Genomic DNA, 72089 nt, shown 5'->3' on the forward strand with positions numbered 1-72089 from the left:
AAAGAAGTGGATGCACTTGAAAGGTATTTAGGAGGTAGAATTCACAGGATTGGATTGCTGTTGTAAGGCGGTTTTAAAGACCATTTCAAGATTTCATTCTTTAAAAGCTAGATAGCTGGTGGTGCCATTCTCTGAGATAAATATTCAGGTTTTACTTTAAAGTCCACAAGTTTGGCCTTTTATATTTGATTTTGAAGTGACTTTGAGATATCCAAGTGGAGATGTCCCATAGACAATTGGATATATAAATTTGGACGTCAGAGAATGATTTGGGTTGGTGGTATGAATTGAGAGTCAATAGGACAATGGATGTGAATGCTATCATATAGAGAAAGAGTTTAGAGTAAGACCAGATCATAAGACGGAGCCTTGGGAACAACATTTCTAGGCTAGGTGGGGGAGGATAAGCCAAGAAAAGAGACTTAGCCACATGGTCAGAGAGGTAGGAGGGAAACCAAGAGAGTCAAAGAAATTAGGGAGAATTTCAAAGAGTGTTTACTGTTAACTAATGCTACTGTGAACTAATGCTGAAAATCTTGGATTTAGCCTTATGGAGGTCTTTGGTGACCTTGGCAAGAGCTGTCTGGTGAATTAATTGGGGAAGAAGACAAGTTAGTTTGTTAAAAGCTATGTAGTAAGCTGAATGACATATAGGAGCATTAGGATAAATTTCAGTTATTGAATATATATTATAGATAATATGTATCACTGGGTGAATAAGTCAATGCATTGTAGCTACTATTATTTCCACTATTCAGATTAAAAACCTGAGTCCTAGAGATGTTAATGTCATATAACTATTAAGTATTTAAAGTCAAGATTTGCACCTGTCGTCAGCAAAATGCTACTTCTCTAAATGAAGACATTATCAAGTAAGGAAAGATTAATTTTTTCATTGATTTTTCACTCTTATTTTTTCCAATAAGCTGGGACAGAATGTATGACCTTTGAATACCCTAGAATTTAGGCTTATTGATTGAAAAAAAGAATTTAATTATGGAAAATGTCAAAATTATAAAGAATACCATAATCAATTAGCCATCAACAATGATCAATTCATGGCTTTTCTTGTTTAAAGGATACCCTCAACTATCATGCTCCTCCCCTGCTTCTGCTCTCCTTTATCTCAGTAGATTATTTCAAGGAAAATCCGAGACAAAGATTTTTCTAAAGTCAATCCTATTTTTTTTCAGTGTTACCCATTTTTTCTGCTGAAACTTCCATGGGGCTTTCAAATAACCAGTTAAGCCTATCTGATAGTTCAAATATAAAAGTAGAAAATAAAATTTTATTTATAACATATTTATACTTATAAAATATAATATATAACACCTGAAAGTTATGTTTTTTAGAGCAGTTTTACATTAATAGCAAAATTGAAAAATAGGTACAGAGATTTCCCATAAACCTCTGCTCCCACACATGGTTAGCCTCCTCTTTTATCAACATCTCCCTCCTTTATCAACAATGGTGCACTTGTTACAAGTGGTGAAACTACACTGAAATATCATTATCACCCCAGATCCGTAGTTTACATTAATTTGTATTCACTCTCGGTGTTCTACATTCTATGGGTTTGAATAAATTTATAATGACATGTATCCACCATTATAGTATCATACAGAATAGTCTCACTTCCCTAAAAATCCACTATGTTCTGCCTATTCATCCCTCCCTCCCAAAGTTATGCAAGTTTTGATGTTACCTTTTTACTTCCAACCGGTGATAAAAACCATTCATTTAATTGATTAATAGACAACAAGTGAGTCAGCTAAACTGATGTATCTTTTGATGTTTCATACACCCTTTCTGCCAGCTGTTTATTGTAATGAAATGATCAGAAAAAACTCGTAAGTTTCCAAATGTATTATTTATTTTAACTTATAAAGACACAGCTTTGGTCATCATTACTTAGAGCAGTGAGATAATGCTAATAATAAATAATGGATTTGTATTTTTCTGGGTACAATCCCTACATCTTAAACACCACGAAGCTCTTTTGGAGATCACTTGTCTGTGGGCCATAGGAAATCATGATTCCTCTGTGTGCTTTATGTGACATCACAGTCTACGTGACGGACAGCCCATGCTACACCAGCTGCCAAAGGCTGAAATGATCAGAAAAAGAGTGAGAAGATGTTGCCTCTCCTCGCTCTCTTTACAAAGGTGACAAACTCTATTCTTTCTCTAAATTCTTACCAAAGGTGGATACCGTTTTTCTTTACTTCAATTAAAAAAATTCTTTGTTTTTATTTTTTAAATAGTCTAGGAGTGGGATTTAAGAATTTAGGTTTATATACAAATGCTGCATATTAATAGACATTTATAAATAGTTTGATGAGTATTCAGTATGTTTGATAGATACACAGCGGTTTGACTGAAAACATATCAAATATATTGAAAATAAATAAATTTTGAGATTTCACATATTTCTCACTTTTTAAAAATTTGTTTTGTGTTTAGAAGAAAGTTGAAATATATATAGCCCAGAGCTAATTTTCAGGTTAGACTCTCTATAGCCCTAGGTACTTTACCCAAGTGTTTCAGGGGGTTACTTGGAGGCGACAGTTGACAGTTTGGGGGTAAGAATACTGAGTTAGGGGTGCTTGCATTTTTCCTGTTTTTTATTTTTCCCCAACCAGAGTGGCTCTGTTGTATGTATTATCTGCGCAATACCTTGTTAAGTGAAAGCGTTCTCCATCTAAGCTTGAAAATCAGTGGTCTACAAAAATAGCACTTTGATGGAATCATATGTCACTGGAAGGCAGCATTCAGGGAACCACAAATCCAGAATAGAAATAGGGAACAGGTATTCCACTTTATGTGACATTTTATTTACTATGTTCAGAAAAGAAAGTAGGAAAACAAGTATTGCGGTTAAGATAATAATATTCATGTACAGAAGAGTATGATGAACGTGCAATATTTCTATAGAGTGTAGTTTAACAAGAAACACAAAAAGGTAAAATGGTACCATGCAATGTTACTCAGTCAAGATAATCCAAGTTATAAAAATCTCATTTTACCAGAAAAAGGATAAACAGAGCTACAAATAGGTCTTCATTGTATAATATATATAAGCCCTTCTAATAGAATTAATGTGCAAAATTATTATTTTAAACATCTGAAAACATGCAACATTGCATCAAATATGTTATATCATATAATTACATTTTATTCAATGTTTATTATTATTAATTTAGAGCTTATCATTAATTTGTTCATTTATTTACTTTTTCAACATAGGTTTATTGTAAAGTGATAGAAATACAGAATAGAAAAAGTTATGATCCTGTCCCCAAGAAAATTCATCTAACGGGGCTGAAAAGAAAACTTACAAAACAAATATCTTGGAACAAATGAGTTGCAGAAATGTGTTGTACATTTTGAAATGAAATGATGATTGAGGGCTGGCAGGGCTGGGGCAAGTTTCATGGTGGAAGAGAGCTGCTACTTGTGAGAAGGACAGGGATTTGCAAATTGCGGTGGAAAGTAAAGGGATGCTAGGCAGGGAGATTGCTGTGAGCAAGGAATACAGCGTGAAATCTTTCACAAGAGGCTGAAGGCTTGCAGGCGGGAATGATGGGAGAATTGATTGGAGCAGAAGGTTAGGGTGAGAGGGTGAAGAGACTATTTTCAAAGCCATGGTTCTCAACCTCCCTTAGGGAAGGCGAGGTGACAATGTATATTCCTTTTAGGATACCTATTGAAATCACTAAAAAAGATGCTCCTACCCTCCTCTTTCAGTTTGTTCGGGCTGTTATAACAGAATACCATAGACTGGGGGACTTATAAACAACAGAAATTTATTTCTTCACAGTTCTGGAAGCTGGGGAGTTCAAGATCAAGGCACCAGCAGATTTGGTGTCTGGTGAGAGCCTGCTTCCCGGCTTACAGACAGCATCTTGTTGCTATATCCTCACATGGCCAAAGGGGATGGGGAGCTTCTGGGAACTCTTTTTTTTTTTTTTAATAAATTTATTTATTTATGGCTGCGTTGGATCTTTGTTGCTGCACGCAGGCTTTCTCTAGTTGTGGCGAGCGGGGGCTACTCTTCGTTGTGGTGCACGGGCTTCTCATTGCGGTGGCTTCTCTTGTTGTGGAGCATGGGCTCTAGCCGCGTGGGCTTCAGTAGTTGTGGCATGCGGGCTCAGTAGTGTGGCTCACGGGGCCTAGAGTGCAAGCTCAGTAGTTGTGGTGAACGGGGTTAGTTGTTCCGCGGCATGTGGGATCTTTCTGGATCCGGGCTTGAACCCGTGTTCCCTCCATTGGCAGGCGGATTCTTAACCACTGTGCCACCAGGGAAGCCCATGGGAACTTTTTTATAAGGGCACTAATATCATTCATGTGGACTCTACCGTCATGACCTAACCACTTCCCAAAGGTCCCCACCCCCAAATAACATCATACTGGGGGTTAGGATTTCCAACCTATGAACTTTGGGGGACACAAATATTCAGTCTATAGCACTTTCCACCCCAAGAGATTCTTTATTTTTTTAAAAAAAAATTTTGGGGCTGCAGCCGGTCTTAGTTGTGGCACGTGGGATCTTCATTGAGGCATGGAGGATCTTTCATTGCAGCACGTGGGCTCTTGGTTGCACCGCCCGGGCTTCTATCTGGTTGTGGTGTGTGGGTTTTTCTTTCTCTATTTGTGGCGCGCGGGCTCCAGGGCGCCTGGGCTCTGTAGTTTGTGGCACTCAGGCTCTCTCGTTGAGGCACAACGAGCTCAGTAGTTGTGGCGCCAGCTCAGTTGCCCCATGCGCGGCATGTGGGATCTTAGTTCCCCGACCAGGGATCGAACCTGCATCCCCTGCGTTGGAAGGCGGATTCTTTATCACTGGACCACTGGGGAAGTCATCCCATCCCCATCCCCAAGAGATTCTGATTTTCCTCTTCCATTGCTGCCTGGGTGAGAATGTATATGGTGTAATGGAGGACACTATTGGTTGGCATGTGCTGCACACGTGAAGTTTGTGGCGTTGGGCTGCTGTAGGGAAGAGGAAGTCAGTGAGGGTTTTGGACAGCTGACTAACATGTACAAGGAGGGGAGCGTTGGCTAGTGGTGTGTTAGATTTGGTGGGAGAGACTGAAGGCAGGGAGATGTTAAGAGTTGACTGCAATTGTCTAGGCATTGAGGAGAGAGAAAGAATAGGATTTGGTATTTGAATGTTTGATGGAAGGGAAGGTGGAAGCCAGGAAAAGCAAAGTGGACCTGGCACTGTACTAAGCATAACCACCTTTCAAAGTAGGTACTGTTTCTATTTTACACAAAATAAAATCTATAAAGATGTAATACAAATTGAAGTAATACAGGATTTAAGTGGGAAAGTTAGGCTTCGAATTCAGGTCCGTCTTACTTTAGATTCTGCTCTAACATACTGTGCTTTTAATTTTGGATTTCTGAGACTAATAGAAAAAGGGACAACTGGAATGGGGATGATTTTAGGGATAAGATGAGTTTGTTTTTGAGGTTTGATGTGCTGGTAGATTGTTCATCAAGCATCTGGAAAAGTATCATTTGGCTTAGAGAGAGCTGGGGCATATAATATTTGGGACTTTTTTCATAGATGTGACAATTGATGAGGACTCCAGGAGAGACTATAAAGAATTGAAGAAGAGAGAGAGGACAAAGGCTTGACTACTAATAATTAAGTGTCCAGGTTAGAATGAAGTAGGATCAGGTATAGAAAAGCCAGAAAAAGAATAGAAAGTTATGAGGTGAAACAGGAAGTGTAGTACCACCAAAAACAAGGAAAACACTGTATAGAGGAAAAGATTGTCAAAGCTGTTGAATACTGCAGATGTCAAGGAGACAGGCTTAATCTAGCCATTAGGACAAAAATAGTTGGGGTCAGTAGTTTCAGAAGAGGATTCACACAGGAGCCAGTGTGTAATGAATTAAACAATAAGATGGTGAAGTTAGGGAAATAGATCATCTACTAAAGTCTGTAGTCTCTTATTTTGAGATACTGAGAAAAAGAGAAAATGTGAGAGGAATTAGTGTATGGTCACTAGAAAAAAGAGCAGTGTCTAGGGAAGGTTTTTTGATAGGGAAAACTGGGCATCTTTATAACTCGGTAAAGAAAGAGACAATTGAAAGAGTAGAAGTTTGAAAGGCAAGTGAAGAAAGGAAAAATGACTTTCTTAAAGGAAAAAAAAGTTTTAATTTGAAGAATACTAAAAATAGTAAGTAACGCCTATAATCAACCACTAAAAATTATATAAGGTAAATTGAAGGCCCTTCTTAAGTCCTCTAATTTACAAACCCCTCTCCCATTTTACCTTCCCTGTTAATGGTTTGGCAGAAATATATTCTAGGTTTTTCCTTTATTTAAACAAGCATCTGCCTTTCTCTTTGCATCTGTTCCCAAAAGCACACTTTTTGTTAAATTAAAATAAAATGATGCTGTATAATGTTTTCAAATTGCTTCTTTCATATCAATCATGGAGATTTTTCTAGGTCAATACACATAGTCACATATCAAATCCATTTTATTCTTTTTAACAGTTGCATAATATTCTTTTGTTTGGCCAGACCATAATTTATATCAAAATCCCTTCATTGATGAACATTTTTTGGTACATTATTTCTAGAAAGCGGGTTGCTGGGTGTGGTGGGCTGAATGGAGCCTCCAAAGATATCCACACTCTAATCCCAGGAATCTATGAATGTTACTTTGCAGATATGATTATTAACTTAATCACTGCAACTGGATATTGCAATGGGGAGATTATCCTGGATTATTTGTGTAGGCCCTAAATGTAACTACAAATGTCCTTATAAGAGGGAGGCAGAGGGAGATTTTACTATAGAAGAAAAAGGCCATGTAATGACAGAAGCAGAGAGAAGCAGTGTCAGAGAGATAGAAGATACTATGCCACTGGCTTTGAAGCAGGAGGAAAGGGCCAAAAGCCAAATATAGTTAGCCTTCGGAAGTTAGAAAAGGCAAGGAAACAGATTCTCCCCGGAGCCTCCCGAAGAAACCAGCCTTGCTGAAACCTTGATTTTAGTCCTATAATACTCATTTCAGGTTTCTGGCCACCAGAGCTATAAAAGATAAATTTGTGTTGGTTTAAGCTACCAATTTTGTAGTAATTCAGTATGACTTCATCTGAACTTGATTACATCTGCAAAGACCCTATTTCCAAATAAGGTCATATTCATATGTATTGGAGGTTAGGACTTTAACATATATTTGGGGGGACGCAGTTCAACCCATACACCTGTTAAAAAAAAGTCAATTCATCTGTAAGTGGTTTTACATTTTGATTTCCGGGAACTTGTCATTTAATGCTGGAATTATTATTGCCTCACAGAAATTACACAATTCTTGGCTGGATTTGGGATTTCAGGAAATCCCCGAGGGAATAGGGAGGCTGGGTGGGTATTTTGAGGATAATTAGTCTGGTATGGATCAGAGAGTGTCTCAGAATATATACATGTAGCACATCACTTTTATAAAATTAGTGAGCAAAACAAAACAACATATTTTTTCCTTTCATTTATTCTTTTTCGTTTTTTAATTTTTATTCTATATTGGAGTATAGTTTATTAACAATGTTGTGTTAGTTTCAGGTGTACAGCAAAGTGATTCAGTTATACATATACATGTATAAATTCTTTTTCAAATTCTTTTCCCATTTAGGTTATTACAGAGTACTGAGCAGAGTTCCCTGTGCTATACAGTAGGTCCTTGTTGGTTATCTATTTTGTTTTGTTTTATTTTATTTTATTTTATTTTTGGCCGCCCCACACAGCTTGTGGGATCTTAATTGCCCGACCAGGGATTGAACCTGTGCCCTCTGTGGTGAAAATAGAGTCCTAACCACTGGATCGCTCGGGAATTCCCTATCTATTTTAAATATAGCAGTGTGTACATGTCAATCCCAAATTCCCGGTCTATCCCTCCCCCCACCACCCTTTCCCCCTGGTTACCATAAATTTGTTCTCTAAGCCTGTTTGTCTTTTAAATAAGTTCATTTTAATCATTTTTTTTGATTCCGCATATAAGCAATATCATATGATACTTGTCTTTGTCTGATTTACTTCGCTTAGTATGATAATCTTCAGGTCCATCCATGTTGCTGTAAATAGTGAAATAACATATTTTCACACACACATATATAGAATATGTGTGTGATATTTGAATACGCTCTAAAGAAAAGCAGCAAAGTAGGGGGAAGAGGACAGCAGGGATGGCATAGTGAGGAACACAGAGGATTCTGCAGTGTGGTGACTTCACGGGTGTTTATTATTAGCCTTCATTATTTAATACCTTTTGCATGTATTAATATATAATAAAACAGCAAGTATGAGTTAACGCTTTAATGTAAAATTGTGCCTATATAACACAAAATTTTAAAAAATGGCATAGAGATGGTAGAAAATATGTTTTGAGAATTGAGGTTCATGCAACTAAGGCCGGAAATCTACATTGGAAAGCGGCACAATGTTTCTTCAGGCCAACTTTTCCAGGTGGTACTTGGAAAAGCTGACGGATGACAGAGCACCGGGTAAACTCACGCTAATTATGAAATCGTGAGTAAAATAACTCGTACTTCTATAAAACTCAAGCACCAAAAAATCAGGAGGCTCACAACGTGAGCAGAAGAATTCCCAGAACCGCAGTTTCCACATTGTTTCATCACCCTACCAGTAAAAACCCTCTCGGAGATGTTGCGTCTCCGAAAAGACTGTTTTCCCATTCCAAAATGACGGCTCCGGCATCACAACTTAGGTATAGCGCATGTCCGGAAGTTACGCAACCCCATAAGGCAGCGCGCCCCTATCCGTGGGGAGAATTTCCGCCATTTTTGAAAATCGGGGAGGTGCGGGGCCGAGTGTCGCCGCTGCTGCGATGGCAGCGTTTGCTGTGGAACCCCAGGTGCCCACGTTAGGTGAGTAAAAAACTGCTTTTCCTCCCTAGCATTGCGATGCACACCGTAATCTTGGAAGCGGGCAAGCCTGAAGGCAGTAGTCATAGGGCTCTCGTCTCTAATTTCAGCCTCAGAGGGGCAGCCTCTGGCTCGCACCCAACTTCTTAGTCCGCCCCCTACTCGAGGAGTCTACACCCAGCCGCTACCAAAGCGGCTCCGGGAAAATGCGTGCCCCGAGGAGGGCGAAGAAACGGCGGTCTTGTGGTGACTCAGCTGTTTTGTGCCCCCTTATGCCGGAGCCAGACCTATCCATACCTGGGACTCCGCCAGCGCGTAGACGCGATGCTAGGTTCCGGGATCCGGGGAAGAGTTGGTGGGAAGGAACTCACCTGTGAACACCTGGGTGGGCAGTGCCCTGGAGTGTGGTTACCTTTCACCGCTGTTTGGTCACCTAGGCTTCTAGTTCCTGTTTGATTCCTTCCTTCTCCCGGGCTTTGCAGAAGAAATCAGTTTTTAATGGAAGCTTGAATCGTGCGACATTGAATTAACCAGGTGATGCAGCCATTGAGATATTAGCCTTAATAGGAGGCCAGGAGTTCGTTCGATTTCCCCCGGCTTTATCTTGGGAAAATGACTAAGTATTGTAGGTGGTCTTTTCCTCTAATCGGTCACGTCATGATTTTTTAAAAAAAATTAATTACCATTATTTAATGGGGGCGGGCATTGTTGAGATGTGTTGTCTTCAGAAAATCTTGCCAAGTTAGCAGGATGTCGATTTTGTGTGTGTGTGTCTGCTGAGTTTTGTGAGAACCGTTGAATATCTTAGAACAGAAAATAAATCGTCTACTGTCATAGAGATGTATTTGAAAGTTCGGTTACAACTTTATGGGTTTGAAAGGAGAGCAAGCAAGCAGGATATGTATCTGTAGAATGAGTTTTATTAGAGTTGAAGGATATATAATGCTTGCCATGTTTTGTGCAAAATAAGTTTCTTTTGAGAATAGAGTAACGTGTTTTAGCATTAGTTATAAAAAACTAAATGCATAATATCAACAGAGATACTCAGCTACATTTAAAGTTGGTCTAGGTATCATGTCTTGTATTATTTTAGAGGTCAAAAAGCTTTTCATTTCCAGTTCCAAAGTTTTCTACTCAACAAAAACATTTTGGAGTGTATGTTTTTTTGTTACAAATATGAATAAACCTCTGGTCAGAAATCTGACATTAGTTGTATTAATTGTTCAAGTCCACATATTGCAGATATTCCAGACGAGGAATAAACATTTTCCCAGCACCTAATGGTACAGTAAAACTAATGGTTACTTCAACAAACAATGCTAGCTGAGTAAGACACTGTACTTAACATGTTAGGAGTACAAGACTGAAATGGAATTTAAGACTTTCCAGATCCATTGGTATAGCTCTCTAAGTGAAAGGGTTGGGTGGTAAGTGACAGTTCAGTTAAGAGCCCTTTGTGCCCTCCTCACTCTGCTGCTTTCTACTGTATCACAATATACATTCGGATGTGTCAGAAATTTTCTTGACTTCATTATTTCTATACTTGCCATATATGTATTTTCTTTTGGGGCTGGGAGAGTGAACGTAGTTGGTGGTACCTAAAGCTTTGTAATACATTTATTACTATGGGTTTATAAATATATGTTCATAGTATGCTTTTGTTTAGACTTTTGGTTTGATTTTAGTGGTATGTTCTTTGGAAATATGTAATAGTACTGTGGTAACATTGTAACTAGCACTTTGAAGTAATTACAATGTAGTATAGCTCTTCACACCTTATTTCAGTATTTGCTTTATTCTTTTCCTGAATTTCTTTTCCTTTTTCCTTTTTTATGTGTTTGCATTGTTAATATCTAGGTCTACTATGATTAGAAATAAGAGGAAGAATAAATAATTGACAGCATTTGGATAGCAAGAAACACATTTTTGAGGCTGTTTAGAAGTTAAGGAGTAGTTAATAAAGGTAATATAAATAACATACCAAATGTTTGACCTTTCTGAGTACCATGAATCACATTCAGGCTTGTCAGATAGTTGAAAAATTAAATTTTCATAAGCAAAAATTGCAAATTCTACATATACACATCAGTTCCTCAGTTTTGGATATTGTAAGATACTATTAGAATAATATTTAATATTTGGTGAATACTTACTGTATGTTAGGCACTTGAGATAAGTGCTTTACTTGCTGTAAGTCTAATCAAAGCTCTGTGGGTGGGTACTACAGTTATGTCCATTTTGCTGAGACTGGAACCGAGGTCTCTTGACTCCAGAGCCCATGTTTTCCTTACTGGGCTATTTTGTTCTGAAATTAGAGGAAGTTATAGCTTCCTTATTTTTTCATAGTTGGAATAATAATAATACCTACCCTATAAATTGTGAAAAATAATTTTGAATTGATGATTGTGAAGTATCAGTTCTTAAGTTGGTTTTATGTTGGGGAGACTTTTATTGGTTATTCTTAACTTTAAAATGAATTGTTTTAAAAATGACCCAAAACATAACCTTTCCAAATCTTTTCAATATAATTCTTAATTGGTATGCTTATCATCACATTATTTCATATGTGCTTTAATGTGTGCATGATTACACTTTTATTACAAAAATGACTGACAGTTGTATATGGGGAAAGAAAAACGGGACATACAGCACGCTAAACCTATTGTGTTTGATTTGCTTAGACTTTGTGTAACTAGTGCACCTTGTTCTTGTCTTCGGTTGTTACATAGTAGAAGCTGATCCAGAAATGGAAAGAAGTTATTCTGTATGTATTAGGGATTTTTTTTAGATAATAAGCTAAAATTTTAAAATTTAAAAGTAAGTGTTGATTTTTAAATCTATGAAGTAATGTAAACAAAAACAGCTGTCAAATATTATTTGGTTAATACAAAATGTTTTACATTTTTCTAGAAATAATTTTTATTGGTTTTTAAAATAATAAAATGAACTATGGTTCTGTAATACTTAACAGTTTTGATTAAATTCTCAAAATTGTTTATGCTGAACATATGTATATGTATAACTGATTCACTTTGTTATAAAGCGGAAACTAACACACCATTGTAAAGCAATTATACCCCGATAAAGATGTTAAAAAAATTGTTTATGCTGGATTCTTGCATCTTTTTGTTAGATATTGTTACATTAAAGTCCTTTCTTTGTATTATTTTATTTTCTGATTCATTTAGGATCTGAACCAATGATGCTGGGTTCACCCACGTCTCCAAAGCCAGGGGTTAATGCCCAGTTCCTACCTGGATTTTTAATGGGGGATTTGCCAGCTCCAGTGACTCCACAACCTCGATCAATTAGTGGCCCTTCAGTAGGAGTAATGGAAATGAGATCACCTTTACTTGCAGGTAGGTAAATTGCTTAAAATAGTTTTATAGTACTATCAATACATGTACAAGAATTTTAAAAAGGGTAGTGATGCAGCGTTCACCCTCAAACCACATTTATTTAAAAAAATTAAGCAGTGTCTCTATTTTTTATTTTAAGATTATTGTAATAGAGGTGTAAGCAATATGTTACTATAATTCCAAGAACCACTCACTAAAAATATGCATACTACATTTTATTCAATCTAAGATGCCATTGATTGTAAAACTCACCATTTTTTTTTTTTTTTTTTGTGGTACGTGGGCCTGTCACTGTTGCGGCCTCTCCCGTTGTGGAGCACAGGCTCCGACACGCAGGCTCAGCGGCCATGGCTCATGGGCCCAGCCGCTCCGCGGCATGTGGGATCTTCCCGGACCGGGGCACGAACCCGTGTCCCCTGCATCGGCAGGCGGACTGTCAACCACTGCGCCACCAGGGAAGCCCAAACTCACCATTATTTTAAGTACCACTAAGAAAGAAAAACACTAAATATGATAGAACAACATTTGCCAGTATTTGTAAATTATCCCTGTTTCGGAGATGTTAGTGTGTGTGGGTGGGGGGAGGGGAATATGGTCGTTTAACTTCAGCTGAATTCAATTTAAATAATACATCTTAAATGTAATAATAGCAAATAGTCAAAAGAAGTGTAATTTGAAAATCTGTAAATATGAATTCTACTTCTAGTCATAGTGAATTAAGAGTCTCACTTATAGTGTGTTTAGTGAAAGGACTTACTCCACAAACTATGATTTGCAGTTGCCAGCACAAAATGTTATGTAAATGAAACATATCTTTTACAGGACTCTTTTAGCAAACAAATATTGGAAAAGATAACTTGGAAGTTTTGACTGTGAGTAGTGAGAGCTACAAAAATGATTGAATTCCAAATGTGAGCTAATATCCTTTTAATAGATGTTTAAATGAAAATTCTTCTTACTTTAATTGTCCTTAAGGTATTATTTCAGTTAAAGTGGTTTATTATCATTTTTTTTTTTTTTTTTAAGGATTGATCAGGGAGAATTATAAGTTATATTTGAAGTGATTCACTTAAGAACGTTATTCTGGACAGATTTTTGTTTTTTACATGTTTCAAGTGTATTATTTTTTACCGTAGCTACCATATATTGAGTGTTTATGAGCCAGGCAGTATGCTAAGCATTTTTTATGTTATTTTCATTCTTTTATCAGTCTTAAAGGGTAGTTAGTAGTATCCTCCAAAAGAGGAAGCTGAGGCTAAATGCAGTATAGAACTTGCTGAAGCTCACTGGTTAGTGACAGCAGGAGGTTAAAGCCCAGGTCAGTCTTGTTCTATAGCCTGTGCTCTAATCTAAACACCTTATGCCGTACTGTCTAGGCTCAGACATTAGTCTTACAGAGGGCCTGGACTGCTTTGCTACTTGGCATTGTTGATTCTCTGACTTAACGAAGATCCTTTTGTATCCCCCAAAGTTGGTCCTTTTCCTGTATGTTTATTATGTACTTAAATATATTTCTACTGTGAGAAACACGAATAGGAATTTGACAGTCAAATTCCACATTATGAGATTATATTCAAGTGTATACAAACTGGAGCTGTTTAATACCTACTTTCAAGTGAGAAATAGGATCAAATTTTGTATTGAAATGTTAAGCATCTTAACATCTAGAGAAAACAAAAGAAAAGCATCTAGAGAAAACAAAAGTTGCATGTGTTTACTAAAAACTAAAATTTCTGTTTACTTATTCTGGAACCTTTTATTCAAAGTGCAGTCTATGGATCACCAACATTGGCATCACTGGGAGCTTGTTAGAAATTCATAGTCTCAGGCTCCATCTCACATGGTCTGAGACATAACCTGAATTTTAACAAGATGCCCAGGTGATTCTTCTGTGTATTAAGATCTGAGAATTGCTGGGAGACAGGAATTTAAGTCATTATTTTAAAAATATTAATTTAAAAGATCTTACCAGAAAGATGGAGGATTTCTTTATTTTCTCACCTGTCTATATTTTTTGTGCATTGTTAGGTGGGTCACCACCACAGCCAGTTGTACCAGCTCATAAAGATAAAAGTGGAGCTCCACCAGTTAGAAGTATATATGATGACATTTCCAGCCCAGGACTTGGATCAACACCTTTAACTTCAAGAAGACAGGTGACACACATATCCTCATTCAGGACCATACATGTCCTTATTTCATGTTTTTATGTGGTTTTACAGGGAGGGTCAGTAATTTGAAGTGTTTGCCTGAGGTCTGTTTTAGTGTAATTCTATTGCACAGAATAAGCATTAGGGATAGTTATCCTAGAGTCTAATTAAATTGTGTTTATCATGAAATGTACTTAAAAATGTGATAGAACTTAGATAATTTTCTCGTATAGATAATTCTGTGGTTTTTAAAGGTGTGCCTATTCACCTGTCCGTGCCCCCAACCTCCTTAATAAACATGTAGAAATGATTATCATTTAAATTGTTCATTGTTTAAAAAGTTCAATATTTATACATAATTTTGTGAAAGAACAAGTGAAGATTCAGGGTTTATCCAGATCAAGGCACCTTGTAATGATTTGAGGTCTTTATTTTAGGGATGGTTTTATTAATATAAGACCAATATCCTTTTAGAGCTGTGTTCACTGTTTACTTAATTTACTGAAAACGCTTCCTTCTGCATGTTTATGAGCTGATGGTTTAGTGTGTTCCTGGTGTTGGTGTTCTGATGGTGATGTTAAATTTTGGTTGGTGTAGATGTAGGTGTTCTGATGGTCATGTTAAGTTTTGGTTGGTGTAGATGTAGGTGTTCTGATGGTGTTATTTTCAGTCAGATTATACAAGGTAGAGATTCTCTGTTTTAATGGTACTGATAGCACAAAAAAGTATGTAATACTTATGAAGTACCTACAGTGCACATGGCCTGATCTTATAACTTCTCACGTATTGTCTCATTTAATCCTCACAGTGAATCTGTGAGGTAGCTCTTACGAGCTTTATTTTATCATTGAGGAAACTAGGACACGGAAAGCCTAAGTAATTTGTCAAGGGTAAGGCAGCTAGTCTAGCAGAGCCAGATTTTAAACCTAGCAATCTTGAATCTAGAGCCAGTGTTTACAAGAGCAATGTTCTGCTAATACACACTACTGTGATTTCTCTTGATTGTCATTTGAAAGGTAGTGTGGATTTTTCTTTTAAGTAGGAAGTTTAGTAGCTTTTATAGTCAAAAGTTTTCTCTCCTATTACTATTATGCCTAGAAGGATATGTAAACAAAGTGTATCAGCTAAACTGGTAAGTTCTTTGTATAACGACATTTCTGCTGTTTGATTTGGAGAAATATTTTATGGCCTTTCCCTAAATCAAATATAGCATATTTTTTGGCAAGTTTAAGAAAAGTAGAAAAATCTTTCAGTAAATTTTGATTATAGGCTTGATATGCATGGCATACTAGGCCTGTTTGTCAAGCAAGGCACAATTAATTCATTGAGTTAAACAGATTACTTTCTTTTTCCATCACTTCTACACGTGCCCTCCTGTCGAGTGTAGTAGCTACTAGCCAAGTGTGGCTGTTGACACTTGAAATGTGGCTAGTCCTATACTGAATTGAGGTATACATGCATACTATAAAATTAACAACTGCTTGTGTGGCTTGTGTTATATGTGGTGTTATGTGGTGTTATAAACTTAACTATGTCCATGGGGCTTCCCTGGTGGCGCAGTGGTTGGGAGTCCGCCTGCTGATGCGGGGGACGCGGGTTCGTGCCCCGGTCCGGGAGGATCCCATGTGCCGCGGAGCGGCTGGGCCCGTGAGCCATGGCCGCTGGGCCTGTGCGTCCGGAGCCTGTGCCCCGCAACGGGAGAGGCCACAGCAGTGAGAGGCCCGCGTACCGCCAAAAAAAAAAACAACAAAACTTAACTATGTCCAGAATATTCTGGTCTGGAGTATTTTTCTAAAGGTTGATAGATAAATCTGATGTTTAGTTTGATATGAGGATCTCTGGCTTATAAGTTTATGCCAGTTTTTATTACTTCTCTCATAATACATGAAAAGAAAGGTAGTTTATAATTATTGCTATGTTCAAAATGTTTAAAAATCTTGTGGATCATAATTTGTAGAGAAAGTTTTTGATTTGAAAGTTGGTAAGAATATTATTAAAGTCCAAATTAGTTTTGCCACCTGACACTTTGGTCAACCTCTCTCTAATCAGGAAAGAAGTTATCATTAAGAATTGAACAATGCATTTTGTCTCCCTCCTAACAATCTCTCAGCATTTGGTCTGGTTGCTGGATAATAGCCAGATTTTAGATTTTCTTAGTTTAGTCAGAATCTGTTAAAAAATTTTCTCTCTATATGTTTACTTCTAGGGAAAGAGTCTGTTTCTCATTCTGAATTAGATATTTCTGTTTTTGTTTATAGAAGGACTTTTAACTACTTTAATCTCTAATTTTCTCACATTTAAAGGAATTAGTCTTTGTTACTTTCTACTAGTAAAGGCAGAGATATGCTGTCTTTTACTGTATAGACTGATTTGAATCTATAGTATTTCATGGTTTGTAAATGTCAATTTAGAAATATAGTTTTGCCATCTTTCTATTTTTCAATGTGAACTTGATGATTTGAGGAATAACCATTATCTCTGTTATTTCAAATATTGTATCTTAGGAACTAAAAACAAATAGCAATGTTACTGTCTACTAAAAATAATGTCTTTTTATCTAATGCAACTTTTCTTATATTAAACATATAATATGCTAACAAGTCTGGCATTTTAGATTAATACTGTTCAGCTTAAAAAAAATAAAAAAACTTAGAGAGTACTCTTCAATTGTGAGCTAATAGGCATTTCCAATACCTGGTAGACATTCAGTTGTCTGTTGAATTTAGTTTTTCAACACTTATTGTGTTTGTGTTATGGTTAGAACTTTGCATTTTTACTTTAACACTTCTGTTTTCACATAGGCAAACATTTCAGTAATGCAGAGTCCTCTTGTCGGAGTTATGACAACTACTCCTGGAACAGGTAAGCAATGCCTTTTAACACCAATGACTATTCTTTACTCTTTGAATGAAGATAATATAAGACCTTTGTTGGTCATTGCCAAAATTTTGTCTTTTATATTTCAAACTTGGAGACTTTCTCAAATGTCAATAACTTCCTTCAGCAAGGAAATATTTATTTGTATATTATTATTTTCTGAACTTATAGATAAGATGAGATATTTTACTGAAAAATATTAAAAAATTTAAAAATATGTATTTAATAGTGTCTCCTGAATTGTTAAAAACTAATTTTAAAAAAAGTAGTTGCAATTGAGAAGAAGAAGAATACAGAGACTGAATAATAAAGATGTTTTGAGAGATATTAGTGCATAGCTATAAATCTAAATGTCATTGACTACAAACAGCCACTGATTATATCTCATTTTTCTTTAAGATTAATGGTTTTTTTAATCACGGTTAGCATCATCATAAGCACAGCTCTTCTAACATATTTATATATTTATAATCTATCAAATGTTTGTTCAGTAAATATTTGAGCACATAACCAAGTATCAGGCCTTGGGAAACTGAACAAAATAGATAATCTTTGCCTTTATGGATCTTACATTTATTTATAGAATTCACATTTATAAGTAAAATAGTTTGTTAGAAGGTAATATATTTTATGGAGGAAAATTAAGCAGCAAAGGGAAGTAAGGAATGAGGGCTTATATTAACTAAGGTAGTGTATTAGTTTTCTTTTGCTGCCATAACATATTACCACAAACTTAAAAGTGGTTTAAACAGTTCAGTGTACTGTTTTACAGTTCTGGAGGTGAGAAATCTGAAATGGTCTCAATGGGCTAAAATCAGGGCATTGGTAGGCTGTCTTAATTTATGGAGGCTCTAGGGAAGAATCTGTTTTCTGCCTTTTCCATCTTCTAGAGGCTGCCCACATTTGTTTGTGGTCCCCTTCCTCCATCTTTAAAGCCAGCAACATTGTATCTCTGACCATTCTTCTGCAGTCAAGTCTCCCTCTCTCTCTTTTAAGGACTCTTGTGAATACTTGGAGCCCTTCTGGATAATCCAGGATAATCTCCCTATTTTAAGGTCAGCTGATCAGCAGTCTTAACATCTGCAACGTTAATTCTCCTTTGCCATGTAATGTAACACTCCCAGGTTCCAGGGATAAGGACATGGGCATCTGGGGGTGAGGGGAAGCATTATTCTGCTTACTACAAATAGTTATAGGAAAAGTAACATTTGCTTAAAAACATTTAGGTCAAGTTTTCTAAATAGAGGAAATAGCAAGTACAAAGGCACTGAGGTGGGATTGTGTCTGGGGTGTTCAAACAAGTATAAAGTATATACTGTGAAATGGAGTGAGTGAGGGGGCGAGTAATAGGAGATGAGGTCAGAGAGGTAATGTGGGCTGATGCAACAAGGCTTTGTAGGTCATCGTAACAGTTGGTCTTTACCCAGAAAAGGTGGAAAAAAATAGGATGAGATTGGTCCTGTGATGTGAATAGACTTTGAAATAAGGAACAGGGTGGAAGCAAGGAGACCATACGGTTGGCTACTGCATTAGTCCAGGTGAAAGATGGTGGTGGCTTAGACATAAAGGAAGGCAGGAAAGAAGGAAAGGAGGAACAACAGCAAAAACAGATGAAACAAAAGAAACAAGAGCAAGACAGTAGGTTTAAATGAACCAAATGGACAATTATATAAAACGAAATGTGCTAAACACTCCTGTTTAAAGGCAAGATAGTAGCAAAAGTAATATCCAATGACAAGTTAGATCTTTTTATCCTCCAAGTCTTGATTTCTTCAAGCAGTCTGAGTCATCATGGCAGTGTTCTTAAAGTCTAGATTTCTACTACTGGTTTGTTCAAGGCTATTTCTATTATGTTCCTCAAGTTTTTTCCAGCCTCCACCCACTGCCCTATTCGAAAGTCATTTCCACACTTCTACGTATTTGTTACAGCAGCATCCCTTTTGGTACCAAAATCTGTATTAGTTTTAAATTGTTGCCATAACAAATTACCAAAAACTTAGTGGCTTAAAACAACACACATTTATTACATCATAGTTTCTAAAGGTCAGATGTCTGGGCACAGCTTGGTTCTTTGCTTTAGAGGTCAGGTGTTAGCAGGGCTCTGTTCTTTTCTGGAAGCTCTGTGAATGAATCTGCATCCAGGTCGTTGGCCAAATTCAGTTCCATGTCGTTGTAGGAATGAGGTCTCTGTTTCTTTGCTGGCTGTCACCTGTAGGTTGTTTTCAGCTTCTAGAGGCTGCCCTCATTCCTTGGCTTATGAAGACAGCAATGGCAGATCAAGTCCTTTTCTATGATTTGAATCTCTCTGATCTCTGTCTTCTGTTGTATCTCTGATTTGACTTTTCTGCCATCTGCTGTTAAGAGCTCATCTGATTACTTTGGACTCACTGGAATAATCCAGGGTAATTCTTTAAGATCAGCTGATAAATAACCTAATTCTGTGTGTAAAGTCCCTTCACAGCAATACCTGGATTAGAGTTTGATTGAATTACCAGTCAATCAAACCAGAGGACAGAAGATTTGGGGTGATGTCTTTAGATTTCTGTCTGCCACATATATATAATGGTGAAAAATCTAGGATGTCACCTCTGTCTCAGTTACATACTTGAGGCGAAATGTTCTAGGGGAATTAGGTTTTAACAATCCTAATTTGATCAAATAGGCAGATGACAGTGCTTTGTTACGTGATAATGCTTTGCTACGTGACTATTTGTTATAATATTGACTATTCGGTTGAGTCAGTCAGTGATCCCAGAGACATTGAAGATGCAAAAGCACATAATGTTAAGTAATGTATTTTATACTTTAAAGGATCTCTTAGTCGCCTGAAAAGCATGCATTGTAATATTCTGATTGATGTCAAGTGGAAGAGTACAGGATTAAAGTTAATTAAACCTCCTTTTGTTAATTTATTTTTTCTAATTCTGTAACATCTATGAGGTTTTTGTAATTTTAGAAATCATATGTGAAAATATAAGAACTATGATAGGAAAAGATAACTGTCATAAATTGGCCACTGGGAGCCACTGCTACTTCTTATTTGAGTTTAAGGAATTTATGTAAAGTCTTAATGGGGCATAAGTGAAAAAGAATACTTTCTTTTTTTTAAGAATACTTTTGAAAAGATGTGATAGACATGAGTACTGTCATGCATGGTCAATACCTAAAGAAGACATGGAAAAAGGGAGTTGAGAAAATTGAGGTAGAAAATGAAGACTTTTCACTTAGAGCTATTTTTTTTAAATTTTAATTTAATTTAATTAGTTTATTTATTTTTGGCTGTGCTGGGTCTTCGTTTCTGTGCGAGGGCTTTCTCTAGTTGTGGCGAGCGGGGCCACTCACTGTCGCAGCCTCTCTCGTTGCGGAGCACAAGCTCCAGATGCGCAGGCTCAGTATTTGTGGCTCATGGGCCTAGTTGCTCCGCGGCATGTGGGATCTTCCCAGACCAGGGCTCGAACCCGTGTCCCCTGCATTGGCAGGCAGATTCTCAACCACTGCACCATCAGGGAAGCCCTAGAGCTATTTTAAACTCTTATATTTAGTGTTAAATAAATGAAAATTTCTTGTATGATTTGTAAATTTTAACTTTCTGAGATTGGCACCTTTTATAAAGAGACATCACAGGATTTAATGGCATGAATTGCTATTTTATGCTTAGGTTTTTGTATCCAAAGGTGACTTTGGTTAGTTTATAATTCTGAAAGTGAGGTTAAAAATCTCTTTTAGAATCTTATTTCTGGTGTAGAAAAACCTTGGTCATATAACAAAGTGGGAAATCTAGATTAAAGAATTTCAAAAACTTTTTTTAACCATTATCGCCTCTCATAAACAGTACTGAATGTTTGCCCTCTCTTTCCCCATCCTCACCCCTCAATTTTCTTCTGCTACTATTTAAATATTATGCTACTTTTCATCCTATTTTTATTTTTAAATATTTATTTTTTCTTTAGTTTTTTTTTTAACATCTTTATTGGAGTATAATTGCTTTACAATGTTGTGTTAGTTTCTGCTGTATAACAAAGTGAATCAGCTATACATATACATATATCCCTTCCTCTTGTGTCTCCCTCCCATCCTCCCTATCCTACCCCTCTAGGTGGTCACAAACCACCGAGCTGATCTCCCCGTGCGATGCAGCTGCTTCCCACTAGCTATCTATTTTACATTTGGTAGTGTATATATGTCCATGCCACTCTCTCACTTCATCCCAGCTTACCCTCCCCCACCCCCGTGTCCTCAAATCCATTCTCTATGTCTGCATCTCTATTCCAGTCCTGCCCCTAGGTTCATCAAAACTTTTTTTTTTTTTTTAGATTCCATATATATGTGTTAGCATACGGTATTTGTTTTTCTCTTTCTGACTTACTTCACTCTGTATGACGGAGTCTAGGTCCATCCACCTCACTACAAATAACTCAATTTCGTTTCTTTTTATGGCTGAGCAATATTCCATCGTATATATGTGCCATATCTTCTTTATCCACTCATCTGTTGATGGACACTTAGGTTGCTTCCATGTCCTGGCTATTGTAAATAGTGCTTCAATGAGCATTGTGGTACATGTCTCTTTGAATTATGGTTTTCTCAAGGTATATGCCCAGTAGTGAGATTGCTGGGGCATATGGTAGTTCTATTTTTAGTTTTTTAAGGAAGCTCCATACTGTTCTCCATAGTGGCTGTATCAATTTACATTCCCACCAACAGTGCAAGATGGTACCCTTTTCTCCACACTCTCTCCGGCATTTATTGTTTGCAGATTTTTTGATGATGGCCGTTCTGACCAGTGTGAGGTGATACCTCATTGTAGGTTTTTTTTTTTTTTTTTTTTGCGGTACGCGGGTCTCTCACTGTTGTGGCCTCTCCCATTGCGGAGCACAGGCTCCAGACGCGCAGGCTCAGCGGCCATGGCTCACGGGCCTAGCTGCTCCGCGGCATGTGGGATCTTCCCGGACCGGGGCACGAACCCGTGTCCCCTGCATCGGCAGGCGGGCTCTCAACCACTGTGCCACCAGGGAAGCCCGTATTTACAGGTTGTTTTTTTTTTTTTCTCATTGTAGTTTTGATATGTATTTCTCTAATGATTTGTGATGTTGAGCATCCTTTCATGTGTTTGTTGACAATCTGTATATTTACTTTGGAGAAAAGTCTATTTAGATTTTCTGCCCATCTTTGGACTGGGTTGTTTCTTTTTTTGATATTGAGCTTCATGAGCTGCTTGTATATTTTGGAGGTTAATCCTTTGTCAGTTGCTTCATTTGCTGATATTTTCTCCCATTCTGAGGGTTGTCTTTTCGTCTTGTTTTTGGTTTCCTTTGCTCTGCAAAAGCTTTTAAGTTTCATTAAGTCCCATTTGTTTATTTTTGTTTTTATTTCCATTTCTCTAGGAGCTGGGTCAAAAAGTATCTTGCTGTGATTTATGTCAAAGAGTGTTCTTTCTATGTTTTCCTCTAAGAGTTTTATGTGTCTGGCCTTACATTTAGGTCTTTAATCCATTTTGAGTTTATTTTTGTGTATGGTGTTAGAGAGTGTTCCAATTTCTTTCTTTTACATGTAGCTGTTCAGTTTTCCCAGCACCACTTATTGAAGAGGCTGTCTTTTCTCCATTGTATATTCTTGCCTCCTTTATCAAAGATAAGGTGACCATGTGTGTGTGGGTTTATCTCTGGGCTTTCTGTCCTGTTCCATTGATCTGTATTTCTGTTTTTGTGCCAGTACCATACTGCTTGATTACTGTAGCTTTGTAGTATAGTCTGAAGTCAGGGAACCTGATTCCTCCAGCTACGTTTTTCTTTCGCAAGATTGCTTTGGCTATTCGGGGTCTTTTGTGTTTCCATACAAATTTTTGTTCTAGTTCTGTAAAAAAATGCCATTGGTAATTTGATAGGGATTGCCTTGAATCTGTAGATTGCTTTGGGTAGTATAGTCATTTTCACAATGTTGATTCTTCTAATCCAAGAACATGGTATATATCTCCATCTGTTTGTATCATCTTTAATTTCTTTCATCAGTGTCTTATAGATTTCTGCATACAGGTCTTTTGTCTCCTTAGGTAGGGTTATTCCTAGGTATTTTACTCTTTTTCTTGCAATGGTAAATGGGAGTGTTTCCTTAATTTCTCTTTCAGATTTTTCATCATTAGTGTATAGGAATGTAAGAGATTTCTGTGCATTGATTTTGTATCCTGCAACTTTACCAAATTCATTTATTAGCTCTAGTAGTTTTCTAGTAGCATCTTTAGGATTCTCTATGTATAGTATCATGTCATATGCAAACAGTGACAGCTTTACTTCTTTTCTGATTTGGACTCCTTTTATGTCTTTTTCTTCTCTGATTGCTGTGGCTAAAACTTCCAAAACTATGTTGAATAATAGGGGTGAGCGTGGACATCCTTATCTTGTTCCTGATTTTAGAGGAAATGGTTTCAGTTTTTCACCATTGAGAACCATGCTGGCTGTGGGTCTGTCATATATGGCTTTTATTATGTTGAGGTAAGTACTCTATGTGTCTAGTTTCTGGAGAGTTTTTGATCATAAATGGGTGTTGAATTTTGTCAAAAGCTTTTTCTGCATCTATTGAGATTATCATATGGTTTTTATCTTTCAGTTTGTTAATATGGTATATCACATTGATTGATTTATATATATTGAAGAATGCTTGCATTCCTAGGATAAACTCTACTTGATCAAAGTGTATGATCTTTTTAAAGTGCTGTTGGATTCTGTTTGCTAGTATTTTGTTGAGGATTTTTGCATCTGTGTTCATCAGTGATATTACCCTGTGGTGGTTTTGGTATCAGGGTGATGGTGGCCTCATAGAATGCGTTTGGTAGTGTTCCTCCTTCTGCTATATTTTTTAAGAGTTTCAGAAGGATAAGTGTTAGCTCTTCTCTAAATTTGTGATAGAATTTGCCTGTGAAGCCATCTGGTCCTGGGCTTTTGTTTGTTGGAAGATTTTTAATCACTTTCTATTTCAGTGCTTGTGATTGGTCTGTTTATATTTTCTATTTCTTCCAGGTTCAGTCTCAGAAGGTTGTGCTTTTCTAAGAATTTGTCCATTTCTTCCAGGTTGTCCATTTTATTGGCATATAGTTGCTTGTAATCTCTCAAGATCCTTTGTATTTCTGCAGTTTCAGTTGTTACTTCTACTTTTTCATTTCTAATTCTGTTGAATCTATTTGAGTCTTTTTTTTTTTTTCCTTGATGAGTCTGGCTAATGGTTTATCAATTTTGTTAACCTTCTCAAAGAACCAGCTTTTAGTTTTATTGATCTTTGCTGTTGTTTCCTTCATTTCTTTTTCATTTATTTCTGATCTGATCTTTATGATTTCTTTCCTCCTGCTGACTTTGGGGTTTTTTTGTTCTTCTTTCTCTAATTGCTTTAGGTGCAAGGTTAGGTTGTTTATTTGAGATGTTTGTTTCTTGAGGTAGGATTGTATTGCTGTAAACTTCCCTTGTAGAACTGCTTTTGCTGCATCCCATAGGTTTTGGGTCATCGTATTTTCATTGTCATTTGTTTCTAGGTATTTTTTGATTTCCTCTTCGATTTCTTCAGTGATCTCTTGTTTATTTAGTAGTGTATTGTTTAGTCTTCATGAGTTTGTATATTTTACAGTTTTTTTCCTGTAATTGATATCTAGTCTCATAGCATTGTGGTCGGAAAAGATACTTGATACGATTTCAATTTTCTTGAATTTACCTAGGCTTGATTTGTGACCCAAGATATGATGTATCCCGGAGAATGTTCCATGAGCACTTGAGAAGAAAGTGTATTCTATTGTTTTTGGATGGAATGTCCTATAAATATCAATTAAGTCTGTCTTGTTTAATGTGTCATTTAAAGCTTGTGTTTCCTTATTTATTTTCATTTTGGATGATCTGTCCATTGGTGAAAGTGGGGTGTTTAAAGTCCCCTACTATGATAGTGTTACTGTTGATTTCCCCTTTTATGGCTGTTAGCATTTGCCTTATGTATTGTGGTGCTCCTATGTTGGGTGCATAAATATTTACAATTATAATATCTTCTTCTTGGATTGATCCTTTGGTCATTATTAGTGCCCTTCTTTGTCTCTTGTATTGGTCTTTATTTTAAAGTCTATTTTGTCTAATATGAGAATTGCTACGCCAGCTTCGTTTTGATCTTCATTTGCATGGAATATCTTTTTCCATTCCTTCACTTTTAGACTTTCTGTGCCCCTAGGTCTGAAGTGGGTCTCTTGTAGACAGCGTATATACGGGTCTTGTTTTTGTATCCATTCAGCCAGTCTATGTCTTTTGGTTGGAGCATTTAATCCATTTACATTTAAGGTAATTATCGATATGTATGTTCCTATTCCCATTTTTTTAATTGTTTTGGGTTTGTTATTGTAGGTCTTTTCCTTCTCTTGTGTTTCCTGCCTAGAGAAGTTTCTTTAACATTTTTTGTAAAGCTGGTGTGGTGGTGCTGAATTCTCTTAGCTTTTGCTTGTCTGTAAATGTTTTAATTTCTCCATCAAATCTGAATGAGATCCTTGCTGGGTAGAGTAATCTTGGTTGTAGTTTTTTCCCTTTCATCACTTTAAATGTGTCCTGCCACTCCCTTCTGGCTTGCAGAGTTTCTGCTGAAAGATCAGCTGTTAACCTTATGGGGATTCCCTTGTATGTTATTTGTTGCTTTTCCCTTGCTGCTTTTAGTATTTTTTCTATGTATTTATTTTTTGATAGTTTGATTAATATGTGTCTTGGCATGTTTCTCCTTGGATTTATCCTGTGTGGAACTCTCTGCACTTCCTGGAGTTGATTGACTATTTCCTTTCCCATGTTAGGGAAGTTTTCAAATATAATCTCTTCAAATATTTTCTCAGTCCCTTTCTTTTTCTCTTCTTCTGAGACCCCTATAATTCAAATGTTGGTGCGTTTAATGTTGTCCCAGAGGTCTCTGAGACCTTAGTCTCAGAGGTCCTTAGTTCTTTTCATTCTTTTTTCTTTATTCTGCTCTGCTGTAGTTATTTCTACTATTTTATCTTCCAGGTCACTTATCTGTTCTTCTGCCTCAGTTATTCTGCTATTGATTCCTTCTAGAGAATTTTAAATTTCATTTATTGTGTTGTTCATCATTGTTTGTTTGCTCTTTATTTCTTCTAGGTCCTTGTTAAAACGTTTCCTGTGATTTCTCCATTCTGTTTCCAAGATTTTGGATCATCTTTTCTATCATTAGTCTGAATTCTTTTCTAGGTAGACTGCCAATTGCCTGTTTATTTGTTTGGTCTGGTGGGTTTTTACCTTGCTCCTTCATCTGCTGACCATTTCTCTGTCTTCCCATTTTGCTTAACTTACTGTGCTTGTGGTCTCCTTTTTGCAGGCTGTACGTTCATAGTTCCTGTCGTTTCAGGTGTCTGCCCCCAGTGGGTAAGGTTGGTTCAGTGGCTTGTGTAGGCTTCCTGGTGGAGGGGACTGGTGCCTGTGTTCTGGTGGGTGGGGCTGTATATTGTCTTTCTGGTGGACAGGACTGCGTCCGGTGGTGTGTTTCGGGATGTCTGTGACCTTATTATGATTTTAGGCAGCCTCTCTGCTAATGGGTGGGGGGTTGTGTTCCTGTCTTGCTAGTTGTTTGGCATGCGGTGTCCAGCACTGGAGCTTGCTGGCCATTGGGTGGAGCTGGGTCTTAGTGTTAAGACGTAGATCTCTGGGAGAGCTCTTACTGATTGATATTACTGGGGCCCAGAGGTCTCTGGTGGTCCAGTATCCTGAACTTGGCTCTCCTACCTCAGAGGCTCAGGCCTGACACCAGGCTGGAGCACCAAGGCCCTGTCAGCCACATGGCTCAAAAGAAAAGGGAGAAAAAGAGAAAGAAAATAAATGCATAAATAAATAAAATAAAGTAATTAAAGTGAAAACATTTTTAAAAAGTATTAAAATAGAAAAGTAATTAAAAAAAAGAAGAGAGCAACCAAAGCAATAAACAAATCTACGAATGGTAACAAGAAGTAAAAACTATACTAAGATAAACATAAAAATTAGGAACAAGTCAGTCGCAGGCAGCAAACCCCAAGGGTACAGCTGCTCCCAAAGTCCACCACCTCAATTTTGGGTTGATTCGTTGCCTCTTCAGGTATTCCCCAGACGCAGCGTACCTCAAGTTGATTGTGGGGATTTAATCTGCTGCTCCTGAGGCTGCTGGGAGAAATTTCCCTTTCTCTTCTTGTATGCACAGCTCCTGGGCTTCAGCTTTGATTTTCACCCCAGTGCTGCGTGTAGGTTGCCCTCAGGCTTCTGTTCCTGCTCAGACAGGACAGGGTTAAAGCAGGGGCTGATCAGGGGGCTCTTGCTCATTCAGGCCGGGGTGGGAGGGTGTATGGGTAAGGTAGTTAGTGACAGAGGCCGTGACATTGCCACAGCCTGAGGCGCGCTGTGTGTTCTCCCAGGGAAGTTGTCCCTGGATCATGGGACCCTGGTAGTGGTGGGCTGCACAGGCTCCGGAGGGGGTGTGGGTAGTGACCTGTGCTTGCACACAGGTTTCTTGGTGGCTGCAGCAGCAGCGTTAGCATTTCATGCCCGTCTCTGGTGTCTGCTCTGATAGCTGCAGCTCATGCAGTTTCTGGAGCTCGTTTAGGCGGTGCTTTGAATCCCGTCTCCTTGCACACTCCATAACAATGGTCTTTTGCCTCTTAGGCAATTCCAGACTTTTTCCCTGACTCCCTCCTGGCTAGCTGTGGCTCACTGGCCCCCTTCAGGCTGTGTTCATGCAGTCAACTGCAGTCCTCTCCCTGGGATCTGACCTCCCAAGCCCGAGGCTCAGCTCCTAGCCCCCACCCACCCTGGCTGGTGAGCAGACAAGCCTCTTGGGCTGGTCCGCACCGATCTTCTGTGTGAGAACCTCTCCACTTTGCCCTCTGCACCCCTGTTGCTGCGTTCTCCTCCGTGGCTCTGAAGCTCCCCTCCCCCGCAGTCTCCACCAGTGAAGGAGCTTCCTAGTGTGTGGAAACTTTTCCTCCTTTACAGCTCCCTCCCCAAGCTGCAGGTCCCATCCCTATTCTTTTGTCTCCGTTTTTTCTTTTTTCTTTTGCCCTACCCAGGTACATGGGGAGTTTCTTGCCTTTTGGGAGGTCTAAGGTCTTCTGCCAGCGTTCAGTAGGTGTTCTGTAGGAGTTGTTCCACATGTAGGTGTATTTCTGATGTATTTGTGGGGAGGAAGGTGATCTCCACGTCTTACTCCTCTGCCATCTTGAAGGTCCACCTTTCATCTTATTTTTAATTAAAATTTTTTTTTTCTTGAGAAGTTCTTTCATTTATCTATCAGCTCTCTTCTCAGGTGGTATACCACTTATATGTACTGAACTAGAATCCTTATTTGTGTTAGCATATTATTAATGGGGTAAGTGTGATATTTAGATTATAGCAGTTTTTGGCTGCTTTTGTTGATGCCAGGAACTCAGAATTCTGTTAGCGTTCCCAGAAGGCGGATAAAGGACTAATTTATCTGTGAGAAAACTTTCCCTGATACTTCTTTTTCTGATCTGGGTTAGCTGTTCCTTGTATGTGCTCCTATAAAGCTCTCTCTGCTAGGTTCTTATCTTTCTCCATTACTGGGTTATGAGCTAAAGGGCAGAGATTCCTTCTGTATATCTTCATTGTTTACCTGTGACAGAGCTGGATATAAAGGGACCTCAGTAAATGTTGGTTGGCTGAACAGATTGATGGATATAAGTTGTGAGTTGAATGGTGACCCGCAAAATGATATGTTCACATTCTAACTCCTGGAACCTGGAATATTGCTTATGTGGCCAAAACATGATTAAGTTAAGGATCTTGAGAGGGGTAGCTCTCAAGGACAGTTTAGTGAGTTAAGGAGAGAGGAAAAGAGGGGAAGATAATCCTGGTAATTACCTGGATGGGCCCTAAATCCAATCACAAGTGTTCTTAGAGGCACAGGGAAATTTGACACAAACAGGAAAGACACAGAGGAGAAGGTCACATGAAGTGAGGCAAACTTTGGTGTTGTAGCCATAAGCCAAGGAACACTAAAACTTACCAGTGTCACCAGAAGCTACAGGGGCCAGTAATGAATTATTTCTTAGTGCCTTCAACAGGCGTTTGACTCTGCTGAAAACTTATTCTTGTACTTCTGGCCTCCAGAACTGTGGGAGAATAAATTTCTATTGTTTTAAGCCACCCAGTTTGTGGTAGTTTGTCACAACAGACAGAGGAAACTCATGTATGTATATTGTGTTTTGAGGCAATGACATCCCAAAACCAAATGATGATTGGAATATTTGTGTCCATCTTGGCATTGCGTAGTTTTTCTTTGATAATATTGAGTCACCACTAGCCTTAATCTAGATTATATTGGTTTCTTATTGCTGCTGAAACAAATTATCACAGATTATAGTGGCTTAAAACAACTCAAATTTATTATCTTAAAATTCTGGAAGCCAGAAGTCTGGAATGGGTTTCAGTGGGCTAAAATCAAGGTATTAGTAGGGCTTCATTCTTTTCTGGAGGCTCTAGGGGAGAATCTTGGGGTTTTTTCCTGTTTTCCAGCTTCTAGAAGCTGCCCATATTTCTTGGCTCCTGGCTCCCTACCATCTTCAATGCCTGCGATGGCTAGTTGAGTCTTTATTTCACATCATTCTTTTCCCTCCCCATTTATGGATCCTTGTGATTGTGTTGGGTTCACTCTGTTAATCCAGCATAATCTTCTTGTTTAAGATGAGATGATTAGCAATCTTAATTCCGTAGCATCCTTAATTCTTCTTTACCATGTAATATAACATATTCACAGCTTCTGGGTATTAGGACATGGACATCTTTGGGGGACCATTTTCTGCCTACCAGATAAAGTTTTTAAAATTAGTCACCAAAATTTATTTAGTTTCATGCCAGACTAGCCATAGTGCCATTTATTGGTCTCTAATTTTGGTGGGATAGTATTTTATATTTTAGTCAAAAGAATAAATGCAGATTGTTTAAAAAAGTCAAATAGTACTTAAATACTTAAAATGAAATGCAGCAGTCTTTAGCTTTATTCCTCACAACTAGCCAGTCCAGATCTTAGAGCTCTTCCTTTTGGAATTTACCTCCACTTAACTAAATGAGATGCTGTATTAGCTTTCTGTTAGCACTGTGACATATTACCATGAATTTAGTGGCTTAAAACAACTCGGATTTATTCTCTTATAGTTCTAGAAGTCAGAAGTCCAAAATCAATTTCACTGGGCTAAAGTCAGGTGTTGGTAAGACTGGTTTTCTGGAGGCCCTAGAGAGAATCCATTTCCCTGCTGTTTTTTGTTTTGTTTTTTTCCAGTTCCTAGTGGCTACCTATATTCTTTGGTTTGTGGCCCCTTCTTTCATCTCCAAAGTATATTGTATCACTCCAGTCTCTTTCCCATCATCATATCACCTCTCTTGTAAGGACAGTAGTGGATATCTTGGGGGTCCACCTGAATAATCCTGGTTAATCTTCCCATCTCAAGATCCTTAATCATAAATGCAAAATCTCTTTTGCTATATAAGGTAACATTCATAGGTTCCAGGGATTAGGATGTAGTCATCTTGGAGGGCCATTACTTAGCTGTATATGATTATATTGCTAATTCTTTTTTTTTTTTGGTGTTTTTTTAAAAAAATTATTTATTTTTGGCTGCGTTGGGTCTTTGTTGCTGCACGTGGGCTTTCTCTAGTTGTGGTGATCGGGGGCAACTCTTCATTGTGGTGCGAAGTCTTCTCATTGCGGTGGCTTCTCTTGTTGCAGAGCACGGGCTCTAGGCATGTGAACTACAGTAGTTGTGGCATGTGGGCTCAGTAGTTGTGGCTCACAGGCTCTAGAGTGCAGGTTCAGTAGTTGTGGCACATGGGCTTAGTGGCTCTGTGGCATGTGGGATCTTCCCAGACCAGGGCTCAAACCTGTGTCCCTTGCATTGGCAGGCGGATTCTTAACCACTGAGCCACCAGGGAAGTCCTATTGCTAATTCTTTCTTTTCTTTTTTTTTTTTTTCTTGCAGTACGTGGGCCTCTCATTGTTGTGGCCTCTTCCGTTGCGGAGCACAGGCTCCGGACGCACAGGCTCAGCAGCCATGGCTCACGGGCCCAGCCGCTCCGCGGCATGCCTTCCCGGACCAGGGCACGAACCCGTGTCCCCTGCATCGGCAGGTGGACTCTCAACCACTGTGCCACCAGGGAAGCCCTTTATTTTCATTTTTAGTATTGCTATATTTATCTTAATGTAGGGGAGATAAGATATAATTATCTTTAATTACCTTATCTGAATATAATTAAAATATATCAAACTTTATTCCTTTGTCAGTGTATTATTATGATTATGTAAGCACTGTTTAGTTTTGCACCAAGTAGTATTACTATAATTTATTCTTCCTGTAAAATGTTAATTTTTTGTTAGTTAATAATTGTTTCTTTTTTCCATTTGTCTAATTTTTCTGTGTGCCATTTGCTCATATTTTAAGCAAATATTCTACTGCTATGATACATATATATCTTTTTAAAAATGCTCATAGTTTCAAACACATCTTTGTTTTGTTTTAACCTGAGAACTTCTCATTCTCAGCTTCTTTTTTGGCTGTTTCCTATATCAGCATGATGTACAGCTATCATCTTAGGACTTGCCTTAGCAAGTTTCTAGAGTTGAGCTCTTTTTCCTAGTTAACATGTTTTCTTCTTAGTTTATTTCCTAATTTTGGTGAAGAAATATATGAGTAGCTTTCTAAGAAAGCTTGCATGGGAAATTAAATTTAAGACCTTAAGTTTGAAATGCTTTTTATCTCCCTTAAAATGGATTGCTAGTTTAACCAAGTATAGAATTCTAGGTTGGAATTTTGGAGGCATTATTTCTTTGCCTTCTAGCTTCTAGTGTTCTGCAGAAGTCATTTGTAGTGATGACTCCTGAGTTGTTGTATGGGGGATTGGTTTCAAAAAATTTAAGATCTCTGTAGGGTTAGTGTTTTCAGTTTCACAAATGTGCCTTGGTCTGGGGCTTCCATTTATTTTTCTGGGGAATTGGTGGATCCTTTAAATCAAGACACTTACCCTGAGTTCTGGGAAACTTCCCTGTATTTGATAATAGCTTTCCCTCTGTTTTGTCTGTTCCCTCTTTCTGGAATTTCTTCTGTTTGTGAGCACTGCAAAGATTTCTAAATTTCTACTTTTTCTCTGCGAGAGTGTGTTTTATATTTGTATTCTACTTTCTGAAAGATGTCCACAATCTCAATTTCCAACACATCTAATAATTTTTTATTTTATTTTAATTTCCAGTAACTTTTTTTTTGTTGTTGCTCTCTTAATGTACTTAAAATGTAGTATCCTTTTCTTGTTTCATGGGTAAAATAACTTATCAGTGAGGTACATGTTGGTCCTTTATTCCTGCTCATATTGTCTGTTTCCTTCTAGTTCTTTTTTTTTCCTCTCTTTTTGTTTTTTTCACCTCTTCTGCCTTTCTTGGTGAAATGAGGCACTAAAAAGCTACTTGGAATCCATGTGTGTATGTGTATTAACAATGGTAGGAAGGGGGACATTGGTGGAGAGAGGCTGTTTTGTCTCTTTTTGGGCTTCACTGTAGGAGGATTGGACAGTTAGGTAGATTTTTGTTTGGAAAAATCTCTGATTTTAGCATATATAGATCGTTCTCTTAAGTTTCCCAAAGAAGAATTCTGTAATATTCAGTCTTAATGTCTAAGCTGGTGTTCTGAATATAGAAAGGGAGAAGTCTTTTCTTTTTTTTTTAATTTAAAAAATTTTTGATCTTTATTGAAGTATAGTTGCTTTACAATATTGTGTTAGTTTCTGCTGTGCGGCAAAGTGAATCACTTATACATATACATATATCCACTCTTTTTTAGATTTCATTCCCATTTAGGTCACCACAGAGTATTGAGTAGAGTTCCCTGTGCTATACAGTAGGTTCTCATTAGTTATCTATTTTATACATAGTAGTGTGTATATGTCAATCCCAATCTTCCAATTCATACCATTCTCCCCTTGATAACCATAAGTTTGTTCTCTATATCTGTGACTCTATTTCTGCTTTGCAAATAAGTTCATCTATACCACTTTTCTAGATTGTAAATGTAAGTGTAAGTGATATTATACAATATTTGTTTTTCTCTTTCTGACTTCACTCTGTATGACAATCTCTGGGTCCATCCACGTCTCTGTAAATGGCACTATTTCATTCCTTTTTATGGCTGCGTAATATTCCATTGTATATATGTACCACATCTTTTTTATCCATTCCTCTGTCAATGGGCATTTAGGTTGCTTCCATGTCTTGGCTATTGTAAATAGTGGTGCAAGGAACATTGGGGTGCATGCATCCTTTTGAATTCTGTTTTTCTCTGGATATATGCCTAAGGGTGGAATTGCTGGGTCATATGGTAACTCTAATTTTAGTTTTTTAAGGAACCTTCATACTTTTCTCCATAGTGGCTGTACCAGTTTACATTCCCACCAACAGTGTAGGAGGGTTCCCTTTTTTCCATACCCTAGAAGCCTTCTTTTCAATATGCAGATTTTTACTTATTCTTTTACATAGTTTTTCTCCACTGTGACTGGACCCACTGAGTCCTGAGCCACTGAGATTCCTTTTCCTCAGGGACTAAAACCTTGGTCTCTTGGTGGTGGAGTGGCTGGGTAAGATGAGGAAGGGCTTGCCATTTCATCCTGTATTATACACTCTTAAACTAGTTTTCCTTAATTTCAACGAGGAGCCTCTTTCACACCTTTCACAGTTTCTGTGTTCTCCAAAACCTGGGACTTTCTAGATTGACTGTCATTAGGTGTCTGACAGGGATTAGAGATGAATACAAGTGTTCAGTTCGCCATATTGTTTTGGTTATTCTTGTATTCATTGTTCAATATTATTCTGGGTACAAAGACTTTGTCAAACTGAAGAGTCTAAGGAAACAGTACCTACAAGATTGCTCTCTCTTCAGGTGCCAGCTGCAAGTTTGGGGGTCCCCAGGACCACCCTCACTTCAGACCTGCTGGCTGCAAATTCAAGCTTTCCCAAGCCCACTCTAAGGTTGGATAATTCACTGGAAAGACTCAGGACCCACTGAAAGTGCTATACTTACGGTTACAGTTTTATTATAGAGAAAGCAGACAAATTAGAACCACCTAAAGAAAGAGATGCATAGGCTGAAAACAAGAACTTCCGTGACATGTTACCCTCCTGGCATTGATATATGGCACTACACAGAGTATTGGCTAGTAGGGAGCTTACTGGAGCCTCCATGTCCTGAATTTTCATTGGTGTTTCATTACATACAAATTACTGATTGAATCACTGATCAAGTGGCTAAACTCAGTCTCCATCCCTTCTGCCCAGAGGTGACCTTTTTTATAACATGGATGGTCTTCATGGTTGGTCTTTATGGCGTGACCTACCCTCACCAGGAGTCACCTTGTTATCATAAACTATCAGGTGCTCTTGAGGTCGAGGGGCCTGCCACGAGTAACGAAAACACTCCTGTCGCTGGGGAAATTCCTAGGGTTTAGAGGTTGTCTCCCAGGAACCTGACAAAGGCCAGACATCTCTCTGGGCTGAGGCCAAATTCTTTATTATACATTGTGCTACGTTGTTTCATGGTTAGAAGGTAACAACACTGCCAGGAACCTCTTTTTCTCCCAAGTTTCATATGCCATGTGTCTGTTTAAAATTCCTACTCTTTTAATCTCTTTTATTTTCATTTAGGTTAGTTGTCGATTTTGAAATAATTGAATGTGGTCTTCAATTGAAGACATTTTCATAAAGGGTAATAAGTTATTTTGCCCTCCACTTCAGTCTGATCTTAAGAAGACAGAGTAGTGATTTACAAAGGGAGACACATTACAGTTAAATTTGATGTGGTTTGCTAGGCACACTTTATTTTCATCTTACAAAGCATTGCATGTGAGTACCAGAAGTCTGATTGAAAGGAAGTAAAATCAGTGGAGCAATGAAACGTTAACAAGGTGGGGGGCAATTATGTTAAAGTTATGTAAATAGTTTTAGATTATGTATAAGTAATTATGTTTTTCAGAGTAGTTGACAGGGCAAAAATTAGATTGCTTATTCGTTTGAGACTTAATTTTGATTTGTTTTATTTTTAAAAGTCATAATGGTAGTCTCATTTTGAGATTTCCATTTAATTTCTTGCTTGAAGGTTATTACATAATGTAGCAGAACTAAATTGTACCTTCTTAATGGTAATGCAGGACATAAAAATTTTGAATTGGCTTTAGGTTTTATACTAGAATGCCTTTTACCATCTTTTTTGTGTTAAAGGCATGTCTTTGTAGTAAGAACTAAACTTATTTAAGCTTATCTTTCTTTCCTAAAGGGGTAGTTGATAAGTTGGTTGATTAGCAGACACTTGTCAAAGTGGGGTGGTTCATTTTAAATCAGCCTCATTTTAGAAATGTTTTGTACCTATTAAATGCATCCATGGTGATGAGGAAAAGAAGAATTGCTAGGAAAAAGAAAAATTGCTAGATGTATTATAGCATGTATGCAGTTTGACATTCTTTTCAGTTATTTACTTTGTATTGTCTCTTTTAAGCATGAACTCAATTTAAAATTAGATAAATCTGTAAGACTGAGCCATGTAATGTACTAGGATTCCATGTCCTTCTTGTACATCTTTTTGTTTTCTCTAGAGTTAATAACTGTTACATACTTTTCTTTTGCTTGATTACTATTGTAAAAATATTTGAATATTTGTTTCTCATTGCTAAATTCTTTTTTGCCTGGTTACTCAACAGCTGAATATAAGCAGTCAGTTTTGAGCATCTTTATTTTCTAGTAGGGTCTAGGATAGTGTTCTGAATTAAATAGATTCTTTAATAAGCCTAGTAGATCTGAGGTGATCTGAAATGTATTTTTATTTTCCCTTAAGGAAAGGCTACATTAATGGGTTAAATTAGTTTAATTCTGGTCTCTGAATTTGACTCCAGATGAAGTAAAGGGATTCAAGTTGTATGGCATAAAGAATTAAGAATTTTGAAATCCTTAGATGACCATATTTTTCCTCTTTAGTTAGAATCACATTGTTGCATTGTAGTTTTTACTTGATTGATGCCTTTGGCTTTTAATTCTGTTGAGGGTATAGTTTCGGTTTACTACTGTTCGGAGGCAAGAGAATGGACATCATTCCTGGAAGTCTTTTATTTTAGATTTGACTGAATATATTTGTGCTGTTGATGCAAAAGAATAATTGTACCAAGTGCATCATTTATAGTATTGAAGTTATATATTGTTAAAACAGTTAACTTTTGTGAGTTCTTGTCTACCTAAAGTTTCATTTGATTCTTGGAGTAACATGTTAAGTCTTCTGTCACAGGTTAATTTATGGATATAGTAAAGGGAAACTAACATTTAGTAGAGTTAATGAGATATAATTGACATTGTGACATTGTGTAAGTTTAAAGTATACAGTGTGTTGATTTGATACACACTGTGGTCATTTTGATATTACAAAATGACCAGTGTCTTAGCTGACATTTTTCATCATGTCACTTAATTACCATTTCTTTTTTTGTGGTGAGAACCTTTAGATCTACTCTCTTATTAGCTTTTAAGTATATGATACAGTATTATTAGAGGTAATCACCATACTGTACTTTAGATCCCCAGAACTTAATCATCTTATGACTGGACGTTTGTACCCTTTGACCAACAACTCCCCATATCCCCCAGCCTCCGGCCCCTGGTAGCCACAAGTCTACTCCTTCTGTGAGTTCTGCCATTTTTACATTCCACATATAAGTGAGGTGATAGAGTATTTGTCTTTCTCGTCTGACTTCTTTCATTTATCATCATGAACATCATGCCCTCAACATCCATCCATACTGTAGGAAATGGCAGGACTTCCTTCTTTTTCATGGCTGAATAACATTCCATTGTATATACGTGCCACATCTTCTTATCCATTCATCTGTTAATGGACCTTTAGATTGTATCCATATCTTGGCTTTTGTGAATAGTGCTATATTGAATATGGGAGTGCAGATGTCTGAGATCCTGTTTTCATTTTCTTTGGATATATGCTCAGAAGTGGGATTGCTGGATCATATGGTAGCTCTGTTTTTAATGTTTTTGAGGAACCTCTGTACTATTTTCCATAGTGTGTGCAACAACTTTATTGTCCCGCCAACAGTGCACAAGGATTCCTTTTTCTCCAAATCCTCACCAACACTTATCTCTTTCTTTTTTTTTGATGATAGCTGTTGATGAGGTTATATCTCATTTTGGTTTTGATTTGCATTTTCCTGATGATTAGTGATATTGAGCACCTTTTTTTGGTACCTGTTGGCCATTTGTATGTCTTTGGAAAATGTGTATTTAGTTCCTCTGCCCAATTTTTAATTGGATTGATTTTTTGTTTGTTTTTTGCTATTGAATTGTATGAGTTTCTTATATATTTTGGATATTAACCCTTATGTATATACATGTTCCTTTTCACCTTTCTCTTTGTTATTATTTTTTTCCTGTAAGATTTTCTGTTTTCTAACATACTAGGTATTTACTTGTCTTTCTTCCACTAGAATTTAAGCTGTATTAGAGATTTTTCCCCCCCTTTGGTCTAACTTGTTCATTACTGTATTTTTAATACCTAGAATAATGCTTGGTGTACATTTAAGTGCTGAAAAAATATTTCTTGTATGTGAACCATTATTACTACTCCAAAGATGAAATAGTCTCTGCTTCTCAGAAATGTGTGGTCTCAGTAGGACAGAGCCTCTGAGATAAAATGAACAAAGTGTTTAGCTTGACATGTTGGACGTGAAGTACTCATTAATTGGTAATTATTGTTGAAGAATAAGAAAAGAAAGAACAGAATCAGACATTTCAGATAGAAATGACAATAAAAGAAAACTGCGTTCACATCTTAGGAACTAGGGTAGATGCTGTTTAGGGGTATATTGAAAAAATAAGGTTGGAACTATATTGTGGAGAACAACCAAGACATTTGGATTTTGTTTTGTGTGTAGTGAGGAGTTACTGAATCTTTTTAAGGCAGAGGTGTCGTAATGAAAGTGGTAGGTTTGGAATATGAAGTCCTTGAGGTTGACTGGAGATCCTTCTGCTGTAAGCTTAACTGGAAATTAATAAAACATTTAGCAAATTTATAATAAATAATAAAACATTTGCAAAATGATAAATTATGCTCAAATTTTAATGACTTCCTCTCAAATTGTGTGGTAGTATATAATTATCATTTGATTATAGTGTGTATTTTGAATTATTTATGGAATTGCCAACTTTTAATATACTTTCCCATTTAAAACTAAAGCTTTGATATTTTAAATCAAGATGTTTATATTGGTAACTAACTTACTACATATACTAATATAGGGCAGAGTGTGTTTAGTCCAGCAAACATTGGTCAACCACGAAAGACAACATTATCTCCTGCCCAGTTGGATCCTTTTTATACCCAAGGAGATTCTTTGACATCTGAAGATCACTTTGATGACACTTGGGTGACTGTGTTCGGGTAAGGTTTCTAGATTATTTACTTAAAAAAAAAAAAGCCCTCACATTTTCTAATGAGTATGATCAAACATAAAAAAACTAAAACAGTGGCACAGCAAACACCCATATGTACCGACCACCTAGATTCTGCAGTTGTTAACAGCTACATTTGTTTTATCTACTATTAATTCATCTTTTTTGTTGTTGGTATATTTCAGAGTAAGTTGCAGACATCAGTACATACCACCTTGACATTTCAGCATGTATTTAAGTAATGTTTGATTTTTGTATTTTAAGTAATGTTTTAAGTAATGTTTAAGTAATGTTTGATTTTTAATAGTTTTTCCATCATTTATCTGTGTGTCTCTTCTCAGATTATCTTCTCTTGAGCACATTTGCTGGATATTGGAAGAGGGTTGGTTGTCCCTTTAGACTTAGGAAGCTCCTTTCTCTCTTTGTTGTGACTGTGTCTATGCTTATATTGGACTTAACCAGTTTTGAACTAACAGATTGAATTTCATTTGTATGTATATGCATACTATGTCACAGGGTTGATACTTTCTAGCTACAGAATATTGAATATTAATAGAAATTGTGCATGACAGTCCTAGTTGAATGGAGTTTTAGATCTAATAAAGTATTTTAAAGCGTCTTAGAGATCATATTGCATCATTTACATATGAAAAACCTGAGATATAGACAGATTAAGTGATTTACTCAGAGGCTTACATCTAGTTATTAGTAAAGCTTCATCGAAAACCCAGGTCTTTTATTTTCAGGCTGTGATTGTTTATACTGTACTACATAAGGTTGGTTTCTGAAAGTGTGATGTCATACTGTTACTGGACCTTACTATATTTAGTTTTGGGGTTTAAAAAAATATAAAAACATGTGAGCTCCTTGAAGGAAGAACAATGCCCAGTAAATAAATATTAGTGGACTTTATATATTCAATTTATTTAAAATTCAGAAGAATGTGTAAGAATATGGTGAAAAGTTTTCCTTCCCACTTTTTCCCCCAGATAGTTTTTCTCCCTTGTAAGGCAGTAATTGCCACCTGTTTTTTGTGTAACCTTTCAGAGAGATTCTTTGTTACTGATTCTGTTTAGGTAATAAGCAGGGTCATTGCTTTCCCTTGTTCTCCAGAAAGGGCACGCTCAGCCATATGTCCATAGCAGTTGGGCTGACTGCTGCTGCTTCTTTTTTTTTCTTCCCTTTTATGTGTTTAAATTTTTGTATTCTCTTGTGAAGTAAGTGGCTGTATGTTTTTGAATGTGTCTGTCCACTCTCAAGTGTTTTTCAGGTTCAGTAGTAATGGTGTCATTTTTAAGATTCCTCAGTAATTAGATAAATTACTTGAAGTACTTCTGTTAGCCCTTCATTTTTAAGATGTACACTTTCCCAGCTATTTATTTTCTGTTGGTTTTATGTTTCAGTAACCCTGCATATAAGTTTAATTGCAAGCACAGAAACATTTTCTTCTAAGGGATAAAATATTTTATTTTGATTATTTATAGGGAAGTACATCTAAAATACATTATATATCTTCTTCCTTTGATAATTTAACTTTTTCCTGCTGACTCAGGGTCATCATGAAATATCATTTATTGTTGTAGGGTGATTCTGTGACAGGATATTGGACTGCTTCTACTCAGAGTGGTCCTAGACTCTTGGAATTATGTTTTATTTCTCAAGTGCCTGCATCACTTGCAACCATTATTTCTCCCTTTCGTTTTAATTTTTTTTTAGTTCTGCTTGTAGGCATCCTGACTCATTTGTTGTTTACTTTGGGATTAGAAATCTTATATCCAAATTTACGTAACATAAAATAAATTTCCAGTCCTGAATGCAGTGAGTATTTTAGTCACATAGATTTTAACGTGTGGAGTTTCTCATTTATTTTCGTGACTTACATTTTTTCCTTTAGGGTTCTAATCCAAGCTCCAGATAACTGAAGTTACTGGTTAAGGAAACTCCAGATTTTCAAGCTGAAAATAGCTTTATTATTTGGACTATAAAAGTTATATCTCATTGTAATATTCAAAGCATACAGAACTTTATAAAGAAGAAAGTAAAAATCACTTAAAATGTTCCCATACAGAGATATGGCTATTAAAATTTTGGTAACAGTCCTTTTAATTGATTGTTTACCATTGATATTGGTTCTGACTGTATTTTTGTTTCAGGAATACATTTCTGAATTTTCAGGTAGTGCTCAATATATATTGATATGATTCTATATAATTTAAAGTTCTTTCCCCTTTAATAACCATAGTAGTATATTGCAACATTTCCCTTTCTCTCTCTCTCTCATGGATGTGCGCGCGTGCGCGCGCGCACACACACACACACACACACACACACACACACACACCCATGTAAAATAAGTTATTTACAGAACTGTAACTTCATAGTACTTTTCTAAGGATTATGATAATGACAGTGAGAGTAGAAGGTGGAATTTGGGGCTGGAGCAAAGTGGCTGAGTCAAAATTAATTTTAACATAATTTGCTTTTGGGTGATGGGCAAATGAATAGATTTAGCTAATATAGGGGAAAATAGGATGTTCAGGGTCTCTTATTAATGTACTAGACAGTTAGGGGGAGTTTATTGTGAAACACTTGTAAGGTAATTTGCATTTGTATTATCGAAGTTGACTGTTCAGACAACTTTTTGTCCCCCCCAACCCCAGGTTTCCTCAAGCATCTGCTTCCTATATATTATTACAATTTGCACAGTATGGAAATATCTTAAAACATGTGGTAAGTCTTAATTCTTTTCATTTCAAGATTTAAGCTGAGGAAAGATAACCTGTGAATTGAGGGAAAACTTTGCTGCTGAATGTTGTCTGTTTTTTCCCAAACTTAAAAATTTTTCTTTTTTTTAAAGTTTTCATAGGATGTATCTAACTATTGGAGTTTGGAAGGCTGGTAGTTGCATAGTATTTGATAAAAAGGGATAAAGAGAGAAGATAAGCAAGAGAGTGAGAGTTTCAGGTTTTCCCCTTTTAAAAATAGTTCAGTCTCTTAAAAAAGATCATGCCAAGTTTTCCAATTTGAGCTTGTTTTATTGGGGATAAAGGAAAAGGGAGATGTTTCTAACTTAGAGTTCTTAGAGCTTTTTTAGCTTGCCAGTTATAAATAACAAATCTTTTTTCTATTACTAGAAATTGACTTAACTCCTATGCAAAATCAGATTGATGAATACAGTTTTTAAAAAATTTCATAGCAAGTGTTGATAAGACCTTTTTATAAGAAACATTATCTTTTGAGAATTACTTTGCTTTCAGAGAATATTTGTCACATATTCTTTATATAAGAGATTTGAGAACTATTGAAATGTATTGAAATAGTTTAATAGGATTTTTGTTGAATCCTAGTATACAGCTTTTTACAGGGCATCAAATAAAAAGTGGAAGCAGATTTATTTCATATGTTTCTGTTTTCTAATAGAACTCATTAAGTTTAAATTTTGTACACTTTGTATTTTAATTTAAGAGAAAACTTCATTTTTTGCAGATGTCTAACACAGGAAATTGGATGCATATTCGTTATCAGTCTAAACTGCAGGCCCGGAAAGCTTTAAGCAAAGATGGGAGAATTTTTGGAGAGTCCATCATGATTGGTGTAAAACCATGTATAGATAAAGTAAGTTATTGCTGGTGTAAGGAAAGCAGTTTAATTTATATGTAGTGCACAAGTCTAAGTACTAACATTGGTGGTTATGTCACTTTGCTTCACTGTGCCTCTTATTTTATAAAATGTGATGGATGATGTTACAACACTCTTTTATGGTAAGTCAAAGATATTTAGTCACAAGACTTTAGAGGTAATACATGCCAACCCCTTCACTCTACAAATAAAGAGGCCAAGGAGACTTAGGTAACTTACCCAGAGTTGTTAAGGTGAAGCCTGCATTCTAGGTCTTTTAACTTTTAACCCATTCCCTTTTTTGTGCAAAGCAACTTCAAATTCTTTACCTCAAAGGAGTGGTGCTATTTCAGAATGAAATATTTCATAAGAATGGTAACTGAGGGTTAACTTCTAAAAGCTGAAGCTTTTTATTAGTCATTTCTACTTTAAAATATTTAAATATTATTATATATTTGTATACTGATAAAATAATCCTGGGCACAATTTAAACTTCGTGGCTTGTAAAATCATGATCATTCTTTAAGTAAATATATGTGAACTTCTGCTACCTACCAGGCACTGTGCTTGGGACTTATGTATACACACTAGTGCACAAAGCAGACATGGCTCCTGTTGTCATAATCTAGGATCACTGAGTAGTTGTGTAATTATTACGTTGTGCTGTAGCAGGTGTTTGCAGAGGCTAGAGGAAAATTTGGGGTTACTGGATACTAAAAAGCACTGGACTTTGATGCCCCACACCCTTCAGTTTCCCTAAGAATTCTTTTTTTTTTCTTACTGATTTTCCGTAGTGTTTGTTAGGAGATTCTTACTCTTGAGAATCTATAGTTTTCTTGAGGATATTTGAGGTCATTCAAGTGAGATTTCTGGTTGAGCATTAGATCTCATATGCTAGCTGAGAAGCACATATTGTTTTCTCAACCCTAAAGTTATTTGAAAGTTTAATTAGATTAAATAAAGTACGCTACTTTTAATGAAGTTTTCTTTGTAAGTAGGACATAATAGTGGATGATATGTATTATGTTAATAAACAGAGAAGTTCTTTGTCTTTATTTTTCTAGAGCGTTATGGAAAACAGTGACAGGTGTGCTTTATCATCCCCATCTGTTGCCTTTACACCAACAATCAAAACCTTAGGTACACCAACCCAACCTGGAAGTACTTCTAGGATTTCTACCATGAGACCTCTTGCTACAGCATACAAAGCTTCTACTAGTGACTATCAGGTATTTTAAAGATTGGATAAAAGAATATACTTTAAGGGCTGCAGTGCTTAGCATGTTTAACTTTTTCATTGGATTGATTTGTATGCCATTAAATATTTCCTACTGAAGTTGATTGGCTTGATGAAACCTATAAACTTTGCATTTTTAAATTTCCTATTTTAAAAATTAGAATTTTAGCCAGTTGGAAATTTATCTTGAGTTTTTAAAAAAATTCTTTGCCATTTTAAAAAACATTTTGAGAGTTAATTAGTTTAGTTTTTTCTAAGGTATGTTGCATACGTAAAAAGTTTCTCTTGTGGATGTCTCTGGCATGAGGGAATGTTAAATCCCTGTTAAATTGATAACTAAATTTGATGGTGTTGCAAATGAAGAACCTCAGATTGGAAGTAGCTTTGGTTATCAAAAGAAAACATTGACCAGTCCCCATTTCAAAACTTCTTATTTCAAAAAAGTTTAAAGGAAAAGTTCATTATATTCATTGAAGAATGCTAGAAGTATTATGACTGTCATTCAGCATGCTATTGTTGCCTGCTTAATTAGCCAGTAGTTCTGAACTTGCCTAGCTGCAGACACAGGTTCTGAGATAGCAAATAAAACACTTTAGTAGGGCAGTTTGACTTCCCTTGAAATTTGGGGATCATTCTAGAACTGGTTTAATTTTTCCCTTTAGTTTTTTTTAAACTAGTATTTTAAAGTCCTTATTTCTTTTGGCTTTTGTGTTGTTGTTCAGTTTACTAATTTAAGGAGCAGATGTAATTTGCCTTGCCAAAGGAATACAATTTTGTTATTCTTAAAAGCATAAGGATGTTCCAAGCAAGCCTATATTTTAATTTTTAAATATACAATTTATTGTTGCAAATCCACTTTAGTGTTTGGCACTTTTAAATTAGCCATTAACTGAAGAATTGACTATGATACTAAAGAAACCATAACTTTACAATTGTGTGTGTGTTTTTTTTAATAGGTTATTTCTGACAGACAAACGCCAAAAAAAGATGAAAGTCTTGTATCCAAAGCAATGGAATACATGTTTGGCTGGTAATACAGTAAGAGCTAAGAACTCAACTACAAAGGAGAAGGTTGCCACAATAAAACAGACTTAGCAGGGTACTGCTGGGTTTCCTTCGGTTAGTTATATAACCACTCTTGACAGTATCGAATAGCTGTCTCATACTTCCTTTAGAAGCCTTTTTCTTAAAGGATACAGCATATTTGTAGCTCGCACTTTAAACGATGCTTGAGATACATTTTAAAGAAACAAAAAATCCCTGTATATAAGATTTTGTGCTTTCTGTGATAGTGCATGCTTAAGTGCAAAACACTCATTGATTATTGTAAATTATGTAATTGAGTTTGTAGTGAGGCTTTGTAGTCTTCATGAGTTGGTGAGGTGAATTTCATGACGGGTAACTGTACAGCTGATTCTAACAAGACACAAAGATTATAATTAATTTGAATTATGGTCTTTTAATTTAGATGGTATTTAATATTTTAATTATCCTTGTTTATATTTGTCCTGTCATGAATTGTCATCTTTCAGTCTTGTAAAACCAACACAGCCTTTTAAAAAACCTACCGAAGTTTCTTGATAATAAACTTGTCGATTATATGTATTGAGCAGTTTTTGAAAGGGTGATTTATTAATTAGTACAAGAAGTTTGAAGTTTTTGCAGAAATAGAGAAAATATGTCATGAACCTCCATCCACCTGTAATCCAGCTTTAATAACCATATAACCATCACTATTTTCTTAATTTCTAATATCCAGTCCTTTTAAAAATTTCCCAATTGTTTCCAAAATTTGTTAAATTTTATGTTTGGTTTGTGTGAGTCTCTGTCGAGACTAGGTCTACACAGTGTATTTGGTTTTGTCTTTGGAGTGTCTTGAAGTTTAAATTAGAGTTCCCCTGCTCTTCCCCACCATTCAGTACACCATGATTTGTTGAAGGAACCATGTGAGTTGCCTACAGAGTGCACCACAGACTGAATTTGATCTAAACAAGAATAGCGTTCTTGTTTAACTAGTTCTGTCATTTGTCCCATATCCTAGAAGTTGTATCTAGAGAAGGTTAATTAGATTCTGCAATCTCATTTTTTTGAGCAAGAATACTTGATAGTAGTATGGTGTACTTTATGTCAAACGATGAGGCATTTAGTTCTGGTTGTCCCACTTTTAATGGTCCTCAGGTTGTTCATTGGGCATGTGGGCAAAAGCCAAACACCATCATTGGAAAGTTCCCCATAAACTTTTTACATAATGTATTTAAAAGCATGCATTAATGATACTTGCCTGAATCAGTTATTTCATTAAGATTTGCAAAATGAGGACTTTCCAAACCTATCATTCCTGTTGCTTTTATTAGTTGGAATTCTTTCATACAGAAGAAACTTGTCGCATCCATCCATTAGGGCTATTTGGTTATCATGGAGTACATTCATACCAGGATAGCAGGATAAATATTTAATTCGTTTCCTTTATCAGTTTTCAGAGTTATTTTTGGTGCCCTGGCGACCTCCACTGCTGTCCTGAGTTAAAATTTTTTTTCCTTTGGTATCACTATGCACTTAATGGCTTTTTTTTTTTCTTTTTTAAATTCACTGTTTCAGTCACTTGCAGTCATCACTCTTTTATTCAAATTATCATCCTTGGCCAGTGAGAACCTCATCAAGCTGGCACTTGTATGAAAAGGAGGTTTTAATTGACATGATATTTCACCATAATACATGTATCTAGATAATCTGCATCTTTCTTTATCTTTAATACATATCTATAAAGAATAAAGTAACACATTGTATAGAAGGTTTTGATATCCTTTTTAAATCACAGCAAACTACCATTGAAGACTTGTTTAGTTCTCTGAGATGAAGTGAAACTAAGGAATGTACTGGCATGGATGAAAATCCATTTATCATTACATTTATAGAGTATTTTTCATCTGAAACTTTTGAAGTCTTTTCCACCTTAAAATAGGAGTATATTTTTTATCCTGTTTCTTTACATACAGAACTCAATTATTCAAGGTAGATCTGGATAGTTTTCCTATTAAACTGTTGGATTTGTATTTGAGTTATACACATTTTTGTAAAAGGGCTGTGGGTTTTATTTTTGAGAGGGCATTTTATTTCTGTAAACCTCTGTGGAGCATGAAGTTTGCTTTCTGGCTAAAAATATTTGTTTGCTATGTTTGGGTTCTTTATTTTTACCCAGTATTGTATCTTACCTGTCTTTGTATCCATCACGTCCTTTATTTAAAAAGAGCCAGGAAATACATAAATATATCAAACTAACACTTTGTATACCTCAGACTTATACAATGTTATATGTCAGTTGTATCTCAACTTAAAAAATACAATAAAACCAACAAAAATACAAAACAAAAGTAAAAGCCAGGAAAATCTGAGGAAACAAACTGCCACATTTTCCAGTACTATACAAAAACAGTAGAATCTGTGAAACTGGAAAAGTTACCTTGAAACAAGCCTCATTTTAAAGTTCAGAAAAGCTGATTTCACACAAAAATAAGTAAGTAACATAAAACTGTAGTCATGGGACTTCCCTGTGGTGGCACAGTGGTTAGGAATCTGCCTGCCAGTGCAGGGGACACGGGTTTGAGCCCTGGTCTGGGAGGATCCCACGTGCCGCAGAGCAGCTAAGCCCATGTGCCACAACTACTGAGCCTGTGCTCTAGAGCCTGTGAGCCACAACTACTGAGACCACATGCCACAACTACTGAAGCCCACGTGCCTAGAGCCTGTGCTCCGCAACAAGAGAAGCCACCGCAATGAGAAGCCCGTGCACTGCAACCAAGAGTAGCCCCCGCTCGCCACAACTAGAGAAAGCCCGCGTGCAGCAACAAAGACCAAATGCAGCCAAAACTAACTAAAAAAAACAAAAAGAAGTATAGTCATGCAAAGTTGTTAAAAAAAAAAATAAAGAGGATAATGAACAAAATTTCCCATAGACATTGAAAGCACACCAGAAAGGCATGCACATAAAATAGATCAAAATTATGACCTGTTATTTAAAAATAGGTTCTAAGATGTTTTGGAAATGCTGCAAAATATGAAAGGATACTAAAAATCAGAATTTGAAGAACTTGGGAAAATACTAGAAATAAAGGAAAAAAATTTAGAAATGAAGACTAAACGAGAATACACAAAAATAGATGAACAACAGATAATGCCTTATGGAAATACAGTGCAAAAAAGGATGATGGCTTTAGAAATCAAAAAGAAAAGGTATAGAAAGGATTTATAGAAAAGTGACATTTTAGAGATTAAAAAAATATAGTGAACAAAACTGAAGAATACTTTGCTGAAAAAGAATATTTGGAGCTATATACTGGAAGAACATCTTGTCTACTAAGAATATTTTCCCAGATATAAACTGGGTTTGGCTATCTAGACGAAAACAGTGACTTAGAAAGGCAAGACTTAAATACAGTACTGTGCCAGGAGAAAATGATACATTTAAGATATCTGCGGGAAAAAAATGTGAGCAGATTTTATATCTAAGAAAACTGATCTTTTAAAAAATTGAGGTAGCAGTGGTTTATAATCTGTTTTATGTGTACAACATTGTAACTTGACTTCTGTATACACTACAGCATGCTCACCACCAAAAGTCTAGTTTCCATGCAATTGACCCCATTTACACATTTCCCCTTCCCCCACCCCCCTTTCCCCTGTGGTAACCACCAGTCTGTTCTCTGCATCTACATGTATTTTTTTTTTTTTTTTTGCGGTACGTGGGCCTCTCACTGTTGTGGCCTCTCCCGTTGTGGAGCCCAGGCTCCGGACACACAGGCTCAGTGGCCATGGCTCATGGGCCCAGCCGCTCCGTGGCATGTGGGATCTTCCCGGACCGGGGCACGAACCCGTGTCCCCTGCATCAGCATGTGGACTCTCAACCACTGCGCCACCGGGGAAGCCCTACATGTATGTTTTTGATGAAACTGATTTTTAAGTAAAAGTCATTGCTCAGACAGTATCAGTATGCAAGAATTCAGGAAGTTTCCTTTGAGCGCTTCCTGAGAAGTGGACTAGAGAATGTGCTCAGACAAGCTAAATAACTAGGAAGATGTTGACATAAAGTCTGCGGTGAGCATTAATTTTGACATCACATCACTAGACCAAAGTGCTGACCAGGTTTATTGCTTGAAGCTCAGCCCATTGGGTGGATTTTCCCCTCATCACTGTCATTCAAGTCCACTCTGAATCTAATATGGCAGCAGTCAGGTTTTGGCTTACAGCAACATATCAAGCCGATCTGTCTGAATCAAGCCTGGATTTTTTTCTCCTGTCAGCTGATGGTAGTGAACTCAAGTCATAGATTGTGAGTTGAGGGAGAGGTGTTCAGTGTCTTGGAGGTAAGTGACATGGGCTTCTGGGTCACCTTGTCATGAAACTTGGAGCCTGTGGACCTCATTGTGCCCCAATCTGAATGTGCCATAGGTTACTGTTACGCTGGCCCGGTCTCAGGGCTTTGTGGATCTGACAGTACCGAGCTTATGAGGGACAGCTCTGGTCATGTATTTCATATGCTCTGATGTAATTGATGATTAGGTGTTAAGTCACTTGTCCCAGTGCCCTCTCTCACTCTGGGCTCTACTAGAATCTTCTAAGTAATCTGAGAAATGGTTTGAAGCACTTTCTCATTGATATTGGGTTGTCTCCAAAATCCAGAAGCTTACCAGAAAGAGATTTACCAAGTGCTGTGTCTCTTTTTTAACGGTAGGAGGAGCAAGGTGCAACAATTTATCCTTTAGGAAGAGGTGTCTTAGCGTGCCCCAGACCACTGGACTCATAACTTCACCAATGTGGTAAACCTGAATTTTTGTGGTTTACCTTCTACCCTCTGGCATACATGTACCTTACCAGAATGTCCAGAGTATTTCCCACTTATTTCTTGCAGGTTCAATGAACATGATGCCATCAATGTAGTGGATCAGCACAATGTTCAAATGATCAAGAGTTCTCTGACTATATATTGTGACTGGCCTACTGTGAGACAGACATGGGCTAAGTTTCTGTCACCTGGCTTCCTTATGACCCCACTTTTAACAGGAACCATGAGAACATTTTGATTCATCATGTCAACTAAGACCCTGAATTTAACAGCCCTTGGAAATATCACTGTATTCCTCTTCTTCAGTGCACTCTGAAAAATGAGGAAGACTTGCTGTGGCATTGAAAATTACTTCCTCAGTTGGAGGTGGGAGAAACTAAAATACTTTCTGTATGTTATTGAGTTTTCCTTCTTTTCAGTGTCTTTCCTTTAAGTCTTTATTTCTTGTATTTATTCAGTCTTGTGTGCCTTCTGGTTTAGTCTTCATTTTGAAATGATTTTGCCTTTGGTTTTTGATTCTTTTCTGAATTCTGTACATCATTTTTAGGTTTCTAATTCTGATTTATGTTGTTATTTCATGCTTGTATCATTTTATTGATGTCTTTTAGCTCAGTTTGAAACAAGTTTATGGGTTTGATCTTTTTAGGCTTATGTCTTTCTGGTGTGCTTTCATTGTCTCTAGGGATGTCATTCTTCTCTTTTTTTCTCATAATAACTTTGTATGGGATTTGACCTCACTACTTCGGTCTTACTCATTTTTATATGAAATGAGTTTTCCTGAAATTTAAGAAAGGGTAAGGTTCTAGGAAGCCTTGCTAACTTCACAGTGGTTCCTTTTGTGTGTATGTGTGCAGAGTTGTTGGATGTTTTTGTAGATGAAGAACTATGGTTTTGTTACCAACTATATTTTTTGGCAATTAGAGTGAAGAAATGTAGAAATGTTTTTAGGAGATGAAGTTCTGCAAAGAAACTTGTTGGCTAAAAAGATAGTAATTTCTAGCTTGAAGGTTTGTGGTTAAATTCCCTCATTCCCTTCTGAAATGTTTTGCCTTTTCTCCAAAATGTCTTAATCAGGTTTTATAAAGTGTTGTAAATCTAAAGAGTACTTTTCCTTTCCTTCCTTCCTCTTGCTACCTGATCCTAACTCTTTTAAAGTTATTATCATTCATTTGTCAAACGTTTATTTTGTCTTATTCATTATGCTAGTTGCTAGAGATTGAGCAGAAATAAGGCATGGGGCTTTGATCTTTTTTCTGGGACTCAAGATGATTAATTTACTTAGTGTTCCCCGCATTCCCCTGCCATTTTTTACTCTTGTTTACCCAGTTACCTTAGTCTCACTGCCTTTCTTGATTCTCCAGCCCCTATCTTTTCCCACACTATGAAGAAAGAATAATAGAAAAATAGAAAGATACTAGAAAAAAAAAACTAAAAAGCTTCCATTGCGTTTCGATTTTTAAAACAAAGTTTAATTTTGATACACAGCTTTATTCATCTTCTAACATGCAAGTAAAGGAAAGTTTATGGCCATAAACAAATCTTGAGCTAGATGACATTGTGTTCTGATTGTAAGCTTTGTGTTTTCCAGCTCATCTGTATCTCAGATTTCCAGTGTAACTTGAATGGCAAATGCTCTGTGTATTTCTTCCCTTCTGTTCATAACACTGGATACTCTCATGTTATGATAGTAGGGAGAAAGGTGAGTCTCTGTTTCTCCAACTTCCTGTGAATTGGTTGGCAATAGCTCTGTGATTTAGGGCATGAAGACACTCCTGTGAATTACAAACTTAGCCTTAAATATGAATACTCTTTTAAACCTCAAGTACTTTCCAATACATTTTTTTTAATCCCTATATATATAATAAGTAGGAATAGACTAAAAGTAAAATACACTAGTATATGTTGTGCAGACATTGTAGGTTCAGACAGGCTTGAAAAGGGCTGAGAATTCTATTTGATGTAGAAAGCTGATTGAAGTTAAAGTTCTTAATGAGCTTGTAAGACTTTTGGATGTTAATGAAGCAAAAGTGTAGGTATTGTGACTCAGATCCAGTTTTGGAAATTCACCTCACATTAGTAAATAAGTTGAATCAAAATTATTTTAACTTAAAAAATGTTGACTAGGTCATTAAAAGGAAATGACTCAAGGTGAAAATAATCCCTCTGACATAATTTTAAATAGCTTTCCAAAGTGGATATCTATCTGATACTCATTTTCTTGACTCAGTGTCCTTACATTAATTTCAGTAAGCATTCTGTTATCCTATGCAGTTCACATTACTGTACTACTAACTGGTCGATTAAAAGGTAGTGGTTAGGGGCTTCCCTGATGGCTCAATGGTTAAGAATCCGCCTGCCAATGCAGGGGACGCGGTTTGAGCCCTGGTCCGGGAAGATCCCACATGCCACGGTGCATCTAAGCCCGTGTACCACAACTACTGAGCCTGCGCTCTAGAGCCCGTGAGCCACAACTACTGAGCCCACGAGCCACAACTACTGAAGCCTGCACAGCTAGAGCCTCTGCTCTGCAACAGGAGAAGCCACCGCAATGAGAAGCCCGTGCACCGCAATGAAGAGTAGCCGCTGCTCGCTGCAACTAGAGAAAGCCCACACACAGCAATGAAGACCCAATACAGCCAAAAATAAAATTTAAAAAAAATTATATATTAAAAAAAGGTAGTGGTTAAAGTTACTGGAATCTTAGAATTTTCTTTTTATAAAGATTAAAAGCCTAGATTTTGGACTGAGACTATTTTTAAGTCCTGTCTGATAACTGTATAACCTTGGACAAGTTACTTAACCTTTTTGTGCCTCAGCCTCATCATCTATAAAATGGTGATAATGATAGTATATTCTTTATAGGATTGTTAGGATTAAAGGAATGAATACATATAAATCACTAAGAATAGTGTCTGGCATGCACTAAGCATCCATTAAACATTATGTAGTTGATGTTTGCTAATTACCCTTATTAAAAAAATGAGTATGCCATGGATTAAAGATGGGTGCAAACTTTTGACATTCCTCCCCATTGAGACGCAGGATCTATTTCTCCTTGTGTGTGTGTGTGTGTTTAACCAATATAGTACAGGGGAAGTGATGCTATGCCAGTTCCAGAACTAGCCTGTAAGAGGACCAGCAACTTCCACCTTGGTCTCTTGAAGTCGTGATCTGCCAGGTAAGCAGACCCATCACCCTGTGGGAGAAATATGGAAAGGGCCTGAGACTACATGGAATGGGAAAAGGACTTAGCTAAACTAAGCCTTCTAGTTGACCAAGGCACCAAGTATGTGAGTGAGGCTGTCACAGACCCTTCCACAGAGCCCAGCTGCCAGCTCAATATCACTGGGAGTCCATTCATAACATGTGGAACAGAATTACCCAGCCAAAACTTGTGTGAATTCCTGATTCACAGGATTGTGAGATATAAAAATAAATGATGGTTGTTTCAAGCTACTGAGTTTTAGGGAGGTAGGTTATGGAGCATTTGGAACAGAAGGTAAGAACACAGAACACATGTCTTGCCTAAAATCACATAGAAATATACTGATAGCAACTGGACAGAAACCCAGATTCTTTAGAGTGCAGTGTTATGGAATTATAGTGTATTTTCTTTAAAACTTAGGTTATTTGATTTTTAAATCATTTAATTAAGATGCACTGGAGTTGAGAAGAGTTTTTTTTGGTTTTGGTTTTTGTTTGCGGTATGTGGGCCTCTCACTGTTGTGACCTCTCCCGTTGCGGAGAACAGGCTCCAGATGCGCAGGCTCAACGGCCATGGCTCACAGGCCCAGCTGCTCCGCGGCATGTGGGATCTTCCCGGACCGGGGCACGAACCCTTGTCCCCTGCATCAGCAGGTAGACTGTCAACCACTGCACCTCCAGGGAAGCCCGTGAGAAGTGCTTTAAATGAATCTCCTGGGTTCTAATTGCAGCTCTAGAAATATCTACCGTGTAATAGAATATTTGAAAAGAAAATATTAAGAACAACATAAAGCAAATGAGTTATTTTTGGTCATATAAAGTTTCTTAAAAATTTACAATATACAAAGGATCATCTCAACATAAATCACTGCACATGTTTGTTCATTGTGAATATTTAAACATCATTAAAGTTTGATGAATTCCTCATATAAATAGTTATTTTGTTTGTGCCAGCACTTAATCTAGGTTTAGGCATAGGGAAATTCTTGGGACAAAAAGGCATCTCTGGCCCAGGACATATGCATGCTTTAGCTCCAAGTCTCTGCAATCTGTGAGAAACCTTAGGGCATTGTGTGCTGAAGTAGAGATATTGACACTGGGAAGGGACTTAGAACTTTTTTCTGAGGTGGGTCAGTGAAACAGGTGTCTTTGGAACCTGTGGGTTGTATCTTAAATTATCAGGTTATTTCTTGATTAAGCAGTAGAGATATTTTATAAATTTAAGCCATCTGTCTCTTCCTGGCTGTTTCTTATAAGTTGCTATAAGTCTTGCAGAGGTAGTTTTTGAAGCGTAATTTCAAAGTGGAATTTAAGTAGTTAGATTTTTTATTGTTGAAAACATCATTTGTGTTCCTAATACTTAAGAAACATATTTGACTTAAACTACCTCCATCTTGTGGTGACTGTCAGAAGTGTCCAAAATGAAAAGGTTTTAGAGTAAACTTTAAAAACAGAACTTGGAAAATCTGAGCTAAAATGCCATTGCTGTATTTAAGCTTTTGGAAATAAAGACTTCTTTTTTACATCTTTGTTTCTTCTTGCCTTTTTTTGAGGTTTGCTGTTAGTCTTACTGTACATCTTTGCTTTTATCACAAAGGATCAAAACTATTTTTTAGAGGGAATGGACAGGTATAAATAAGTCATTTTTTTCAAAGTTTTCTTTTGAGTCAGAATAAAAGGAATATTGATCTTGATGAATTAAAATATGGAAACACTGAGTAATGTCATTGATTTAGAAAGGAGAAATTAGTAAGGATCAAGGAGATAATTCAGTATTTCAGGCACTCTATGGCAGTTTACATGACCTACAAAAAACATAGAACGTATACATGTAGCCTCATCCATCAGTCAATATTTGGAAAATTTTGTTCAACAACCAATTCAAGTAATATTTATTGAGCTCCTAATGTGTACTACAGCCTTGGGATACATCAGAGGAATAAAGACACTCTTGTGGACCTAATATTCCAGCAGAAAGATACAGCAAGAAATAGTAAATAAGTTGTAGTGTAAGTTAAAGGGTAATAGGTGCTATGGGGAAAAAACAATCAAATACTGGAGTATCAAACAAGGCAGTGATGGTAGGCCTCATTAAGAAGATGAGATCTGAGCAAAGACTTGATGGGGATGAAATTTTAGAGTGGAATCTGGGGAAGAGCGTTTGGCAGAGGAAACAACAAAGACAAAGACAGGAATTTGCCTGGTGTGTTCAGGGAACAGCATGGAGGAAGCCAGGGCTGCGTGAGCAAGGGAAGTGTAGGAGGAAAAGAGATCAGAAGTAGTAAAGGCTCAGATCACACAGGATCTTCTAGACCTTTTAGGACTTTCCCTTTTCCTCTCTATAGTAGACACAGTAATGGTCCCCAAAGACATCAGTGTCCTAATCCCTAGAGCGTGTGACTATGTTACATTACATGGCAAGGGGAACTATGCAGATGTGATAAGGGTATGGACCTTGACAACAGGTAAACATGAAAAGTTGCTCAACATCACTAATCACCAGGGAAATGCAAATCAAAACCACAGTGAGGGGCTTCCCTGGTGGGGCAGTGGTTGAGAGTCCACCTGCTGTTGCAGGGGACACGGGTTCGTGCCCCGGTCCGGGAAGATCCCACATGCCGCGGAGTGGCTGGGCCCGTGAGCCATGGCTGCTGAGCCTGTGCGTCCGGAGGCTGTTCTCCACAACGGGACAGGCCACAACAGTGAGAGGCCCACGTACCGCAAAAAAAAAAAAAAACCACAGTGAGATATCACCTCACACCTGTTACAATGGCTATTATCAAAAAGACAGTAAATTACAAGTGTTGGCCAGGATGTGGAGAAAAAATCCGTGTGCATCATTGGTGGGAATGGGAATGGAAATGGGTGCAGCCACTATGGAAAACAGTATGATGGTCCCCCCAAAATTAAAAATAGAACTACCATATGATCCAGCAATTCCACTTACAGGTATTTATCTGAAGAAAACAAAAACACTAAGTTGAGATATATGCACTCCTATATTTATTGCAGCATTATTTACAATATCCATAATGTGGAAACAACCTTGCAGCATTATTTACAATATCCATGATGTGGAAACAACCTAAGTGTCCATTGACAGATAAGTGGGTAACGAAATTGTGGGGGATATATATATATATATATATATGTATATGTATATGTATATATATATATGTATATGTATATGTATATATATATAATGGAATATTATTCAGCCATAAAAAGAATGAAATCTTGCCATTTGTGGCAACATGGATGGAACTTGAGGGCATTATGCTAAGTGAAATAAGTCCGATGGGGAAGACAAATACTGTATGATCTCACTTACATATAGAATGTAAAAACAAACAAAAGAAAACAACAAAAAACCAAAACCAAGCTCATAGATTCAGAGAACAGATTGGTGGTTACCAGAGGTTGGATGTGGGAGGGCAAAATGAGTGAAGAGGGTCAAAAGGTACAAACTTCCAGTTATAAAATAAATAAGTCATGGGGATGTAATGTATGACATGGAGACTACAGTTAATAATACTGTATTGCATATTTGAAAGTTGCTGAAAGAGTAGATCTTAAAAGTTACCACAAGAAAAATAATTTTGTTTAACTGTGTGTGGTGATGGATGCTACCTAGGCTGATTAGTGTGAATCTTTCACAATAAATACATTATGTCATACACCTGAAACTAATATAATGTTATATGTCAATCATACTTCAATTTAAAAGAAAAGAAACCAACCAACCAAACAAAAGGGTGTGGATCTTGAGATGGGAAGAGTATCACTGATGGTTCAGGTGGGCCCAATCTAATCAATTAACCTTTAAGCTCAGAGGATCCCCTCCTTCTCCTAAGTCCGAGACAGAGCCTCTGGAATCTGAGAGGAGCCCTCAGCTGACACCCAGAAAGGAATGGAGACGTCAGTCCTACAACTACTGACTTCTGGCAACAACCTGAATGAGCAAGGAAACAGATTTTCTCCTAGAACCTTCCAAAAGGAGCACATCCCTTGATTTTTGGCCTTGTAAGACTCTGAGAATCATCTGAGCTCACTGGACTTCTGACCTATCGGAACTGTAAGGTAATAAATTTCCGCTGTTTTAAGCCACTAAATTTGTGATAATTTGATTTGGCAGTAATAGAAAACTAATATACTCTGAGTGAAACAGCAATTGGATACTTTTTAGTAGAGGAGTATCATGATAGAACTTACGTCATTTTTACTAATTATGTAAATTTCTGTGTTCTCTTGACAGCACAAGTGGTTTTTACAATTAATCTCTCTCTAAGGGTAATCACCTTTCGACTTTGGTAGTTGAAAGTTGAGTAATTTATACCCTTGATTTCAGACACTATTTTGACGGTTTGAAAAGCCTTTTACATTTTCTGAATTTCATCATTAATATATATTTCTTTTCCAGGAAATCCAGATTAACATGATCTGGAACAATTAAATGAATTTAAAGTTACTTCATTCATCTAGGGAAAAATGATACCTATTATCTATAGCAAAGCCAAGCTTGAATTGTCTCTGAAGCCAATCTTAATCCTCTCCTTCCCTTTTTTTCCCTGTTTTTTGCATTTTTTTTCTTCCCATAAACTAAGTTTTTGATAAAACCAAAGTTACTAAAGATTAAGAGAAGAATAAAAAGCTATTAAGGTTGTCCTTAAGCTCCTGTCTCAATGTTTCTTAAAATTTGGGTACATTTTCCACAGCATTCCATTTTGGCTGTCTCAGGCAGAAGCAGCATATGAGTTTTGTGAGTCAGTCCTAAGTAAATAACTGTTTGTTTTCTACATTTGTATAGAATAATAGCTCAGTAAAACCTAACTTCATTTGAGGCATCACATTTCAGGTTGGGACCACAGAGCTTCTCCATAAGCTATGGATAAGAAGTTGTAGTTTGTGTGTTTGTTTTTTTTAAGAAGTTGTAGTACTAAGAGAATATGACAAAGGAAAATCTCTAGACCAACGTGCAGGAAGGCCCAAAATGGGACTTAGCAGAAACTAATAGAATGTTCTTCAAAAGAAGTTTCCTCAAAATCATCTGTATTCAATATAGTATACACATTGATGGAAGCTAATCCTCTATTGTGCTTTTGTGTTTCAAAATAAATTGACCAACTCTGTGCACGAGAAGAGCACTAGCTTTAGAAAAATATTTTAAAGTGATAGAATTATAATGCATAAGCATTCTTAGGGAGAAACTACCATCTCTCTGGGGAGGAGCGAATTTAATCCTTTTTTTTTTTTTTGTGGTAAAGTGCTGGGCAAAATAGATGTGCTGCTTCCACAGCTTTCTTTTTTAAAAAAAATTATTTTATTTTTGGCTGCTTTGGGTCTTTGTTGCTGCACGCGGGTTTTCTCTAGCTGCCGTGAGCGGGGGCCACTCTTCGTTGTGGTGTGCGGGCTTCTCATTGCAGTGGAGCATGGGCTCTAGGTGCACGGGCTTCAGTAGTTGTGGCATGTGGGCTCGGTAGTTGTGGCTCATAGGCTGTAGAGCGCAGACTCAGTAGTTGTGGAGCATGAGCTTAGTTGCTCCGCGGCACGTGGGGTCTTCCCAGACCAGTGCTCGAACCTGTGTCCCCTGCAGTGACAGGCAGATTCTTAACCACTATGCCACCAGGGAAGCCCTCCACAGCTTTCTAAACTAAAAAAGGTGAACTTGCTTTACCTAGGATTTGCTTATGCATTGTAAATTGCACCAAACATTAAGGCACTTGGTTCTCTAAGGGTCAATAAAGCCTGGTCACACCGAATCTTTTGCATAATACAGTTTCTTATAGCAGCAAGTTCCTATTCCTACTGAAACCCTAACTCCAATGTAACATTGTCAGATTTAAGTTAAATCTACAAATTAAGACTTTAGTAGGTTGCCCTTCTAACTCAGTCCTAGGGACACCATGATCAATTACCTGTGCCAAAGATATATATTTATGCCAAATCATTCTGATTAATGCTTTGATTTTACAACCCTTTATGGCAACCACATCAACCTGTTTTTGGCAATTCAGTGTTGCAACTCAGTCCCTGTCACCCTGCCACTACCCCTATTGAGTTCAAGGAGCGTGGTTCAGTGGCAGCAGTTTCCTCTGTCTTTCCTGGCTTGCAAAGAACAGCCACCACAGAGCTTTGAGGATTGCACAGTCTTAATGAAAGGAGTGTCCTCTGGACCCTTCCAGGGGATATATATTTAGGGGATAGATGAGCAAGTCTCATATGATAAATTCACTCTTAACATTCCAATCTACCTAAGCCTTTGGAGATCTTCCTCTTCAGATTCTCCAAAGTGTTGTCTGGGGACCCCTGGGGGTTGCTGAGAGCCTTGCTTAGTATCCGTGAACTCAAAACTTTTTCGTAATAATAAGACATTATTTGCCTTTTCCATTCTTACATGAGTACGCAGTGGAGTTTTTCAGAGGCTACATGATATGTGGCGGTAATATCTCTATGAAGGCTAATGGAATGTGTGATTCTGTATGCTTGTGTTTTAAATTTGGGGACAGGGGTATTCTCAATAATTTCTAAGAGTGTAAAGGGGTCCTGGGACTAAGTGTGAGAACCAATGCACTATAATATTTCAAGGAAGTTCTCATTTCACCTTTATTTAGTGTGAGCTGCCTTTGATTTCATAGGTTTTTCTCAGTTGTATTTTTAATTGTACTGACTTCTGCCATAATATTTAGTTTTTTATTCCATTTGCTTTAGGTTTTTTTCCTGGCTTCTTAAAGTAGAGCTTAAGTTATTGTTTTTAGATCTTTCTTCTTTTCTAATATAGGCATTTAATGCCATACATTTTTCTTTAAGTATTGCTTTAGCTGTATTCTACACAGTTCAAAATGTTGGATTTTAATTTTCATGTAGTTAAAAATATTTAAAAATTTCCCTTGAGACTTCCTCTTTGACTTATTTATTTATAAATGCACTGCTTATTTTCCACATATTTGAGGATTTTTCAGACTCCTTTCTGTTATTGATTTCTAGTTAGTTCTGTTATGGTTTGAAAATGTAATTTTATGATTTCTATCTTTTAAAATTTGATACTATTTGTTTTATGGCCTTGAAGATGATCTATATTGTTGTATGTTCTGTATACACTTGGAAATAATTGGGAATAGACCATATATTAGAATGTTTCAGAATAATACAAAAGAAATGGCGTATGCAATGGTAGATAGATCACAAAAGAGCCCAGTTATTCACCTTATCCCCCCCACCTCCCCACAATGTGACTTTGCAGTTTCTTGCATCGCAGAGTGGGGTCCATTTCTCTGCTCCTTGAGTCTGGGATGGTGTAGTCAGTTGCTTTGGTTAATGGAGTCAATGGAAATGATGGTGTAAAAGTCCCAAGTCTAGGCATCAAGAACTCTAGCAGTCTTGTTTCTCTTGCAACAACCCTGCCATCACCATAAAAGCAAGCCTAGGTTAGCCTAGTGGAGGATGAGAGAGTAGGTAGAACAAAGTTGGGTCATCCCAGGTATTTTGAATCAACCCAAGCCTGGCCCAGATCAGCAGAACTGCCTGCCTGACCCACAGCTGATGACAGAGGTATGAGTGAGGCTAGCTGAAACCAGGATTGCCCAGCTTACCGACAAAGAGGAGAAACAATAAATGGTTATTTAACATTCTATGTTTGGGGATAGTTTATTAAAGTGCAGCATTATTGTGCTAACTGATAATTGACACATGGTCTAAGCCTAAACTTATTTACTCAGCATGTTTATATGGAAACACATATATAGACGTTAAAAAAAAGAGTTACGGACTCAGGTAATGAAATTCAAAGTATGACAAATTTTGTGGTGACAGAAGTTCACGATTCCTCCCAAAGGCACATCTCTCCCTCATTCCACCTTTGATTACCTGCATCCATAAAAAAAATATCCTATTCAATTATGCTTTTAGAAATAATACCTATTTCCCAAACAGACAAATGGAAGACCGTTTAGTGTAATGATTCAGAATGTGCACTCTGGAGACAGATCCTTCCACCCACTAGCTATATGATCTTGGGGGATGGTACTAGTGTCTACCACATGGGGCTGTTGAAAAAATGAATTAATGTATATAAAGTGCTTAGAATAGTGCATGGCAAGGAGTAACTACAGTTGACCCTTGAACAAGAAGGGCTTGTACTTCACGGGTCCACTTATACGTGGACTTTCTTCCATTAAATACAACACATACTACAGCAGGACACCATCTGAGGTTGGTCAAATTCGTGGATGTGGAACTGCGGATACCGAGGGCCCACTGAAAAGTTATACCCAGGTCTACTACGTGGCAGATTGGTGCCCTTAACCCTAGAGTAGTTCAAGGGTCAACTATATTACATAAGTAAATGTTAAGCAAGCTATTCTTAGTTTTATAAAGTGCAGACTTCCTATTAGTGGGAAATTACAAAGTTTATGCACTTAAAACATTATTTCATAAAGAGGTTAGTCTTCAAGAAATAATTATTTTTTAGTAAGTTTGATAAATCTTAATGTGCTTGAAATACTTTATTCCACTTCTAGTCACAGCACTCAAAATGCTACTGAGACTTACTTGCTGGTAGAGAGTGGGGAGCAGGCAGTAGAACAGTAATAGCACTTACAGATCAGTTCACAGAACAAGTATGCATTCTGTTAAATGTTCTAAAGCAGCCTTCCCTGAGTGATTTTAGAACCATAGAAGTTTGAGGTCAGCAATTTTGTGACTGTACAAAAAAAACCGAACCCTTGTAGCTTTAAAAACACCCTTAAAGTTTTCGCTTTGGTTTTTTGCTGGGCATAATGCTAATTATATTACCATTTAACTATAAGGCCCTTTGCATCCTGCTAAGAATAGTGATATTTGAGGCTCCTAAAATAGTTATTTACATTTATATTAAGCTTAATAGATGCGGCTTTAATGTGTTTTTTTTTTTAAAAACACACAGTCTGTGTAAAAGAGATTATTCCAGAGTGGGGAAAAATATTTTTATAGTGATTAGAATGTGAAGGGTCAGAAGAAAATATAACTGTGTTATGTAAGTATATATGTTTACATTTGTACTTTGGTCCTTTCCAAAACAGCATTTGAATATATATGTGTGTGTGTGTGTGTGTGTGTGTGTGTATATATATATATACACACACACACACACACACACACACACAAAATATTACAGGATAAAAATTATTTAAAAGGAACATCAACTGAAGAACATAAATAGGAAATTGTTTCTTCCTTTAATCTCTTCCCTCCCTTTTTCCTTGTTTTTCTGTTTCAGAATTTTTTGTGTAGATTACAAAATCAGATGTTATAGGAAAGCTGATATCAACAAATTAATAATGAGGAGACTATATTAGTTCTGAGAAATGGCTGACCCATCTGGAGGTTGAACTACCTAAGCAAAGCAGAATTTTCAGGACCAAAAAGTCCTCAATAGATATAATAAATTATATTATATTAATATCTATCTAATCTATCTATCTAATATGCAGTTAACTCCAATCCACTGACTACTCTTTGGGATGAAATTTCATTGGAGCAAAAGGGTTGGGGAATCCTGGAGTCTCTTTAATGTAGATTGTATAGAACTCTTCTCTATAGGGCACATATTTCTAGTTACAACACTCAGTAATATTTTCCAAATACAAAGTCTCCTTTGGGCAATGCTGGATAGAAACTATAATTAATCTCATATGCTGAGAAACAGAGGCAAAAAAGGGTATTTATTTAATTAGAGTTGAGTCACTAAAAGGTTTTAATTTTTATCTTTCAATAGACTGTATAAATGGTTTCATGGTAAATAATACTTTAGAGAATTTAAAAATGAATATTTAAATGGTCTCACAGTTAAGAAATCAAAAGCAAGTGACAAATTCATAGGAAAGGAGAATGTTGGAATGCTAGCTTCCTAATCTGTTTAATGTGGTTAGTTCCTGAAGAAGTGAAAGTCCATCTTGGAAGGATTTTGGAGTTCATAGACAGAAAGCACTTGAAGATGGAGAAAACAAGCACAGAAAAACATATGAGGTAGACTCTAGTGACAGTTATAATGGCCCAGATACCACAGAGTATCTCAGATTTAGGAACTTCTGGTCTGGCTCCAGATTTGGGAGGATGCAAGAAATATTATAATCTGATGAGGTACAGAAGGGCCCAGAACATCTGAGATGGTCCCTAAGACAGAGCCTAAGAGGGAGAGCAGAAACCTTATAAACCAATTGGGATGTATGAGTAATAAACATTAATTTGGAAATTTGAGAAGAATTTTGTTCGGCAGAATTCTTGGGGACTTGTCTTTTAAAAAAAGGAGTTATCCTGGGGAATGAACCCCTTATCCTGTGAGGCTGGTAAGAAGGGTCATAATTTGAAAACATACAGACACTGTGAAGAAAGTTTAATAATGGCCATGTATGTGGCACTTTAGGAGGAGAGAGAAATGTTAAGAAGAATTTTAGGCAACATTCTGTGTGATGTGCTAGGTAAAACTTACCCTGTACTGCCCCTTTCAGGAAAACTCTGGTAAATATATTATTTTTCAAGGCTCGTGCAATACTTATTTTTTGTGTTTTGGTTGATAAGCATGGCTTCATGGAAGCTCCATTATACTTAGATTATGAGTATATCTCCTCTTACCTACGGTTATCTAGTATATTTCCTTTTAAAGAAATTGTTCTTCCCTCTAAAAACTTGACATGTACACCAAGAATTCTCTAGGAGATAAAAAATTATTTCTCAAAATTTAGGGGTAGGAATACAAAATATTAATTCATTTTTTTTAAAAAAGAGAATAAATCATTGTCTCTTCTACAGACACCTACTCCCTAACACTCTACATCTAACTCCTTTTTATGGGCATGCTGTTTGTATAAATGAAATAAAACACACTTTATACAAACCAAATTCTTCTTGCAGTTTTCTAGATAACTGGTATCATAACTCCTCTCTATTTAAAAAAATTGGGATCTATTTCATCACCCTATATTACTAGTGTAATGAAATACTTTCATTTAATGTTCTCATATCCCCCCAGTCCACAACTGTAGATTGAGTAGTGTTGGAGAAAAAGTCCCTGAGGTCTAGTAGAGGGACATGTTGTAGACTGTTAGCCACTGTATATAAGAAAGTTCTAAGCAGCCAACTAAATTAGTTGAAGTATGAAAGTGCAAGCAAAATCTTCATCATTATTCGGTGATTGCAGTAAAGAGCATCTGTAATTTTCAAAGGCTACCTAAAATCAATGCTAAAGTGAAGATCAATGCTAGTCGTAGCCCTGAAAATGCAGCACAGTCCTATGGCTCCCTTTCTATAACAAATGTTTTAATATGCCTCCCTTCCTTACTTAACATGGAATTCATAGATAATTAAAAAATTTACACACACAAATTTAGGAAAATAAATATAATGCCCTAATTGTAATAGCAAAAGGAACAGAAACAAAATAATATGTAATAAACATGTATTCCAGTATGTAAATCCATAAGCACAATTACACTGGAAGACATGATGATGTCATGAAGGGCTTGCATGTATACCGAGGAGCACACTGAATGCAATAGCTAACAATGCAGGTTGTATTGTACTGATACATTGAGGAAGCATGATTGATGAAGGTATAATTTTCCAAAATGATGAGCAGTTCTTGGTTAAGTTCTGAATAAAAAATACACATGTTTTGCTTGATTATGTAGTACCATGTATATGATCATTGCATAAAAGAATGCAAAATATATTTTGTATTAAAAAAAGAGAAAAAATACTTTGTATTTACATGTAAAATGGAATTAGTTTCTAGGCCTAAGTAATTATAAACAGGTTTTTACCTACACAAATCATGTGGGTTGTCATTTCTTACTTAATTTGTGTCGTCCTGGTCCTCATATTGTGGTGTATCTGGCATGTCTGACCCCCACCCATTAAATGCCACTTGTGTCCCTTCCAATCATTTTGACAACCAAAAACATCCCCACTAACCACCCACTAACTACTAACTAACTAACAAACTAACATACTCACCAACTACCCAGTAACTACTAAAAAAGCAGTCCTGTCTTTGTTGAAAACATTGTTGGTAGGAAGAGTATGATATATCAATTGCTTGTATGTGTATGACTCCCACAAACAATAGGCTCCTCTTGATGGTTTTAACAGGGCTAATTTTCTCTTTTTGACTTTTTCATGTACTAGGAACTGACTATCTTTAGGTCTTTAGATATTGCATCCTCCAAATGCAGCCAGTTTCTGAAAACTTCGGATAAAACCCCATCTCCTGGAAGTGTTTGTGAAAAGGTTTCATAGATAACTAATCATAAAATAAAACCTCAGTGTGGTAGGCAGAATAATGGCCCCCTAAAATGTCCATGTTCTAATCCCCAGAACCTATGAATATGCTACTTACTTGGCAAAAGGGACTTTGCAGATATGATAGAAGTAGGGATTTCGATTATTCTGGATTATCTGATTGGTCCCAATGTGATCACAAAGATGGTAATAAGTGAAAGGGGGAGGCCAGAATATAAAGGGTCAGACTCAGAGGGAGATTTGACGATGTTGCTCTGCTGGCTTTGAAGACTTGAAGAAGGGGCCATGAACCAAGTAATGCAAGGTACCCTCTAACAGCTGGAACAGGCAAGGAAGCTAATTCTCCCTTGGAAATTCCAGAATAAATGCAGTCCTGCTGACACCTTGAGTTTAGCCCAGTAAGACCCATTTTGGACTTCTGACCTCTGGAACTGTAAGATAATAATTTCATGTTGCTTTAAGTCATATACTCAGTGATTCCACCTTAACCTCAAAGTCAAACAGCTGCATCCATACCCACAACTGTCTTTAGTCGCCGAGTATAGTTTACTTTAATTGGACTTTCCCTGTTTGTTGGGATTCAGCACCAATTCCAAACTGAACAGGCAAGCCAAATATAATGGTACTTATGCTTTTCTTTTCCAAAGCAGGTATATCTCAGAATGAGAAATATGGGCTGCTCTTGTCTCTTGTTTCTTATAATAGCCATTAGGAAACATTCAAGCATAATTCAAACGAAGTAACATAGTTTTCTTTATAGACAGACTTTATTATGAAGTAACATAGTTTTCTTTATAGACAGACTTTATTATGAAGTAACATAGTTTTCTTTATAGACAGACTTTATTAACAGCATTCAAATTAGCTTCATTGGGTCAGGAACTGTTTTATTTAACTCTGTATCCTCATTCCCTCACAAAGTACAAGCATAGAGTAGGTTTTGAATGGATGAATGAATGAATGAATGGGTGTTATTTATAGCTCATCAGGGAAGTATCTGCCTTCTAGTATCTCAGCACATCACAAACTTGTTTCTCTGAAATTATTTAATATTCTTCTCTAGGTTTTAGAGAGATTATATATAAAACCAATCAATTTGAACAATATGTTTTATCTACAGTCTTTAATTTGCTGGTAGGTCTCCTTATCTGATTTTTCTTTTCCTTTGAGCCTCTGCTTTTCTCCATTTTCCCTTTTCTCCTTGAAGAAATGACCCATTCTTAGGGCTACAAATATTTCCTCTTTGTGGTTTTTTTTTTTTATCTTACATCTTTATTGGAGTATAATTGCTTTACAATGGTGTGTTAGTTTCTGCTTTATAACAAAGTGAATCAGCTTTACATATACATATGTTCCCATATCTCTTCCCTCTTGCGTCTCCCTCCCTCCCACCCTCCCTATCCCACCCATCCAGGCAGTCACAAAACACCGAGCTGATCTCCCTGTGCTAAGCGGCTGCTTCCCACTAGCTATCTACCCTACGTTTGGTAGTGTATATATATGTCCATGCCTCTCTCTCACTTTGACACAGCTTACCCTTCCCCCTCCGTATATCCTCAAGTCCATTCACTGGTAGGTCTGTGTCTTTATTCCTGTCTTACCCCCCTAGGTTCTTCATGACGTTTTTTTCCCTTAAATTCCATATATATGTGTTAGCATACGGTATTTGTCTTTCTCTTTCTGACTTACTTCACTCTGTATGACAGACTCTAGGTCTATCCACCTCAATACAAATACCTCAATTTCATTTCTTTTTATGGCTGAGTAATATTCCATTGTGTATATGTGCCACATCTTCTTTATCCATTCATCCAATGATGGACACTTAGGTTGTTTCCATCTCCGGGCTATTGTAAATAGAGCTGCAATGAACATTTTGGTACATGACTCTTTTTGAATTATGGTTTTCTCAGGGTATATGCCCAGTAATGGGATTGCTGGGTCATATGGTAGTTCTATTTGTAGTTTTTTAAGGAACCTCCATACTGTTCTCCACAGTGGCTGTATCAATTTACATTCCCACCAACAGTGCAAGAGGGTTCCCTTTTCTCCACACCCTCTCCAGCATTTATTGTTTCTAGATTTTTTTTTTGTTTGTTTTGTTTTTTTTTGTTTTTTTTTTTTTTTTTTGGTGGTACGTGGGCCTCTCACTTGTGGCCTCTCCCGTTGCGGAGCACAGGCTCCGGACGCGCAGGCTCAGCGGCCATGGCTCACGAGCCCAGCCGCTCCGCGGCATGTGGGATCTTCCCGGACCGGGGCACGAACCCGTGTCCCCTGCATCGGCAGGCGGACTCTCAACCACTGCGCCACCAGGGAAGCCCTGTTTCTAGATTTTTTGATGATGGCCATTCTGACTGGTGTGAGATGATATCTCATTGTAGTTTTGATTTGCATTTCTCTAATGATTAATGATGTTGAACATTCTTTCATGCGTTTGTTGGCAGTCTGTATATCTTCTTTGGAGAAATGTCTATTTAGGTCTTATGCCCATTTTTGGATTGGGTAGTTTGTTTTTTTGTTATTGAGCTGCATGAGCTGCTTATAAATTTTGGAGATTAATCCTTTGTCAGTTGCTTCATTTGCAAATATTTTCTCCCATTCTGGGGGTTGTCTTTTGGTCTTATTTATGGTTTCCTTTGCTGTGCAAAAGCTTTGAAGTTTCAATAGGTCCCATTTGTTTATTTTTGTTTTTACTTCCATTTTTCGAGGAGGTGGGTCAAAAAGGATCTTGCTGTGATTTATGTCATAGAGTGTTCTGCCTATGTTTTCGTCTAAGAGTTTGACAGTTTCTGGCCTTACATTTAGGTCTTTAATCCATTTTGAGCTTATTTTTGTATATGGTGTTAGGGAGTGATCTAATCTCATACTTTTACATGTACCTGTCCAGTTTTCCCAGCACCACTTATTGAAGAGGCTGTCCTTTCTCCACTGTACATTCCTGCCTCCTTTATCAAAGATAAGGTGACCATATGTGCGTGGGTTTATCTCTGGGCTTTCTATCCTGTTCCATTGATCTATCTTTATGTTTTTGTGCCAGTACCGTACTGTCTTGATTACTGTAGCTCTGTAGTACAGTCTGAAGTCAGGGAGCCTGATTCCTCCAGCTCCATTTTTCGTTCTCAAGATTGCTTTGGCTATCCGGGGTCTTTTGTGTTTCCATACAATTTGTGAAAATTTTTTTCTCGTTCTGTGAAAAATGCCATTGGTAGTTTGATAGGGATTGCATTGAATCTGTAGATTGCTTTGGGTAGTAGAGTCATTTTCATAATGTTGATTCTTCCAATCCAGGAACATGGTATATCTCTCCATCTATTTGTATCATCTTTAATTTCTTTCATCAGTGTCTTATAATTTTCTACATACAGGTCTTTTGTCTTCTTAGGTAGGTTTATTCCTAGATATTTTATTCTTTTTGTTACATTGGTAAATGGGAGTGTTTCCTTAATTTCTCTTTCAGATTCTTCATCATTAGTGTATAGGAATGCCAGAGATTTCTGTGCATTAATTTTGTATCCTGCTACTTTACCAAATTCATTGATTAGCTCTAGTAGTTTTCTGGTAGCATCTTTAGGATTCTCTATGTATAGTATCATGTCATCTGCAAACAGTGACAGTTTTACTTCTTCTTTTCCGATTTGGAATCCTTTTATTTCCTTTTCTTCTCTGATTGCTGTGGGTAAAACTTCCAAAACTATGTTGAATAAGAGTGGTGAGAGTGGGCAACTTTGTCTTTTTCCTGATCTTAGTGGAAATGCTTTCAGTTTTTCACCATTGAGGACGATGTTGGCTGTGGGTTTGTCATATATGGCCTTTATTATGTTGAGGTAAGTTCCCTCTATGCCTACTTTCTGCAGGGTTTTTATCATAAATGGGTGTTGAATTTTGTAGAGAGCTTTCTCTGCATCTATTGAGATGATCATATGGTTTTTCTCCTTCAAGTTGTTAATATGGTGTATCACGTTTATTGATATGCGTATACTGAAGAATCCTTGCATTCCTGGAATAAACCCCACTTGATCATGGTGTATGATCCGTTTAATGTGCTGTTGGATTCTGTTTGCTAGTATTTTGTTGAGGATTTTTGCATCTATGTTCATCAGTGATATTGGCCTGTAGTTTTCTTTCCTTGTGACATCCTTGTCTGGTTTTGGTATCAGCGTGATGGTGGCCTCGTAGAATGAGTTTGTGAGTGTTCCTCCCTCTGCTATATTTTGGAAGAGTTTGAGAAGGATAGGTGTTAGCTCTTCTCTAAATGTTTGATAGAATTTGCCTGTGAAGACATCTGGTCCTCGGGTTTTGTTTGTTGGAAGATTTTTAATCACAGTCTCAATTTCAGTGCTTGTGATTGATCTGTTCGTATATTCTATTTCTTCCTGGTTCAGTCTTGGCAGGTTGTGTATTTCTAAGAATTTGTCCATTTCTTCCAGATTGTCCATTTTATTGGCATAGAGTTGCTTGTAGTAATCTGTCATGATCTTTTGTATTTCTGCAGTGTCAGTTGTTACTTCTCCTTTTTCATTTCTAATTCTATTGATTTCAGTCTTCTCCCTTATTTTCTTGATGAGTCTGGCTAATGGTTTATCAATTTTGTTTATCTTCTCAAAGAAGATAAACAAAGAACCAGCTTTTAGTTTTATTGATCTTTGCTGTCGTTTCCTTCATTTCTTGATCTGATTTTTATGATTTCTTTCCTTCTGCTAACTTGGGTTTTTTTTTGTTCTTTCTCTGATTGCTTTAGGTGCAAGGTTAGGTTGTTTATTCGAGATGTTTCCTGTTTCTTAAGGTAGGATTGTATTGCTATAAACTTCCCGCTTATAACTGCTTTTGCTGCATCCCATAGATTTTGGGGGATGTGTGTGTCTCCATTGTTATTTGGGTCTAGGTATTTTTTGATTTCCTCTTTGATTTCTCCAGGTATTTTTGACTTCCTCTTTGATTTCTTCAGTGGTCACTTCGTTATTAAGTAGTGTATTGTTTAGCCTCCATGTTTTTGTATTTTTTACAGATCTTTTCCTGTAATTGATATCTAGTCTCATAGCGTTGTGGTCGGAAAAGATACTTGATACAATTTCAATTTTATTAAATTTACCAAGGCTTGATTTGTGACCCAGGATGTGATCTATCCTGGAGAATGTTCCATGAGCACTTGAGAAAAATGTGTATTCTGTTGTTTTTGGCTGGAATGTCCTATAAATATCAATTAAGTCCATCTTGTTTAATGTATCATTTAAAGCTTGTGTTTCCTTATTTATTTTCATTTTGGATGATCTGTCCATTGGTGAAAGTGGGGTGTTAAAGTCCCCTAATATGAATGTGTTACTTTAGATTTCCCCTTTTATGGCCGTTAGTATTTGCCTTATTTATTGAGGTGCTCCTATGTTGGGTGCATAAATATTTACAATTGTTATATCTTCTTCTTGGATTGATCCCTTGATCATTATGTAGTGTCCTTCTTTGTCTCTTCCAATAGTCTTTATTTTAAAGTCTATTTTGTCTGATATGAGAATTGCTACTCCAGCTTTCTTTTGGTTTCCATTTGCATGAAATATCTTTTTCCATCCCCTTACTTTCAGTCTGTATGTGTCTCTAGGTCTGAAGTGGGTCTCTTGTAGACAGCAAATATATGGGTCTTGTTTTTGTATCCATTCAGCCAATCTGTGTCTTTTGGTGGCAGCATTTAGTCCATTTTCATTTAAGGTAATTATTGATATGTATGTTCCTATTCCCATTTTCTTAATTGTTTTGGGTTTGTTATTGTAGGTCTTTTCCTTCTCTTGTTTCTTGCCTAGAGAAGTTCCTTTAGCAGTTGTTGTAAAGCTGGTTTGGTGGTGCTGAACTCTCTCAGCTTTTGCTTGTCTGTAAAGGTTTTAATTTCTCCATCAAATCTGAATGAGATCCTTGCTGCTTAGATTAATCTTGGTTGCAGGTTTTTCTCCTCCGTCACTTTAAATATGTCCTGACAGTCCCTTCTGGCTTGCAGAGTTTCTGCTGAAAGATCAGCTGTTAACCTTATGGGGATTCCCTTGTGTGTTATTTGTTGTTTTTCCCTTGCTACTTTTAATATGTTTTCTTTTTATTTAATTTTTGACAATTTGCTTAATATGTGTCTTGGTGTATTTCTCCTTGGATTTATCCTGTATGGGACTCTCTGTGTTTCCTGGACTTGACTAACTATTTCCTTTCTCATATTAGGGACGTTTTCAACTATAATCTCTTCAAATATTTCCTCAGTCCCTTTCTTTTTCTCTTCTTCTGGAACCCCTGTAATTCGAATGTTGGTGCGTTTAATGTTGTCCCAGAGGTCTCTGAGACTGTCCTTAGTTCTTTTCATTCTTTTTTCTTTATTCTGCTCTGCAGTAGTTATTTCCACTATTTTATCTTCCAGGTCACTTATCCGTTCTTCTGCCTCAGTTATTCTGCTATTGATCCCATCTAGAGTTTTTTTTTTTTTTTTTAAACATCTTTATTGGGGTATAATTGCTTTACAATGGTGTGTTAGTTTCTGCTTTATAACAAAGTGAATCAGTCATACATAAACATATGTTCCCATATGTCTTCCCTGTTGCGTCTCCCTCCCTCCCACCCTCCCTATAGAGTATTTTTAATTTCATTTATTGTGTTGTTCATCACTGCTTGTTTCATCTTTAGTTTTTCTAGGTCCTTGTTAAACGTTTTTTTGCACTTTGTCTATTTCTATTTCCAAGATTTTGGATCATCTTTACTATCATTATTCTGAATTCATTTTCAGGTAGACTGCCTATTTCCTCTTCATTTGTTAGGTCTGGTGGGTTTTTATCTTGCTCTTTCATCTGCTCTGTGTGTTTCTGTCTTCTCATTTTGCTTATCTTACTGTGTTTGGGGTCTCCTTTTTGCAGGCTGCAGGTTCATAGTTCCCGTTGTTTTTGGTGTCTGTCCCCAGTGGCTAAGGTTGGTTCATTGGGTTGTGTATGCTTCCTGTTGGAGGGGACTAGTGCCTGTATTCTGGTGGATGAGGCTGGATCTTGTCTTTCTGGTGGGCAGGTCCATGTCTGGTGGTGTGTTTTGGGGTGTCTGTGGACTTATTATGATTTTAGGCAGCCTCTCTGCTAATGGGTGGGGTTGTGTTCCTGTCTTGCTAGTTTTTTGGCATAGGATGTCCAGCACTGTAGCTTGCTGGTCCTTGAG

The 72089-nt window shown here is 37.0% G+C and overlaps 1 protein-coding gene across 3 annotated transcripts; it reads left to right on the forward strand.

Moving 5' to 3' along the window:
- The first annotated feature begins 8822 nt into the window (after positions 1-8822).
- On the forward strand, positions 8823-45210 carry NUP35 (nucleoporin 35). Of its 3 annotated transcripts, none has more exons than XM_082841467.1 (9): positions 8823-8900; positions 12086-12256; positions 14285-14412; positions 17208-17268; positions 38602-38743; positions 41415-41484; positions 42241-42369; positions 43437-43601; positions 44566-45210. In XM_082841467.1, exons 1-9 carry the CDS (start codon positions 8861-8863, stop codon positions 44641-44643), a joined length of 984 nt encoding a protein of 327 aa, XP_082697593.1. In that variant the 5' UTR covers positions 8823-8860; the 3' UTR covers positions 44644-45210. The 3 variants fall into 3 exon arrangements, with proteins under 3 accessions (XP_082697593.1, XP_082697594.1, XP_082697595.1); XM_082841468.1 differs by lacking the exon at positions 8823-8900 and adding an exon at positions 10779-10860; XM_082841469.1 differs by lacking the exon at positions 8823-8900 and adding an exon at positions 13079-13128 and having other exon boundaries at positions 12181-12256.
- Positions 45211-72089: the final 26879 nt, after the last annotated feature.

This window comes from Leucopleurus acutus (assembly GCF_964270905.1).
Source record: "Leucopleurus acutus genome assembly, chromosome: 6".
In the NCBI taxonomy this organism is placed as follows: Eukaryota; Metazoa; Chordata; class Mammalia; order Artiodactyla; family Delphinidae; genus Leucopleurus; species Leucopleurus acutus.

Bases quoted from the DNA above. Each gene is read 5' to 3' on its own strand.
- NUP35 (XM_082841467.1), top strand. From the start codon at position 8,861: ATGGCAGCGTTTGCTGTGGAACCCCAGGTGCCCACGTTAG. The intron at 12,257-14,284 runs GTAGGTAAATTG...GTGCATTGTTAG, and splicing joins GAGATCACCTTTACTTGCAG to GTGGGTCACCACCACAGCCA. The intron at 41,485-42,240 runs GTAAGTCTTAAT...CATTTTTTGCAG, and splicing joins GAAATATCTTAAAACATGTG to ATGTCTAACACAGGAAATTG.